The sequence below is a fragment of the Oncorhynchus kisutch genome, linkage group LG20 (assembly GCF_002021735.2).
Source record: "Oncorhynchus kisutch isolate 150728-3 linkage group LG20, Okis_V2, whole genome shotgun sequence".
NCBI lineage: Eukaryota > Metazoa > Chordata > Actinopteri > Salmoniformes > Salmonidae > Oncorhynchus > Oncorhynchus kisutch.
This window is the reverse complement of record NC_034193.2, coordinates 35,977,226-36,049,314: the sequence shown is the minus strand read 5'-3', so window position 1 is coordinate 36,049,314 and position 72,089 is coordinate 35,977,226. Positions and strand designations below refer to the sequence as shown.

The 72,089-nt window shown below is 42.5% G+C and overlaps 3 protein-coding genes across 7 annotated transcripts; 1 reads left to right on the top strand and 2 right to left on the bottom strand.

Moving 5' to 3' along the window:
- Positions 1–18,630: 18,630 nt before the first annotated feature.
- LOC116355413 (zinc finger CCHC domain-containing protein 3-like) lies at positions 18,631–30,494 on the top strand. The gene is made up of 3 exons (XM_031799108.1): positions 18,631–19,355; positions 26,516–27,939; positions 30,489–30,494. The coding sequence occupies exons 2-3, from the start codon at positions 27,223–27,225 to the stop codon at positions 30,492–30,494; spliced, it is 723 nt and encodes a 240-aa protein (XP_031654968.1). The 5' UTR covers positions 18,631–19,355; positions 26,516–27,222.
- Positions 30,495–36,402: 5,908 nt separating this feature from the next.
- Positions 36,403–44,837, bottom strand: LOC109875492 (gastrula zinc finger protein XlCGF17.1-like). 5 transcript variants are annotated; one of them, XR_004204374.1, is made up of 4 exons: positions 44,401–44,837; positions 41,801–41,895; positions 41,627–41,666; positions 36,403–37,625 (listed from the first exon to the last, which is right to left on the bottom strand). XR_004204374.1 is itself a non-coding variant. In XM_031798766.1 (3 exons), exons 1-3 carry the CDS (start codon positions 43,930–43,932, stop codon positions 36,829–36,831), a joined length of 930 nt encoding a protein of 309 aa, XP_031654626.1. In that variant the 5' UTR covers positions 43,933–43,952; the 3' UTR covers positions 36,403–36,828. The 5 variants fall into 5 exon arrangements, 2 of the variants coding, with proteins under 2 accessions (XP_031654626.1, XP_031654625.1); XR_004204375.1 differs by lacking the exon at positions 41,627–41,666 and having other exon boundaries at positions 44,401–44,805; XM_031798766.1 differs by lacking the exons at positions 41,627–41,666; positions 44,401–44,837 and adding an exon at positions 43,895–43,952.
- An 18,633-nt stretch (positions 44,838–63,470) lies between these two features.
- Positions 63,471–68,667, bottom strand: LOC116355412 (gastrula zinc finger protein XlCGF17.1-like). Its single transcript, XM_031799107.1, has 3 exons — positions 68,580–68,667; positions 64,725–65,114; positions 63,471–64,640 (listed from the first exon to the last, which is right to left on the bottom strand). Exons 1-3 carry the CDS (start codon positions 68,665–68,667, stop codon positions 64,117–64,119), a joined length of 1,002 nt encoding a protein of 333 aa, XP_031654967.1. The 3' UTR covers positions 63,471–64,116.
- Positions 68,668–72,089: the final 3,422 nt, after the last annotated feature.

The following is a 72,089-nucleotide window of genomic DNA, read 5'->3' as shown; positions in this document are numbered from 1 at the left end:
TTCACAATGCTGGCTGAGGTACGAGTAAAACATGACATATTATTTCCTAACCATTCACAATGCTGGCTGAGGTACGAGTAAAACATGAAATATTATTTCCTAATTGTATAAATGGCAAGGCTTTAGTTCAGTGGGCTTTTCCATTGTTGAGGAAAGCAGGGGAAGTGTTGTGAGTAACAGAACTGCCTGAGATGTGGGGGAAGGGAAGCTGCTCACTGATTGGCTGTAGTGACAAGGGTCCCTCCAAAAATCTATCATTATTCCAACTGACATGTCAAATTCACAAATTCTACAGCACAACAACAGTCATGTCTTAAGTGTAAAACTAACAATGACTCAATAATCCATGCATTCTGGGAATGTTATGATGTCATAAAGTTATGGGAGGAGTTAGAAAGTTGGCTGTCAGAAGAACAGTATTATAATGTAAAATAGCTTTTAATATGTCTGTCTGCATATTTCAAGACATGGCATATGAGGATGCAGTGAGATACCCGATGGTTGGATGATACTTTTCTAATCAGTCATTTTAAATATTATACTTAAAACCTGGAAATCAACCGATCCTCTGTTGTTAATTCAATAGAATAGTAAAATGCTTTATTATCTAAAAGCCATCGCTCCATTGAAACGCTATTTAGCGCGCACCACCGCTAACTAGCTAGCCGTTTCACATCCGTTTCACTGACAAGACGCAGTATGTATCGGTATGCTAACTAGCTACCTAACGTTAGTTGGCTACTTATACATCAAACTTGCCAGTTTAGTAACTATATTCTATCTAACTACCCAATGTTTATTGACTTGATTAGAGAGCAGAATAACTGATGAATTTAATAACGCTCAACACCCATTGAATATGGCCGGTGTCAGTAAACATCTGCAAAAAAGCTCAAAATAATTTGTTGCCAGCAGCACAGTTAGTCACCAACGCTCTGGATAACATGAAAACAGCCTAACCAGCTCTGCTAGGGCAAGTAAAATGGTAAGAGTGAGGTTATCTCTGATTTGTGTCTAGCAAGCTATCCAACGTTAGCCAGTTAGCTTGGGTGCTTTACTGTCATTGTGAGGTCAGAACGCTTGGATCGACCCTACTCCTCAGCCATATAGTATTAGTTTACAAACAGTGGCGTTATACGAGCTTATGTTTTGGTTTCTGGTGGGGTAATACGGTTGAAACATTTGAGGCATTTATAAGTTATATTCTTCAAGAATCACTGGAATCAATGGTTATATAGTAAATGGGTCTTTCTATAACTGCCAGTGTAGATTTCCTGTTGGGGTCAAATTGTTAGAGCTGTTAAGTCATTGTATAATATTCTGGCAATTATTTTCATGCCATTACATTAAAGGCTTAAGATGGGCTTTTCTTAGCAAGGTGTTGCTCAAATAATGTTAGCTGCTAGTTAGCGGGCTAGCTAGCTTGCTAAATGTATTAAGAGTCAGAGCAAACGTAGCTAGCTAATACTGCCTGGTGTAGGCCTAGATAAGCGTGTTTGTGCTGCGGTATCTTATCAGAGAGGAGTAAGCGAAGTATGAAGATGTTGGCTAGCTAGTCAGCTACATGAAGTAAGAAAACAACATGTAATGTAACATCTAATTAGGGTCAACTGGAAACAATGACCAACACTTTGGTTCCTACCATGTCATCTTCTCTGAGGTTTATAGTCAGACTACACTCATCAGGCGTATTGCTGCCACCTACTGTACGGGGTTATAAAAAAATAACCAAAACGCAAAAAAAATTGGGATTAACAAATCATACTAATTACGTAAAATAAAAAATAAACACTAACCAAATTCACTCCACTACCATGAATTTCAAACAAAAATGGTACTATTCAGGTCCCTACACAGGTTCAGGAACCTGGGAGGGGGGAACGTCTTCATTCAGTACTCCCTGTAACATTTTGTCTGTGAAGTCTTGGAGATCCAGAAATCTGTTTGCCGCCTTCACAATGATGTCTAGCTTCTTAGATGTTTATTATTAATGCAATTTATCGCAGTGAAGGCAATGCAAACACAATTTTGGAAACTGCTATTTTTGGATGAAGGTTACTAATTTATTAATGCAATTTATCACTTGCTCTATAAACACAACAAAGTCCACCTCTTTCACTATTTGTCTGTTGGGATCCTTCTCCTGCATGGCTTCACTGCAGACTGTGGGACATGAACTACCTTCTCCTCTCTACTCCTTCGGCTATTTTCACTGCCTCCACATAGGACACCTGCTGGATGGGCCTGATCATCCTAGCTACTACGACCTCCTTCATCCGTACAGTGCACTCCGGGAACTCGGGAACGTGATTCCATCACAATTACAACATGCTTCATCTGACTATGACATATTTATTCCTTCGACAAGCACTTGCCACAGGTCCAACCTTTTTTACAATTGTAACACTGCAGCGGCTTCTGTATATCTCACTTACCCAGGTTTTACATAAGATGGGAGAACCACTTCACCAAACCACAGTAAAACCTTCCGTCTATCATTCATTTTAATCCACGTGTGTGGATTTTAAAAAATGTTTAACCTAAACCACACAAAGCTTTCTCCTTTTGCACTGTTGACACACAATCGGCATCATACCACTCCTGGTCACTCGAACCGATTCCACTTTACCCAATTCATCCTTCACCATCTTTGAGACCGTTAACAGGTAACCCACAAAAACATCCTTGCTGATGATTCACACTCCGACCCTAAACTGCTGTTCATTACCAACTTTAGCCCTTTTCACTCCACTGTTCTTCACCATCCTCCACTCAGTCTCAACAACTGTACTCACGCCAAGATAATCCCTACTTCCTCCATTGCTCCTCCAGTCATCCCCTGGACTCCCTCGCTCTGTGCTGTGAAAGATGTGAGAGTTTGTGTTCTCAAAGTAGCACCTATATTGTTCTCATTCCAGCACATATGTTGTTTCACCAACTTGTTATCCCTTTCGTCTGCACTACTTGCTGTCATTTCCCTTCCTGATTTTCCTCTCTTGGATGTCTCGACCATTCTCCTACTCTGTCAGTAATTCCTCCCTGGTTTATTAATTGGTAGTCATGTCAAACAACAATATATTAAAGGTGCTGTACATTCTATTCCAAATCTAGAACTAGAATTGTCATTATGTTTCCATGATTTCAACAGTTCACCAGTTCACCTAGGATGTGGATACCAAGGAACTTGAAGCTCTCAACCTGCTCCACTACAACCCCTTCGATGAGAATGGGGGCGTGCTCAGTGTTTAGTTCCAGGGTCCTTCGCTTAGTGATGCGCTTTGAAGGACTATGGTGTTGGACGCTGAGCTGTAGTCGATGAACAGCATTCTCACATAGGTGTTCCTTTTGTCCAGGTGTAGAGATTGCATCATCTGTGGATCTGTTGGGGCGGTATGCAAATTGGAGTGGGTTTAGGGTTTCTGGGATAATGGTGTTGATGTGCGCCATGCCCAGCCTTTCAAAGCACTTCATGGCTACAGACGTGAGTTCTACAGGTCAGTAGTAATTTAGGTAGTTTGCCTTAGTCCCTGTGCCCAAGAACACTATGGTGGTCTGCTTGAAACATCTTGGTATTACAGACTCAGACAGGGGATGAAAATGTCAGTGAAGACCCTTGCCAGTTGGTCAGCGAATGCTTGGACTACACGTCATGGTAATCCGTCTGGCCCTGCGGCCTTATGAATGTTGACCTGTTTAAAGGACTTACTCACATCGGCTGCGGAGAGCGTGATCACAAAGTCGTCCGAAACAGCTGATGCTCTCATGCATGTTTCAGTGTTACTTACCTCCACACGAGCATAGAAGTTATTTAGCTCGTCTTGTAGGCTTGTGTCACTGGGCAGCTATCAGCTGTGCTTCCCTTTGTAGTCTGATGTGGCAACCCTGCCACATCCGACGAGGGTTGGAGCCGATGTTCAAGGGGTATAGCAATCTCCCCAGGGTAGCAGTAATACTTTGAGATTTGTCCACAAAGGGGTACCCCTCCCATAGGTGGCTCATTATTGGGATTCATTGCTGATTCCTACCTGTAGCTAACTATGAAGTGTCTATTGATACAGGTAAAGGGCCCTGTTGGAGATTGCTGGTTGGTAGCTGAGTCGAGGGAACAAGCAGAGTTGGACACTGCCATGTTATTATCCCACACAGTCTCTGTGGTTCATATGAACCCCATTCCTGGGAATTAGATTTAATTACAAATCGTCCCAGTCTGTTACCACAGAAGGGGTCCGTTTGTCCCATTTCCAGCTAGGTTACGAGGCGCTTTGTCATTTCCAGGGTCAGTTTATTTTGGTACTGTCCATATGTAGCTTGTTTTCGGTCACAGAATTGCTGAATAAGTGCAACATTTTACCTGGAGCTAACTATGCAGAGCATAGCGCATGTCGAATGACTTTAGCTTCCCTCCAGGCCCGAGGACACACGCTCTCTAGTAGGCTTAAATTAAAGATACGGAAAACAGGAGTGGCAATATAGTCCGCTATTTCCTCAGTAATTTTTCATCTAGATTGTCAGACCCCGGTGGCTTGTCATTGTTGATAGACAACAATAATAGTTTCATCTCTTACAGAATTCTAAATTACAATGCTTGTCTTTCATGATTTGGTCAGATATACTTGAAAGTTTAGTGTGAGCGTTTGTTGCTGGTAGGACATGCCTATGTTTGCTAATCTTGCCAATGAAAAAATCATAAAAGTAGTGGGCTTTGTGATGAATGAGCCATCTGATTCAGTTGTTTTTCCCAAAATTGTATGTAAGATTCTCAAAAGCTTTTTACTATCATTCTTTGTCATTTATCTTTGTTTCGTTGTGTCGTTTTTCTTCTTTTTATTCAGTTTAGTCACATGATTTCTCAATTTGCAGGACGTTTGCCAATCGGTTGTACAGCCAGACTTATTTGCCATTCCTTTTGCCTCATCCTTCTCAACCATACCATTTTTTCAATTCCTCATCATTCCACTGGGATTTGACAGCTTTTACAGTCATTTTCTTAATGGGTGCATGCTTATTAGTAACTGGAATAAGCAATTTCATAAATGTGTGCAGCGTCTGGTTGCTCCTCATTACACACCACAGAGCAGCAAATATTCTTTACATCATCAACATAGGAATCACCCGTTTTATTAAATAATTGAGACACACAAATGAGGGAACCAGAGATCAAGATAGCCTAACCATAAGAAAAAAACTCTTCCTCCTCACGCTGCTGCTGGCCTTTGTAAATTCTGACGTTATGCTCCTGAAGTTTTCAGTAATAGACTACAACAGCAGTCTGCAACCTTTTCCATTTGTAGTGTCAATTTATCTGACCATTTCTACTGATCTGGTGCCAGTTATGATTTTCAAATTCACATTTGACTGGAACAGTAATTTAATTTATAATCGTATCTCAAAATCATTGTCTGTGATTAATCTACATTCTATATAAATCTAAATGAAAATTATACAATCTAAATAACTGTTATTGTCATTATCAACTATATAAAAATAGCCTACATAAAGCCAACAAATAAAAACATCTAGAAAATATCCAGATAAAAGTAAACCACATTGGCTGCGCATGGCCTGTCTACATAGAACTTTAAACAGTGTATCAACTATTCCCTAGTTCTGTCCGAAACGTGATAGCAACATTGTATAAAATAGTTTGGGACAGACACAGCTGTAAGCTGTTTGTGAAAGGGATAAGAAGTAATCAGGTATTTTATGACATTTCCACTGGATCAGAGCATTACATTTTTCCCTTTCATGTCGAGTGGTTATCAAGAGTGAGAGCTGGAAATATTTTACTCTAATCAATAATTCCTCAAAGTATTTGTAAGACATTGCTTACTTGCTGTTTGAGGTGAAGAAAACATTACTTTGAGAAGCTACACAAATCATTAGTGGTGGTGCGTAAATACTATCAGACATCCCCAAATAGGCGCATCGCTCTCTGCCCTCTGTTCGCTAAAACGCAATTTGGTTGCAGAAACTCCTCCGTGCTAATGCAGAAACTGCTAGTTATACCAATACCATAGACCTACTGTAGGACCCATAACTTCACCTAACAACATAGACCTACAGAAAGGTGCCTATATTGGAGACCAAAAGTTGTCTGGCACACTGCTTAGGATTTCAACAACTTTAAAAATGTATTTCCCGCATACAATCGTCGATGTTACTACTAATGGAAAAACAATAGAAAATTACTATTGTGGTTCACTTGACTGTCTTAAAGACAAATGTCAAATAATTAACATTCATTACAGATGTCATTGTTTGTACAACATAATGTTGGCATCACCACCTGTCCGACTTTTTGTTCACACAGGAGAGAGACGGGACTATCGTGGATCCTCTGGGGGGCCTCAACAACCTCATGATGCTGACGAGGCAGAGAAGAGTCTCTCCACATAAAAACACCTCAAGAAACACCAGCAGAGACCCACAGGGAAGAAATCTCATTGCTGCTCTGACTGTGGGAAAGGTTGCAAATCTTCATCAGAACTTAAAATACACCAGAGAACACGCACAGGAGAGAAACCTTCTAGCTGTGATCAATGTGGGAGGAGTTTTCCTGCATCTAGCTATCTGACAGTGCACCAGAGAACACACACAGGAGAGAAAACGTATAGCTGTGATCAATGTGGTATGAGTTTTACTGTATCAAGCAATATGATAAGACACCAGAGAACACACCCAGGAGAGAAATCTCATAGCTGTGATCAATGTGACAAGAGATACTCTGATAAAAGATCTCTGCTCAAACATCAGAAAATACATACATGAAGAAGTTGTTTCATGATAATGAAATAATGTCACAATGTAGAATGTTTTAACATTGTAGTAGGAGTATTTTAATTATGTTCTACCTTATCGTTTGCCCTGTTCAATTGATTGTAGCATGATATGGATATTAGCCTCAGGGGAAAATCCAGGATCTGAATTGAAAGAGCATTATTTAACAAAAAGTGACTAACAAAAAGAGCTGTGTTACACTTACTGCGTTGTTGACCCACTTTAATCAAAATGCAGCACTTCAAAATGTAGCTAGCTGTCTTCTACAAGTTGAAACAGCTGCTTGTTTAAAAAAGACATGTAATATGATAATTGTTGCAGATGTTTGTGTATATACACGCATGAAAGCACTGTAATAAATTGTTCTATAATCAATTATATTAACAATCTGACATCACTCCAGTATTGCTTGACAACATTCAAATGCTAATTGTCTTTATTCCACTACTGAAGAAGCATGACTCAAATCACATCTTTCAAACATTCAGCCTGACAAAAAATACAGTGGGGGAAAAAAGTATTTAGTCATCCACCAATTGTGCAAGTTCTCCCACTTAAAAAGATGAGAGAGGCCTGTAATTTTCATCATAGGTACACTTCAACTATGACAGACAAAATGAGAAAAAAAATCCAGAAAATCACATTGTAGGATTTTTTATGAATTTATTTGCAAATTATGGTGGAAAATAAGTATTTGGTCACCTACAAACAAGCAAGATTTCTGGCTCTCACAGACCTGTAACTTCTTCTTTATATTTGTGCGTTGCATTGACCTGCTCTCTTATTAATAAGTGAATAAATATTTAAATGTAACTGACTTGTGTGATAAGTTTGTCTCATTTGATATTAAAGAAATTAACCACATTTGGCGATGGGGATGTTAATCTTCACTTGGTGACCGCTCCTGACGACCCAGGTAAATCGTGCATGAGGGATCCCTCAAACATGGGACCTCAGGGAGACCACACTTTGGAAACGGAGCAGATGGTCCCACCTTTGATCTGAGAGGCAGCGAGCCGAGTGGATACCACATCTCAAACGTAGTTTTTAAAAAGACGAGCGAAACATGTAAAGTAGAGTTTTTAGAAAATCCTCGTAGGCTCTGAGTGTGTATTCCTGTGTGAGGGGGGCACCTTGGAGGTGTAAACACGACCCAGTCAGTAGCCTCTGAGTGTGTATTCCTGTGTGAGGGGGTCAACTTGGAGGTGTAAACAGGGCGGAGGCAGCTATCTGTGTGAACTGGATGAAAACTAGAATCTGTGTTTACTAGTTAAGACCATTTATGATATAGTATAAGCTAGTAAGGTGCACCTGTCATTTTTTAAAACCTGGACCCCATTTTAGAAGTATTGAAAGATGTAAATGTATGAGTTGCATTATCCTAGGAACTAACCATGAGATAGAAATGTGAAAATATTCCTGCAGGTTAAAATATTGTTGAAAAACAACTAATTGATAAGTTATGTTTGGGAATAGCATTGTGTGACTGATGAGAGTTGTGTGAATGTGGAAATGAGTCAATCTCACGTTTGGATAGTAACATATAGAAATATGCTTACTCAGATTATTGAAATTGGGATAATAAGCGGGATGATATTTTAGAAAGCAGCGGAAGGTCTATAGTTCCTGGGAGGCTTGATTTTCCCGTGGTCTCTGGGAGGATAGAGAACCGTTGACGATCCCATGGTCATTGTCTGGGAAACAAAAGTTAATTTTTTTATTCTGCTGGGAGTATGTTTGGAGAGCTGCTTCTTAGCTATGGAGAGTCCTTGAAAAAGCAAAATGAATGGTTTTCGTGAGTACCTAAAGAATTTCTTACGTTTTATATGGATTCTGTGAATATATGAAAATATGATGAATTGTTATTGTGTATAATGATTACTAGAGATTTGATAAAGTAAAACTGGGAATATAATTAGATACAATTTAAGCAACCCATATGTAGACAAACATAGGTTTTAAGTTGGTATCTTTAATGGATAATTTGATAAAGATGAGGTTTAAGCATTATTAAACAGTCTACAAAGTTTGGGCAATTGTTTCAGAAACTGATGGGAGTGTGTCCACTTTAGGATAAATTACCCCAAGGATGAAACTATAAAACGCTTATTGGTTTTTCCCCGTCCGGTACTATATTTGAAATAAAACTGCCCTTAAGGCCTGTGGGGGTGTTCCCAGTATGAGAGGAGTTGCTAGATTTATTGAATAAACCTTTTTTCCATCAAGTTAGAGTGAACCAAAGTGTCTGACCGTCCACTAGATTATACCTCACAGTGGAGGAATCACCTGAAAGACGTACATCGCCATCTGCTGACTGGAGTTGATATCGCAGTTGAGAAAATACTTTGGTAGAAGTCGTGACAACCGTAAATATTAGAGAGCCGGGTTTGACCGTCGGCGTTGTATGAGCTACAGTACAGTACCGTTATCTAGCAAGATAACGTTATGTCCTAACTAGGCACAACTAGGTTTGGATTATTTCCCTCAACTATATCATTAGATTTCACATAATAAAGATATGTAATATTTTCAAGGTCAGAAGTCAGATCCCATCACCTGCTATGTAGAAGAGACAGAAGAATGCACAATGGTCAGTGCTATCCGGGATCCTTGGGACATCCCTACTCTAAACCCTAACCTTAACCCCTTTAAGAGTCAACTTCAATGGGCTAGGGACGTCCCAAGGATGTATCTCTACCTGAAAATACATGATCTAAGTGATTGATAGTTGGTATTCAGCAGTCATAAACATTTATTTACTTTAATGAACTACTAAAATAGTGATTTTGTCAGACAGCAGCTCTACACTTTATTGACTGACTGAGCCATTTATCCTTTCATCCCTCCTCAGCCTTCCTCTCCTCTGAAGACCCAGTGAGGGTGGAGCTCAGTCAGAGAGCTGTTGAGGGACAGGTTAGGAAGAACACTTCTACAGCCAGAGAGGTGAGAGGTACCACATGGTTTAGATGGTAAATATATGTCCCCTTTGCGGTTCATCTTGTCAGCAAAAGGGAATATGTTCCATCATCCATGTTTATTTACAATAGTGCAAATTTTCCACTGATATTGGTGTAATTTCTCACCCCTTTTGGCTGTACGAAAATGAATTTCCCATCAGGCACACACATTTGTTCTTCGTTATTATGAAGGTAATTTGTGTAGAATGTACTTTACCCCACTAATTCACCCCATCTCTTCACAATGCTTATTTATATTCAGTGGCCTGACTGCGTCCAGACTATGTCAAAGGCCCATCCTGGTAGATCTGAACCAAATGCAGCTTGGAGTGATCAGATGACAAAAGTCACATTTAGGTGCCAGGTGTAACTGAGGCCGTAGATTCTCCATATCCATTACTTTGAGTGTTTTATGTAATATGACTGAATGTGTTTCTGTGTTGCAGGGAAAGTCAAGAAATGGAACGGCAAGGCCACAGAACATGACATAAGCAGAGCTGTGGGAGACCACCTCAACCGGTAGAGCCGGGGGTGGTGTTTACCACTCCACCACACCTTCAGCAGGCTTGATACTGTTTTTCATACTAAGATGGACCAAGAGTTTGTTGATTGGTCAGTCATTGGGTGAAATCAAATCAAGCTTCATTTATACAGCACATTTCAGACATGGATGCAACACAATGGCTTCACAGGATTTTTTTTTTTTTTTAAATGAAACAAACAGAAGACAACTGAAAGAATGAGCATCCTAAGGAAATGCCATTGATTAAAACTATTAAATCAGATGCAATATCCAACCCAAAATATAACTTTGTTTTTAGGAGGGGCACTGAAAGTTGTCTAGTAACAACTGGAACCTAAAAGACACCCACCATGAGACCCATTAAATCTGACCAAGAAGAGGCAAACAAAAGAAAGGTGGTTAAAATAATTTATTAAAATCAATACCATTCATACTATTACAAAATCATAATTCTCATTCATTCTTAATTAATTCTATTTACAAAAACATCAAACAAAAACAAACCTCAGGGGAGCATCGTCCCTCCCCGTCATACCTAACCAATACCTAACCCTTTCCCTATCTCCCCTTCCCTAATCTATCCCCTTACCAAACTCACTCTAACACTCCCAGCCCTAAACCCCCTTTCCACCTCTCCCGTGCCGCATGCTTCCCCTACTTCCTCTCCTCCCTCTTCATCCTCCCCCTCAAATCACCTTCCACCCTTCTCACTATCCCTTCCACCCCCCAATCTCTCCCTGTCTTGACTAAATTCTTCCTGGCTTCCCACAGTCCCTTTTTAAAGAGACTCATGAGAAGCCAGAGCAGAAACCTGTCCCTATCCGTTCCCTTTGCTCTCCCTACGCCTCTCTCTAGCCTAGCCCATGTCAAAACAAAATCACTCCTAACCACACCTAGCATCACCCGTGCCCTAGCCCATACTAGTCCGGCAAAGGCACAGTCCCAGAAGGCATGGCGCACAGTCTCCTCCCTGCCACAAGCAGATCTTGGACAGGTGGGGGATCGCACCAAACTATACCGGTACAAGATGGAAAGTACCGGCAAACGCTTATGAAGGCTCAACAAATTCAGGTCCTTGAGCCCGTTGTCCAGGCCCCGCGCCTGCACTCCCCCCCAAAACACTGACGAGATGCCCGCTACGGGCGCAGGACTCCCTGCCTGCCTGACCTCCTCGTACAGGTGCCTGTGGTCTAAACCTACTCGGGCAACTTCAACCTCGGGGTGCGCACGCAGCCACTTGGCCGCATGACCAAAGTGCCACGGCAGCTGTTCCTCCCGAGGACCCGTGTTAGACCACACCATTACGCTTCTCGCCTGATACGAGAAGAACACCCGCAGGAGGTAACCGGACGGGTGTATCACTGGCTGAGCAAGCTCCGCTAACAAGAAAGAAACATAAATTTAGTCCAGCTTGAGGGGGAAATGTGGTACCCCCCTACCTCCCTCCCTGATGGGACAGATCATGCGTGCCCTGGCGACCCACTCGCACCTGCCACTCCACATAAACTGAAACACAAGCCTCACTAGAGGCCTCCTCAGACAAGCCGGCAATGGGTAGATATATGCCAAATACAAAAGAGACGGCAACACATCCACCTTTAGGACCAGGACTTTGCCCATAAAAGACAAATACCTAGACTTCCACATTGCTAGCTTCCTCTGTACCACTGCGATACGCATGTTCCAGTTTAGCGTCGCTGAGCCGGAGGTCTCAAAATGAACCCCGAGAATCCTCAGGGCCCCTTCACAGAGAGATAACCCCCCAGGCACATCCGTTCTACCGCGCCATCTTCCGAAAAACTTGACGGAAGACTTTGCATGGTTCAGAACTGCTCCCGACGCTCGGGTGAAATCCCCAAAGATGGCAAGGGACCTTGTCAGGCACGAGTCCTTGCACAACAGCAAGGAAGTGTCGTCGGCGTCCCGAGTCATCTTAACACGCAGCCCACCGCTTCCAGGGATCAACAAGCCTTCCACCCCTGTGTCTGCCCTAATGGCAGCCCCCAGAGGCTCCATGTACAGAACGAAGAGGAGAGCCGAGAGTGGGCATCCCTGCCTGACCCCAGACGAGAGGTCAAAAACGTCACCTAAGTGACTATTTACACTAACTCGACACCCCGCTCCGACATATAAAGTACGGATCCATCCTATAAACTTCTCCCCAAATACTAATCTACCTAACACCCTGAATAGAAAAGATCTATTCACGCGATCAAAAGCTTTCGCCTGATCTAGCGCTGCTACCATTAAAGGCAGCCCTCTATCTTCAACCCAAGCGATGGAATCCCTGATCAACTGTAGGTTCCATCTTATAGAGCGGCCCTCTACCCCGCACGTCTGATCCTCGTGGACGACGTAGGGAAGGGCTGTGCGCAACCGGTCTGCTAAAACCTTTGCAAGAATCTTGTAATCTACGCACAGCATGGTCAATGGCCGCCAGTTGCCAAGGTCAGTTGCTTCCCCCTTCTTATAAAGAAGTGACAGCACACCAACAGCCATTGATCCCCCCCGGGACCCCCGTCTCAAGGATGGCCTTCAAGACTTCGAGAACCACTGGTACAAGTATACCCCAAAACTTGAGGTAAAACTCAGCCGGCAGCCCATCCATCCCAGGCACCTTCCCTTTTCCCATCCTCCTAAGAGCGCTCTCAACCTCTTCTAGTGAGATCTGGGCCTCCATCACGTCTCTAATGTCCTCTGGCAACCGCCGGGACAAGTGTTCTAAAAACACGTTTCCCTGCTCTACATCTATTTCCCTTTCCTTAAATAAACCTTGGAAATGATCAGTTGTCACCCTGACCATTTCCTCTGGTTTACTTACTATACTACCATTTTCTTCCCTAACTCCATGCATTACCTTCCTACTCTGCCTGGCCCTAACCAACTTAAAGAACATAGCGGAACAAGTCTCATTATGTTCTAGAAAGCCACTATGCGCACGCTCCAGGAAAGCTCGAGCCTTCTGCTCCTGCAGCTCCCTGAGCTGCGCCTTTAGGGCTGCGAATCTCTCCCAGTCAATCGACCCGCCGAGGTTGCCTGCCTCGTACTCGAGTTCAATTAACCTTTGGATACGATCCACCTCCCTCCTTTCCTCCCTTTTTTTCCTTCTACAATATCCTATTATAAAAGCCCTAATCCTGACCTTAACTAAATCCCACCACTCTAACACCCCCTCGCACATGGACCGGAGGCCGTCAAGCCTCCAAAAGAAACAAAAGAATGCGGCAACGAAAGCCTGCTCCTCCAGTATATCCCGATCTAACTTCCAGTACACCCTACCGAAGAGGCAGACTGGCGACCCCACCTGCAGGAACACCCCGTCGTGATCCGTGAAGAAAACAGGCAACAGCCGCCCAGACAACTGACCCAGACAACTACAAAAATGTAGTCGAGCCTCCGCGCAACCCCCCTGGAGTTGCGCCATGTAGGACCGACCATTGCCGGAGTAGTGTGCAGGCCACCATCAACCAGACCATGGCAAGCCATTAGCCCAGAGATGGCACCTGCACTGCTATCACCGCCTACCCCTAAATCTATATTAAAGTCTCCTCCTATCACCAAGTGCCTGTTTGTAACACACAGGGGCGCCAGACAGTCCACCATCTCCCTCCTGTCTGCCGCCACCTGTGGCCCATACACCCCAATTAACCTATATCTAGCTTCTCTAAACTTAACATCTATCCCCAAAACTCTACCCTGCATTATTACAAAAGTGTTCTCTATTTTAACCTCTCTATGCCCACACAAAATCCCTACTCCTGTTGAGTGCACCCCTCCTATGCCCCAAAAAGATTCCCCCTTATCCCACTCCCTCTTAAATCTACACACATCCCCACCATCCCTCAGGTGAACCTCCTGTAAAAAACAGAAATCAAACCCCACACCCTCTAAATAACAAAAAACCGCCCTCCTTTTAACATGATTCCTTAACCCCCTAACATTTAGACTAAAAAAAGAAACAGAACTATTCATTAAATTATTAACAACAAATAAAAAATATACAAAAAAAAAAAAAAACAGGAGACTCACCCGATGCTCCCCTGGTCCATCTCCACCGGCGGGGATGTCCTCTCCTCTCCTGACGCCCCCCCGTCCTCCATCCCAACCCATGACCCAGGCAGTGTGTTGGGTCCTCCCTCCCTCCCCACCCACCATCCCCCCCTCCCTGTTTGCCTCGGGGCTGCATGTAGGGGACCCCATCTCCTCAAACAGGAGTTGGGATCCCTCTAGCAAACAGCCCACCGACCCCTCACTGGAGTCATCCACTAAAATGCAAGGGGCTGAGGCAAACCGGGAGGTCAAATTACCCTCCCCTTCCCCCCCCGCCACTCTCTTAGCCCCCCCTCCCCCTCCACACCCCCCTCCCTCTCACTTCCTGCCAAGCTCCCCCTCTTCATCCCTTTCTTCTTTGGTGAAGGAGGTAGCGGGGAGACACAACGTCCCATCCCCGCTAACTCCTCCACCAAATCCCTCATTTCGACCTCGAGGAAGCCTGGCAGGCTGTCCCCCCACTCCTTCCCCCCATCTCCCCCCCCTCCCCCCCCCCCTCCCCTCCCACCTCCACTCCTCCCTCCTTCTCCGTCACTGTCCCTGTCACTGTCCCCGTTCCCTCTTCCACTCCTTCTCGCACCACTGTCCCCTTCACTGCTCCTTTACGTTCTTCTGCCTTCTTTACCTTCTCCTCTTCTTTTCCACTCTTTCCTTCTTCCGCCTCTTTCTTCTCATTTCTTCCTTCTTTCCATCCTCTTCTCTTGCCTTCTTTTCCCCTGTGCCATCCGTACAATCCGCACGCGTCCTTTCTTTCCTCCCCCCATCCCCCGCTCCCCCCCAGCTGCAGACGCGTATGACCTGTGACGATCCGGGCAATCACGCTACAGGTGTTCTCTGGAGCCACACCCGTGGCAAGCCTTGGGCTCGTCACACTCCCTGGCCTCGTGCTCTACCGACCCACAAAATCAAAATTTCTTGTTACTGCACGAGGCCAGGGTATGGCCGTAGGCCATACAACGCCTGCAGAACGGGGGCTGACGTGCATAGTATAGGGTTCCCCTGTCAGCCCCCAGGGAGAACATTGCCGGAGGATGGAGGTAGCCATCCACACTCTTCGGGGACTCCCTGAGTAACGCCTGGAAGCCTCTCTTCCCATTCCAGAAACCCAGGGAGTCCCTGAGGTACCTCGCTGAGGAGACATTGTCCATGTACCTCCCCAGAAAGGCCCTCACTTCTTTGTCCTTCACGTGCGGATTGTACATGGTTACGGTGACCACCCTGAAGTTGTTTCTTGCCAGGCTGGTCACCGTGTAATGACACAGGGGACCTTCTTCTTTCCCTTCCGTCACCGTCTTCATAATCTCATTGTGTTTTTCTTCCAAATATAGGGTTACATCAAACCCCTTCTCCATTGGGTTCCCCTGAAGGCATAGAACATCTTTAACCTTCAATTTTAGGTGCCCCATTAGGATGTTCCTCCCGAAGGTTTCTCTCCCCCAAGGCTCCATCTCTTTTCCCCGCCAAGAAAAGCGCACCGTGTTGGCCAGTCCAATCCCCGGAACCGACGGTCCAGATGTACTTTGCGCCATCTCCTGACGGACGATGGCGCACCCGTCCCACCACCTCAAACTTATAAACAGGAAGCAAAAAAACCAAAAAGGTGGAGAAACTAAAGGTGTTGACTCTCCACATCTACCAAGACAACTGGAGCACTGGGCCAGACACTCTTAAATAGAACCTGGACCAGCTCAGCTGAAACGCCTTCCCACTAACGAGATGGACAAGCCAGCACAGGTGTAACACATACTGACTAACAAGGTGACACCAATCAGTGCGTCCTACGCGCTAACGAGCTAGACGTGCTAACGAGCTATGGTTCAACCTCAAAACATAGATGGAAAAACCAAAGCATTTAAAACCTTCCCCTTTAAGACCACAAATATATCCTATATTTTTTGTTGGGCAAGTTTGCTCACCACCAACAGAAAACAACTTCCATTTCTCATTATCAACTACAATGCTCCACCTTCTACAATATAGACATGGCTTCTACTGGCTGTCAACAATTGAAGACAGGATAAATAAAATAGTATTATTTTTTTCGAAATTTTCTTTATAGAATCCAAAAACTCACTAGCTTCAAGAACTCTAGTCCACTTTTTATTTAACTATGCAAGTCAGTTAAGAACAACTTCTTGTCGACAATGTCAAAGTGGGTTAACTGCCCTGTTCAGGGGCTGAACAACATATTTTTTTACCTTGTAAACTCGGGGATTCGACCCAGCAAACTTTCGGTTACTGCCCCAAAGCTCTAACCACTCGGCTACTGAAAGTACGTTGAAATTACGTTGTTTTAAAGTAATTTAAAAAATGACCCGAAAATACGTATTTTCAACTACAACATAACATATGCATGGTCTTCTTTTCAATGAGATTTTGCTCTGTGGAATAGCCCCAATGTCTCTTCCTCTTTCACTCTGAACGCATCTTCCTCTTCTTTCGCTGGAACATATTTCTCCTTCTTTCACTGTAACAGCCTCACCCTCTACTTCTTGTTTTACTGAGACATCCTCTTCATCCCCTCCTCTTCTTTCACGACAACATTCAGCCACAGTCCATCTTTCTCCGTCCAGCAGACCTCTTCTTTAGCAGGAGGAGAGTAGCTTAGTAACCTCATGGTCGGCGATGTTAGCTAGCTAGGCTAATGCTAATTTAACCAGCCCGCTAGCTGACTAATAACAACACAGTAAATATGAAATTAAATTGGATAACTAACTAGACGACAGAAGTGAGGCTAAAACACACGAAAGAGTTTAATTGGTTCTGCTATTTTGTCTAGCAAGCTACCGAGGTGGCGGACTAACTGTTGCTGCTGTTGAAAGAAGCATTCCGTCCACTAGATTATACGTTACACCAACAGCATTGCCTTAAAGTCACAGACCGCCATCTGTTGACTGGAGTGGGTAACGCAGTTGAGTAAATGTATATTTAATTTTCAGACAAAAGGTTAATCGGTAGGAAACATGAGTTTTTACCCACCAATGTAACAACACATTGTGGTTAAATACTTAGTAACTTAGTTGTATTGGAGATCTGTTGTACATGCAGGAAGCGTGGGTAACGCAGTTGTCTGAACCTCTGATTGCGAGATAAGACAATGACTCTAGTGTGACGTAAAATATATATTATACTGTTCTGTTTATTAGCCCGGTTTTGTTAGTCCAGTGTATGTGTTTTTTTCTTTTTCTTTGCAACTGCCTAGAAGGCCAGCATCCCGGAGTCGCCTCTTCACTGTTGACGTTGAGGCTGGTGTTTGGCGGGTACTATTTAATGAAGCTGCCAGTTGAGGACTTGTGAGGAATCTGTTTCTCAAACTAGATACTACAATGTTGTGCACCGGGGCCTCCCACTCCTCTTTCTATTCTGGTTAGAGCCAGTTTGCTCTGTTCTGTGATGGTAGTAGTATGCAGCGTTATTCGAGATCTTCAGTTTCTTGGCAATTTCTGGCAATGGAATAGCCTTCATTTCTCAGAACAAGAATAGTCTGATGAGTTTTAGATGGAGGTTATTTGTTTCTGACCATTTTAAGCCTGTAATTGAACCCAAAAATGCTGATGCTCCAGATACTCAACTAGTCTAAAGAAGGCTCGTTTTATTGCTTCTTTAATCAGGACAACCGTTTTCAGCTCTGCTAACATAATTGCAAAAGGGTTTTCTAATTTGCCTTTTAAAATGATGAACTTGGATTAGCTAACAATACGTGCCATTGGAACACAGGAGTGATGGTTGCTGATAATGGGCCTCTGTACGCCTATGTAGATATTCTATTTTTAAAAATCAGTCGTTTCAAGCTACAATAGTCATTTACAACATTAACAATGTCGACACTGTTTTCTGATCAATTTGATGTTATTTTAATGGACAAAAAAAAGTTGCTTTTCTTTCAAAAACAATGACATTTCTAAGTGACCCCAAACTTTTGAACGGTAGTATACATCTACATGATGTATTGTTACACCATGTAGGAGCAGTATAGACCTAGTCTGTTTATTAGATACATCTACATGATGTATTGTTACACCATGTAGCAGTATAGACCTACAGTAGCTAGCTGCAAATTTTGATTGAGTATGGCTTAAAGAAACTGACTTAAATATGCTGTGGTAAACATTTTTTATTTGCACTAATCAATCAACACATTCCTGTCTTTGTACGTCTCAATATAATAGTGTTATTTAATTAAATCCATGTAAAATCATCTTTGTCTGAAAATCAAATATGATCCTCAACTGCGTTTCCCCTCCAGTCAGCAGACGGCGATGTGCGTCTTTCAGGCGACGCTGCCAGCGTGACGTATAATATAGTGGACGGTTCTTCAGAAACAGCTCGTCAACCACCTCCGTAGCTTGCTAGACAACATAGCCGAAAGATTCAAGCTATTTATACTCTTTTGGTGTATATTAACTGCTGTGTTTTAGACACACGTCTGTCGTACCTACTTGTTAAGATATTTAATGTAATATTACGTTATTTTGTATTAGTCAGCTATAGTAGCTTGCTGGTTAAGTTAGCACTAGTCTAGTCTCTAATGATAGATAGTTAACATCCCTGACCATGAGCTCCCTACACTACTCTCCTGTTAAAGAAGAGGAGGTCTGCTGGATGGCGAAAGAAGCTCTGGGGCTGAACGTTGTTGTGAAAGAGGAGGAGGAGGAGGAAGAGGAGGATGTCACTGTAAAGGAAGAAGTTGGGGGTGAGACTGTTACAGTGAAAGAAGAAGAGAAAGACGTTTCAGTGAAAGAAGAGAAAGACGTTTCAGTGAAAGAAGAGAAAGACTTTTCAGTGAAAGAAGAGAAAGACGTTTCAGTGAAAGAAGAGAAAGACGTTTCAGTGAAAGAAGAGAAAGACGTTTCAGTGAAAGAAGAGAAAGACGTTTCAGTGAAAGAAGTAGGAAGAAGCGTTCAGAGTGAAAGAGGAGGAGGATGTTACAGTAAAAGAAGAGGAGGAAGAGAAAGAGGAGGATGCAGTTTTTGGAGTGAAGAAGGACGGGGAGATTACTGTCACATTGAAAGATGAAGAGGTGGAGATAGGAGATCTGATTAACCCCAGTAAGTACCGCCTTAAATTTGTTTTTAACTTTGGATATTCGGAGTTGGCCCATCAATACCTCTTCAACAGAGGGCCCTAGGATGATGACTGATATGTCTAGAATCCGACGACGTAGAGAACAAGCTACCCCTTGTTTTCTCCGTTCCGTTTCCAAAAAGTGACTTAACATATATATTTGAGAAGGGTCTATCTGCTGACCGCAGACTGGGGGGCACGGTATGTTGTGATTTTCATGTAGTGATGATTTACTACACACCTTGCCCCCCAATAGTGCCATGCGAGAGTTGGGTTGGCTACACCAAAGATTATGGATGTACTGACAAGATGTCTCTCCGTCCTAACGAGGGGAGTCGTTGTCCACAAAGCGGCACTGCGGGTTGTCTAGCTCTCACCTATCCTTTCTTTGGATTGGTGGATTCGTCTTATTATTGTAATATATTGTTTATATTCTATGAGGGTTGTTGTCGTCAACCACCTGTATTCAATGGAGAAAGATGCTAAGCTACTAGCATGAATATGCATCGCGATCTGGAGACAACTCCTATAGTGTTTTTATCAAAGTTGTCAGTATATCACGTGTCCACATAACAACTTAAGAATTACGAAACTTCTGTTGGATCAAGTAAACCTCACGTAGCAAATAAGCCATTCATTTTGTTGTTGACCAAATTTGACACTTTCCACATTGGATTGATAATTGTTTCCACTTGAATACAACCTACTGTAGCCTACTGGCATGACCTAGAGAGATACAACCTACTGTAGCCTACTGGCTTGACCTAGAGAGCTAAAGTTGTAAAATTCCTGGATTTTAAATTCATATTTTCCATTATAATGATAATTTGTATCTTCCTATCCACATGTGGGATCCCTCTCCTTTGTTGTCCACTCTACACCAATAACAGACAACTACTGTGGGACTCCCAATCACGGCCGGATGTGATACAGCCTGGAATCGAACCAGGGACTATAGTGACACCTCTTGCACTGAGATGCAGTGGCTTAGACCGCTGCGCCCGTGTGTGTGTTAACTATCAGAATGCTGTACTATAATGCTTAAAAGGCCTCTAAAATGTTAAATATCAGTTATCGGTATAATTCTTTGGGGCAAGGAAATTATTGGATATCGGTATTGGCCAAAAATGTCATATCGGTGCATCCCTTTATTCTAAAATGTATCACAATACCCCACAATGACGTCACAATACCCCATAATGACATCACAATACCCCATAATGCCAAAGCAAAAACAGGTTTAGGTTTTTTGCAAATGTATTGAAACTATTCCCCAGGATAACTAGTCTCAGAGTAATGTTAGATCCCAGGATAACTAGTCTCAGAGTAATGTTAGATCCCAGGATAACTAGTCTCAGAGTAATGTAAGATGCTTGGAAAAAGAAGCTGAAAAGAATAACAGAACGGCACCATTAGAACTAAAATGTGTCTCCTGGATTTCAGACCAGTAACCCTCCAAACTAAATAAATAAATAAAATGTGTCTCCTGGATGTCAGACCCCCAACCCTTGTTAGAGTTGCGTAAATTCGAATCTGGTATCAGGATAAATATGACAATGAGTCACCGATTGTATACTATGTATTTTTTATTAACTAAGCGGGCTCACTGTAATACCACGCAGGGAAGAACAGGGAACTGACAGGATGTACGTAAACAGTTGTTCTTATACTGTGATAGGCCAACAGACGGGTTGGAACAATGTCTATCACAGTAGAGGCTGAGCGTGGTTTAGACTTGCTCAGCCTATCGCAGGTGCTCAGGCGGGTCCCCGCATCTTGGCGCTTCTTGGAGTCCTCCCTCCATCGATGTATAGATTCTTACTGTTCTGGTATCGCAGCCTAGTTATAACAGTTGCTCAGTTCCTGGTATTGTGTTGTTCAGTATTTTTCCATCTCAGTTAAACCTCGTGATGACCACCCCTCCCTATACCTAATTAACCACAACTTTGTAAGATACATTAAGTCACACCATGTGCTCAATATTGTTACATACAAACACAAGGACAAAGCATCTGCTGGGCTGTTATCTACAGTTTTGCAACATGCAGGTCACACCATGTTACTCAGTTCTTGTCACACACACCAACAGGCAAGTAGATGTAGCAAGCAGTTGTTTAATCTCATGATGATGCTCAAGTGCACAAATGCAGATACTTCACACAGCCAACATCAGATAATATTTAATCATATATACACTGCTCAAAAAATAAAGGGGGCACTAAAATAACACATCCTAGATCTGAATGAATTAAATATTATTATTAAATACTTTTTTCTTTACATATTTGAATGTGCTGACAACAAAATCACACAAAAATGATCAATGGAAATCAAATTTATCAACCCATGGAGGTCTGGATTTGGAGTCACACTCAATATTAAAGTGGAAAACCACACTACAGGCTGATCCAACTTTGATGTACTATCCTTAAAACCAGTAAAAATGAGGCTCAGTAGTGTGTGTGGCCTCCACATGCCTGTATGACCTCCCTACAACGCCTGGGCATGCTCCTGATGAGGTGGCGGATGGTCTCTTGAGGGATCTCCTCCCAGACCTGGACTAAAACATCTACCAACTCATGGACAGTCTGTGGTGGCGTTGGTGGATGGAGCGAGACATGATGTCCCAGATGTGCTCAATTGGATTCAGGTCTGGGGAACGGGCGGGCTAGTCCATAGCATGAATGCCTTCCTCTTGCAGGAACTGCTGACACACTCCAGCCACATTAGGTCTAGCATTGTCTGGCATTAGGAGGAACCCAGGGCCAACCGCACCAGCATATGGTCTCCCAAGGGGTCTGAGGATCTCATCTCGGTACCTAATGGCAGTCAGGCTACCTCTGGCGAGCACATGGAGGGCTGTGCGCCCCCCCCCCCAAAGAAATGCCACCCCACACCATGACTGACCCACCGCCAAACTGGTCATGCTGGAGGATGTTGCAGGTAGCAGAACGTTCTTCACGGCATCTCCAGACTCTGTCACGTCTGTCACGTGCTCAGTGTGAACCTGCTTTTATCTGTGAAGAGCACAGGGTGCCAGATCTTGGTGTTCTCTGGCAAATGCCAAACATCCTGCATGGTGTTGGGCTGTAAGTACAACCCCCACCTGTGGACATCGGGCCCTCATACCACCCCAGTCTGTTTCTGACCGTTTGAGCAGACACATGCACATTTGTGGCCTGCTGGAGGTCATTTTGCAGGGCTCTGGCAGTGCCTCTCCTTGCACAAAGGTGGAGGTAGCGGTCCTGCTGCTGGGTTGTTGCCTTCCTACTGCCTCCTCCATGTCTCCTGATGTACTGGCCTGTCTCCTGGTAGCGCCTCCATGCTCTGGACACTACGCTGACAGACACAGCAAACCTTCTTGCCACAGCTCGCATTGATGTGCCATCCTGGATGAGCTGCACTACCTGAGCCACTTGTGTGGGTTGTAGACTCCACTCCGTCTCATGCTACAACTAGAGTGAAAGCACCGCCAGCATTCAAAAGTGACCAAAACATCAGCCAGGAAGCATAGGAACTGAGAAGTGGTCTGTGGTCCCCACCTGCAGAATCACTCCTTTATTGGGGGTGTCTTGCTAATTGCCTATAATTTCCACCTGTTGTCTATTCCATTTGCACAACAGCATGTGAAATGTATTGTCAATCAGTGTTGCTTCCTAAGTGGACAGTTTGATTTCACAGAAGTGTGATTGACTTGGAGTTACATTGTGTTGTTTAAGTGTTCCCTTTATTTTTTGAGCAGTGTGTATATGGTAATGGCTATAATGTAAAACACAGAATCCCACACCCTCCAAACTGTAAATAAATAATAACATGTGTAGCCTTGGTATGTTTACTGTGTACTGGGTTGAGACAAAAGAATTCTGTAAACAAATAATTCTAAATATATTTCAAATTCTAAATATACTCATTTTGTCAATGAGACAGTATATAAACAAAGGAATGACCCCCTTTGGTGACTGAATGCTTACAAGGCAAACTAGATGATCAAAACATTAGATCACAACAAATATGCCTGAGTGGTTTCACCTCCTCCCAGACTATACTGGATACTACAGTTATACAGGATACTACAGTTACACAGGATACTACAGTTATAACTATACATAGTTATACAGTATACTACAGTTATAACTATACATAGTTATACTGGATACTACAGCTATACAGGATACTACAGTTATACAGGATAGTACAGTTATACAGGATACTACAGTTGTACAGGGTACTACAGTACTAACTATACATAGTTATTCCAAAGGTGGGCTACTTACTATCCACTGTTTGCAAGCCACCGTTGCTGATCTATTTCATTTATTTATTTCTCCTTTATTTAACCAGGTAGGCAAGTTGAGAACACGTTCTCATATTCAACTGCGACCTGGCCAAGATAAAGCAAAGCAGTTCAACACATACAACAACAAAGAGTTACACATGGAGTGTAACAAACATACAGTCAATAATACAGTAGAAAAATAAGTCTATATACAATGTGAGCAAAGGAGGTGAGATAAGGGAGGTGAAGGCAAAAAAAGGCCATGGTGGCGTATTAAATACAATATAGCAAGTAAAACACAGGAATGGTAGATTTGCAGTGGAAGAATGTGCAAAGTAGAAATAGAAATAATGGGGTGCAAAGGAGCAAAATAAATAATTACAGTAGGGGAAGAGGTAGTTGTTTGGGCTAAATTATAGATGGGCTATGTACAGGTGCAGTAATCTGTGAGGTGCTCTGACAGCTGGTGCTTAAAGCTAGTGAGGGAGATAAGTGTTTCCAGTTTCAGAGATTTTTGTAGTTCGTTCCAGTCATTGGCAGCAGAGAACTGGAAGGAGAGGCAGACAAATGGGGAATTGGTTTTGGGGATGACCAGAGAGATATACCTGCTGGAGCGCGTGCTACTTGTGGGTGTGTCAAATCGGAGGGCCTGTTGTCCGGACCTCAGGTAGTCTCTATGGGGGTGCCATAGGGTTCAATCCTCGGGCCGACTCTCTTCTCTGTATACATCCATGATGTTGCTCTTGCTGCTGGTGATTCTCTGATACACCTCAGCGCAGACTACACCATTCTGTATTCTTCTGGCCCTTCTTTGGACACTGTGTTAATTAACCTCCAGACGAGCTTCCGTGGCCTCGAACTGCTCTTAAACGCAAGTAAAACTAAATTCATGCTATTCAACTGATCACTGCCCGCACCTGCTCGCCCGTCCAGCATCACTACTCTGGACGGCTCTGACTTAGAATACGTGGACTACAAATACCTAGGCGGACACCAAATACCTAGGTGTCTGGTTAGACTGTAAACTCTCCTTCCAGACTCACATTAAGCATCTCCAATCCTAAATTAAATCTAGAATCGGAAACAAAGCATACTTAATTTATGCTGCCAAACATACCCTTGTAAAACTGACCATCCCACCGATCCTCGACTTCGGTGATGTCATCTATAAAATAGCCTCCAACACTCTACTCAGTAAACTGGATGCAGTCTATCACAGTGCCATCCGTTTTGTCACCATATCCCCATATACCACTGCTCTCGTCGGCTGGCCCTCGCTACATATTCGTCTCCAAACCCACTGGCTCCAGGTCATCTATAAGTCTTTGCTATGCCGCCTTAACTCAGTTCACTGGTCACCAAAGCAACACACACCCATAGCACGCGCTCCAGGAGGTATATCTCACTGGTCATCCCCAAAGCCAACACCTACTTTGGCCACCTTTCCTTCCAGTTCTCTGGACTGGAACGAATGGAACGAATAGCAAAAATCGCTGAAGTTGGAGACTTATATCTCCCTCACTAACTTTAAGCATCTGCTATCTGAGCAGCTCACCGATTGCTGCAGCTGTACACAGTCCATCTGTAAATAGCCCATCCAACTGCCTACCTCATTCCCATGTTTTTATTTACATTTTTTGCTCACACCAGTATTTCTACTTGCACATCATCATCTGCACATATATCACTCCAGTGTTAATGCTAAATTGTAATTACTTTGCTACTATGGCCTATGTATTGCCTTATTGCCTTTATTGCCTCTGTACTCCATTTGCACACACTGTATATAGATTTTTATATTGTGTTATTGACTGTACGTTTGTTTATCCCACGTGTAACTCTGTTGTTTTTGTCGCACTGCTTTGCTTTATCTTTGCCAGGTCGCATTTGTAAATGAGAACTTGTTCTCAGCTGGTTAAATAAAGGTGAGAAAAAAATGTATGAATTGTTCATGACGTTCTCCAGTGAATAAAAAAAAAAACTTTTCCTGTTGAAAAGTGATATAAATAAGGTAAAGTATAAACACATTAAAGGGAAACAAATAAATGTTTTGGGCAAAATAGTGTTTTTTTAGAGAACTGCAAAATTGAAGGAGTGAGAGATGTCATCGTAAGGCATTTAAGGATTTGGCTTGATGGGAAGTCGTTATGTCTTCCAATAGGAGACAGATCTTCATGTGAATATACATTATTCTTTTTTAAATCCTTCCTGTTCTGTCAAGTTGGTTGTTGATCATTGCTAGAAAGCCATTTTAAAGCCTTGCCATAGACTTTCAAGACGATTTAAGTCCAAACTGTAACTAGGCCACTCAGGAGCATTCAACGTCATCTTGGTAAGCTCCTCGAGTGTAGATTTGGCCTTGTGGTTTAGGTTATTGTCTTGTTAGGACAGTTTTTTGTATTCAGATGTCTGAAATGCACTCTACCTATGTAACATTTAGTCTCTCCTTAAATTACGCTGGGAAAACAGTTTTCATGCTCAAAGAAATTCTAAATAATTTCAGAGTTTTCAAAATCCAATGGTTCTAACCGAGAGTCACCTTAACTTTATTGACAACACCCAAATGGATACTGTCATTAACGTGGTTCTTCAATAGTTACACACATAATTCTTAATACTGTAGCTGTTTAGTTACAGTCACATGTTCAACTATCATCAGCTGATCCAGGAAATCATTTTCTGTGTGAAAACAAGACAAAATATGACTGTTATTGCTCATTTTAAGACAAATGTAAAATAATCATTACATTCATTACAGAAAGTCAATTGTTGTACAGCATCATGGCTACGCTGTTGGCATCACTTTTTACAGTGGATTTCCGCTGTTATGGGACTTTAACCATCTGTCTGACTTTGTTGTTCACACAGGAGAGAGACGGGACTACCGTGGTTCCTCTGGGGAGCCTTAACAACCTCATGAGGCGGAGAAGAGTCTCTCCACATCAGAACAACTCAAGAAACACCAGCAGAGACCCACAGGGAGGAGACTTCACTGCTGCTCTGACGGTGGGAAGAGATTCACCTCCTCAGCAGGCATTAAAATTCATCAGAGAATCCACACAGTAGAGAAACCTTATAGCTGTACTCAATGTGGGAAGAGTTTTACTCATTCAACCAGCCTGATATCACACCAGAGAACACACACAGGAGAGAAATCTTATATCTGTGGTATGTGGGAAGAGTTTTACTTGGCTAAACACCCTGATATTACACCAGAGAACACACTCAGGAGAGAAACCGTATAGCTGTAATGAATGTGGGAAGAGTTTTACTCACCTAAGCAGCCTGATATCACACCAGAGAACACAGACAAGAGATAAACCATACAGCTGTAATGAATGTGGGAAGAGTTTTACTCACCTAAGCAGCCTGATATCACACCAGAGAACACACACAGGAGATAAATCTTATAGCTGTACTCAATGTGGGAAGAGTTTTACCTCATCTAGCAGTCTGACTCAACACCAGAGAACACACATAGGAGAGAACCTTATACCTGTGATCAATGTGGGAAAAGTTTTAGTCAGCTAAGCGGCATGATATCACACCGGAGAGAAACCGTATAGCTGTGATCAATGTGGGAAGAGTTTTGCTATATCTGCCCAGCTGCATTTACACCAGAGAACACACACAGGAGAGCCTTTCTGGGGAGGTACATGGACAATGTCTCCTCAGCGAGGTACCTCAGGGATTCCCTGGGTTTCTGGAATGGGAAGAGAGGCTTCCAGGCGTTACTCAGGGAGTCCCCGAAGAGTGTGGATGGCTACCTCCATCCTCCGGCAATGTTCTCCCTGGGGGCTGACAGGGGAACCCTATACTATGCACGTCAGCCCCCGTTCTGCAGGCGTTGTATGGCCTACGGCCATACCCTGGCCTCGTGCAGTAACAAGAAATGTCGTTTTTGTGGGTCGGAAGAGCACGAGGCCAGGGAGTGTGACGAGCCCAAGGCTTGCCACGGGTGTGGCTCCAGAGAACACCTGTGGCGTGATTGCCCGGATCGTCACAGGTCATACGCGTCTGCAGCTGGGGGGGGAGCGGGGGATGGGGGGAGGAAAGAAAGGACGCGTGCGGATTGTACGGATGGCACAGGGGAAAAGAAGGCAAGAGAAGAGGATGGAAAGAAGGAAGAAATGAGAAGAAAGAGGCGGGAAGAAGGAAAGAGTGGAAAAGAAGAGGAGAAGGAAAAGAAGGCAGAAGAACGTAAAGGAGCGGTGAAGGGGACAGTGGTGCGAGAAGGAGTGGAAGAGGGAATGGGGACAGTGACAGGGACAGTGACGGAGGGAGGAGTGGAGGTGGGAGGGGAGGGGGGGGGAGATGGGGGGAAGGAGTGGGGGGACAGCCTGCCAGGCTTCCTCGAGGTCGAAATGAGGGATTTGGTGGAGGAGTTAGCGGGGATGGGACGTTGTGTCTCCCCGCTACCTCCTTCACCAAAGAAGAAAGGGATAAAGAGGGGGAGCTTGGCAGGAAGTGAGAGGGAGGGGGGTGTGGAGGGGGAGGGGGGGGCTAAGAGAGTGGCGGGGGGGGGGAGGGTAATTTGTCCTCCCGGTTTGCCTCAGCCCCTTGCATTTTAGTGGATGACTCCAGTGAGGGGTCGGTGGGCTGTTTGCTAGAGGGATCCCAACTCCTGTTTGAGGAGATGGGGTCCCCTACATGCAGCCCCGAGGCAAACAGGGAGGGGGGGATGGTGGGTGGGGAGGGAGGACCCAACACACTGCCTGGGTCATGGGTTGGGATGGAGGACGGGGGGGCGTCAGGAGAGGAGAGGACGTCCCCGCCGGTGGAGATGGACCAGGGGAGCATCGGGTGAGTCTCCTGTTTTTTATTTTTATTTTTTATTTGTTGTAAATAATTAAATGAATAGTTCTGTTTCTTTTTTTAGTCTAAATGTTAGGGGGTTAAGGAATAATGTTAAAAGGAGGGCGGTTTTTTGTTATTTAGAGGGTGTGGGGTTTGATTTCTGTTTTTTACAGGAGGTTCACCTGAGGGATGGTGGGGATGTGTGTAGATTTAAGAGGGAGTGGGATAAGGGGGAATCTTTTTGGGGCATAGGAGGGGTGCACTCAACAGGAGTAGGGATTTTGTGTGGGCATAGAGAGGTTAAAATAGAGAACACTTTTGTAATAATGCAGGGTAGAGTTTTGGGGATAGATGTTAAGTTTAGAGAAGCTAGATATAGGTTAATTGGGGTGTATGGGCCACAGGTGGCGGCAGACAGGAGGGAGATGGTGGACTGTCTGGAACCCCTGTGTGTTACAAACAGGCACTTGGTGATAGGAGGAGACTTTAATATAGATTTAGGGGTAGGCGGTGATAGCAGTGCAGGTGCCATCTCTGGGCTAATGGCTTGCCATGGTCTGGTTGATGGTGGCCTGCACACTACTCCGGCAATGGTCGGTCCTACATGGCGCAACTCCAGGGGGGTTGCGCGGAGGCTCGACTACATTTTTGTATCCAGGTCTTTGGGTCAGTTGTCTGGGCGGCTGTTGCCTGTTTTCTTCACGGATCACGATGGGGTGTTCCTGCAGGTGGGGTCGCCAGTCTGCCTCTTCGGTAGGGGGTACTGGAAGTTAGATCGGGATATACTGGAGGAGCAGGCTTTCGTTGACGCATTTTTTGGTTCTTTCTGAGGCTTGACGGCCTCCGGTCCATGTGCGAGGGGGTGTTAGAGTGGTGGGATTTAGTTAAGGTGAGGATTAGGGCTTTTATAATAGGATATTGTAGAAGGAAAAAAAGGGAGGAAAGGAGGGAGGTGGATCGTATCCAAAGGTTAATTGAACTCGAGTACGAGGCAGGCAACCTCGGCGGGTTGATTGACTGGGAGAGATTCGCAGCCCTAAAGGCGCAGCTCAGGGAGCTGCAGGAGCAGAAGGCTCGAGCTTTCCTGGAGCGTGCGCATAGTGGCTTTCTAGAACATAATGAGACTTGTTCCGCTATGTTCTTTAAGTCGGTTAGGGCCAGGCAGAGTAGGAAGGTAATGCATGGAGTTAGGGAAGAAAATGGTAGTATAGTAAGTAAACCAGAGGAAATGGTCAGGGTGACAACTGATCATTTCCAAGGTTTATTTAAGGAAAGGGAAATAGATGTAGAGCAGGGAAACGTGTTTTTAGAACACTTGTCCCGGCGGTTGCCAGAGGACATTAGAGACGTGATGGAGGCCCAGATCTCACTAGAAGAGGTTGAGAGCGCTCTTAGGAGGATGGGAAAAGGGAAGGTGCCGGGATGGATGGGCTGCCGGCTGAGTTTTACCTCAAGTTTTGGGGTATACTTGGACCAGTGGTTCTCGAAGTCTTGAAGGCCATCCTTGAGACGGGGGTCCCGGGGGGATCAATGGCTGTTGGTGTGCTGTCACTTCTTTATAAGAAGGGGGAAGCAACTGACCTTGGCAACTGGCGGCCATTGACCATGCTGTGCGTAGATTACAAGATTCTTGCAAAGGTTTTAGCAGACCGGTTGCGCACAGCCCTTCCCTACGTCGTCCACGAGGATCAGACGTGCGGGGTAGAGGGCCGCTCTATAAGATGGAACCTACAGTTGATCAGGGATTCCATCGCTTGGGTTGAAGATAGAGGGCTGCCTTTAATGGTAGCAGCGCTAGATCAGGCGAAAGCTTTTGATCGCGTGAATAGATCTTTTCTATTCAGGGTGTTAGGTAGATTAGGATTTGGGGAGAAGTTTATAGGATGGATCCGTACTTTATATGTCGGAGCGGAGTGTCGAGTTAGTGTAAATAGTCACTTTGAATGGTATTGATTGTAATAAATTATTTTAACCACCTTTTTGGTTTGCTTCCTGTTTTTAAGTTTGATGTGGGTTTTTCTTTTGTTTGCCTCTTCTTGGGCAGATTTAGTGGGTCTCATGATGGGTGTCTTTTATGTCCCAGTTGTTGTTACTTGTCAACTTTCATTGGACACCCCCATAGTGTCTTTCAGAACCCCTCCTAAAAAACAAGCTAATATTTTGGGTTGGATATTTTAACATTTTAATCAATGACATTTCCTTAGGATGCTCATTTGTCTTTAAGTTTTTTTTTATCCTCCTATGTTGGTGTACTAAATATTTCAGTTTATTTTCAGTTTTTTCCTGTGAAGCCATTGTGTTGCATCCATGTCTGAAATGTACTATATAAATAAAGCTTGATTTGATTTGAACATATTGTAAAACAAATTAACCCAATGACTGACCAATCAACAGACTCTTGGTCCATCTTAGTATGAAAAACAGTATCAATCCCTCTTTTCCAGTCTACTGAAGGCGTGGTGGAGTGGTAAACACCACCCCCGGCTCTACCAGGTGCTTGAGGTGGTCTCCCACAGCTCTGCTTATGTCATGTTCTGTGGTCTTGCCATTCCATTTCTTGACTGCCCCTGCAACACAGAAACACATTTAGTCATATTATATAAAGCACTCAAAAGTAATGGATATGGAGCATCTATGGCCTCAGTTACAACTGGCACCTAAATGTGACTTCTGTCATCTGATCACTCCAAGCTGCATTAGGTTCAGATCTACCAGGATGGGCCTTTGACATAGTCTGGAAGTAGCCAGGCCACTGAATATGCATAAGCAATGTCAAAAGATGAGTGGGGAAAAGTAAATTTTACACAAGTGACCTTCATAATAAATCAAATGTTATTTGTCACATACATATGTTATTGTGGGTGTAGCGAAATGCTTGTGTTCCTAGCTCCAACAGTGCAGTAATATCTAACAATTTCACAACAAATACCTGATACACACAAATCTAAGTAATGGAATAAGAATATATCAATATATGGACGAGCGATGTCAGAGCGGCATAGACTAATACAATAGTATAGGATAGAATACAGTAGAATAGGGTAGAATACAGTATATACATATGAGATGAGTAATGCCAGATATGTAACAATGATTTCAAGTCTGTGTATGTAGGCAGCAGCCTCTCTGGTTAGTGCTGGAAAAACAGCTTCTGTCTCTTGGTCCCAGCTTTGATGCACCTGTACTGACCTCGCCTTCTGGATGATAGCGGACTGAACAGGCAGTGGCACTAATGTAAATAAACATAGATAATGGAACATATTCCCTTTTGCTTACGTGATGAACTGCTAAGGGGACATAAATATTTACCATCTAAACCATCTGTGACGTCTCACCTCTCTGGCTATAGAAGTGTTCTTCCTAACCAGTCCCTCAACAGCTCTCTGACTGAGCTCCACCCTCACTGGGTCCTCAGAGGAGAGGAAGGCTGAGGAGGGATGGAAGGATGAATGGATCAATGAGTCGATAAAGTGTAGAGCTGCTATCTGACAAAATCACAATTTTAGTAGTGCATTAAAGTAAATAAGGCTTTATGACTGCTGAATACCAACTATAAATCACTTAGATCATGTATTTTCAGGTAGAGATACATCCTTGGGACGTCCCTAGCCCGTTGAAGTTGACATTTAAAATGGTTAAGGTTAGGGTTTAGGGTAAGGATGTCCCAAGCATCCCAGATAGCATTGACCATTGTGCATTCTTCTGTCTCTTTTACATAGCAGGTGATGGGTTCTGACTTCTGAACTTGAAAATATGAAATATCCTTATTATGTGAAATTGAATGTAACAATAATGTATGTTGATGCTAAGATGATGTACAATATTCCATTATGTTTCTATATGAAAACAATAGCATAATATATTTAATATGATGTACAATATTCCATGATGTTTCTATATGATAACAATAGAGTAATGTATTTAATATGCCATATACTATTTTTTAACAGTTTCCCAAATTAATTTTCATTAACTTACTCATTATGACACACCCCTCACTATTGTCATTGGTTACACTAATTGCACTGTCTGTCTACATAACCTGGTTCAAGTATTCATGACATCACCCTGAAGTGATGCGGAAACGTTGGTAAAAACCCATTGAATTGCTGAGAGTTTATACATGGAGAGACTTTATTTATTTGGATAGTTTATAGTTTATTCGCCCGTTAGTCAGCACCTCCACACAAACTATTTTTCTGGGTGTGCGCCAGCTCATGTTTTTTAAGGGTAGGAAACAACACATCCGCCACGCTGATCCTCAACACAGAGGCTCTCAGGGGTGCTCAGAATGAATGACTGACTGCCCAGTTCAACATCAGTTCAAAGTCTCACCGCATACTGTATTGGAGCAGCAGCAGCTGACATGCCCAGTTCACTGACAGTTCGCCGTCGCACCTCATACTATATTGGAGCAGCAGCAGCAGCTGACTGCCCAGTTCAACGTCAGTTCACCGTCTCACCTCATACTGTATTGGAGCAGCAGCAGCTGACTTGATCGTTGATGCTAATCATCATGTTTTGAATCTGAGAGTAAATAGAGCCGACTACAACTCTAAAAATGAAGGGTTCAACTGGACTTGTTCTCAGATCCCAAAGAACCGTAGGGTTCTTGGTCAATGAAAAACAGTCCCAAAAGGTTCTTCAAATAACTTGTTAGAAGGTGGGTTCATCGAGGAACCTCCGTTGTTGCTGGACTTCTTCCGGGAACTTCGCAATTACAACCGAAAACGATGGTGACAAGTTTAAAGTTAAAAATATTACGTTTTGGTTGATGTTTGGCTTTGAATATGTATCGAAATAATTTATTATAATAATATAACATAATAATAATGAATAACGAAGACAATTATGGTTTTCTGTGAATATCTTCCATAACCTTACTATAGTTAATTACCGTAAATATTAGAACGCCGGGTTTGACCGTCGGCGTTGTATGAGCTACAGTACAGTACCAGTATCTAGCTAGATGCCGTTATGTCCTAACTAGGCACAACTAGGTTTGGATTATTTGCCTCAACTATATTCTTTCCCATATATTGTATGTCGTTTCCATAAAGCCAACATGGCTTTACACTCATTAACGCAAGTTACCAATCTAGAGCAGTTCTAACTATTGTGATAATGAACTAGCAAACTAACTAACTAGCTAACGACGGTGACCTGTCCAGACGAGATGTTACAACGAACTGAATCGTCAGTGGAGGTCTTCCTCTTCATTTAGCCTTCTACAGCATGCAATACTATTAACTCACAAGGGGGCATAACGTTACATGTACAATACTATCCCATTTTGGAAACGTCACATGTACAATACTCTCCCATTTTGGAAACGTTACATGTACTCCCCCTTGTGGAGGGAAATTAGTATCTTAGATGGTAGCTGTAGATGGGATTCAAATGCATAATGGTATTAATACATTGTCTAGACTACCTCTTTTGTATAAATGCCCTTCAGAATCCAAACACAGTATTGCCACGCAGCAAAATGTTGTGTATAATCTTTCAAGTCAGCCAGATAAAATTTGGAACAATTTGTGTACAAAGATATCTTGAAATGTGATATTAGGCCTGTATGGCAGTTCTGTTACTGTATGGCAGTTCTGTTACTGTATGGCAGTACTGTATTGGCTAGTGCTTTCTCCAATATGTTCATTCAATTGTATGTCGATGCCATTTATCTTATATAAATAATTCAATATTTATTTAATATATATATATTTGTTTTAATGCTTGTAAGACTATTCTTTGACACATTTTCTCTTCCTTTGAAATTCTTATAAGACAGAACATGGACACAATGCAATTGGGATTAAGAATAAGGTACAGATCTGTTGTAGGACAGCTGCATTTGAAGTGTACATTTAACCTACATAGCAGTCAATACAAACTGAAATCTAGTAGCATACAAATGTGTGCAAATGATCTTTTCAGATCTTCTCAGAAAAAATCAAGTCCATGGAATGGATATAGACAAAAAATATATAATTCAAGGACTATCAGAGTTAGAGAAGTGAGGCAGGGGTGAGGACATCATCCTGCTATTTTGACAGTCCCTGAAGGACAATACAGAAGAGGTACTTGCTCTTATTCCTTCCCTTTCTCTAATGTATTTCGTAATAAAATTGTGGTAAGATCATTGCTTTACTTTACTTGGACTGGAGACCACAGCAGTGATTCTGCTCTTGCCCTACCTCTTCAATGAGGACCCAAGTGGCCTTTATGTCCGTGACAAGGTATGCCTATGCACCAATCATCTGTTTCTTCATAAACATAGGTGTGCATGCTTATATAAAACTACAGCTGAACATTTGTTATGTTCTTTGTTAATTGTATGTGTATTAATCTTTTCTTACTTTTGTTGACACAGATTTCACCGCTCTTCACTCCTTCACTGCACATAGGCGGAAATCCATTTCACCATGAGAGTGACATCCCGCTGGCCTTTGATGGAGAGAACATCCACGCCCTCGAGGACGTCTCCATGGGACTTGGGCCTCTGCTAGGGCTGGATTTTTTTTATTTTCCCTTAAATTCCCAATAAATTTCAGAAAAACACTTATGTTAAGTTACTGTGTTCTGGGGATAAGAGAAGTTGGGGTGAAGTTACCAGGGCCGGGCATAAAGATGGCAAACTTCCTAACATAAGTGAATATGATATACACACTAAAGCTGAACAATCTGTATTTAGCATCAAGTCTAAATGTTGTTAGTTTTCCTATGATTCATTTATAATGCATGTTATTGTACATCATCATTTTAAATCTTTTTTAAATGTCATGAAAAGCACTTTACAAAGTAATTTTATTATTTATTATAGTCTAGCATGTCTGCAGAAATGTTGCAATTTTGTAATGTGTTTTGTTTGGTTCATTGTTTTTTAAATATTAATTCACATTTGTGGTGCCACTGAATAAACAATTAATTAAGTCAATATTATTATGTTTTTATAAATGGAGGGTGGACAGGGAGTTAAAAAATTAACCCCAAAAGGTTCTTAGAGGAAGACACACAGACCTGATTTGGCCCATAATTCGACGTCCATTGACATCACGTGCTGCGTGAGTATTTTTTATTTATCCGTTATTTTACCAGGTAAGTTGACTGAGAACACATTCTCATTTGCAGCAAAGACCTGGGGAATAGTTACAGGGGAGAGGAGGGGGATGAATGAGCCAATTGTAAACTGGGGATTATTTGGTGACAGTGATGGTTTGAGGGCCAGATTGGGAATTTAGCCAGGACACGGGGGTTAACACCCCTACTTTTACGATAAGTGCCATGGGATCTTTAATGACCTCAGAGAATCAGGATACCCGTTTAACGGCCCATCCGAAAGATGGCACCCTTCACAGGGCAGTGTCCCCAATCACTGCCCTAGGGAATTGGGATATTTTTTTAGACCAGAGGAAAGAGTGCCTCCTACTGGCCCTCCAACACCACTTCCAGCAGCATCTGGTCTCCCATCCAGGGACTGACCAGGACCAACCCTGCTTTGCTTCAGAAGCAAGCAAGCAGTGGTATGCTACACTTTGTAGTATTTTTACACTATAATAAATGTTTGATACCACATCGTCCGTTTTCAAAGGGAGTCGATCGGGCCCAGTCCCCAATGTCATGCATTTGGGTTAGCACATCTGAGAATGAATCCTGATATTCTAAAAGCAGGGCAACATTGTCAATACAATTGTACCCACAAATTGTCCGCTGGTTGCATAAATAATTGATGACTAAATGTTACATAAATTGTAAACATGAAAATCAAAACCAAATGTTCACCCCTTTGTTAATATGTATTGGCAATAGGTCACTTAAAGATGAGGCATGGAATAATAAAACATGCATCTTTTGTCAGGCTGAATGTTTGAAATATGAGTAGGTGATTTGAGTCATGCTTCTTCAGTAGTGGAATAAAGACAATTAGCATTTGAATGTTGTAAAGAAATACTGGAGAGATGTCAGATTGGTCTATAATCAACTTTATTAACAATTATACTGCTTTCATGTGTGTGTAAATACACAAACATCTGCAACAATTATCATATTACATGTTTTTTAATTAAACAAGCAGCTTTTTCAACTTGTCGAAAAACAGCTAGCTACATTTTGAAGTGCTGCATTTTGATTAAAGTGGGTCACCAACGCAGTAAGTGTAACACAGCTCTTTTTTTGTTAGTCACTTTTTGGATTTTCCCCTGAGGCCAATATCCATATCATGCTGCAATCAATTGAACAGGGCAAACGATAAGGTAGAACATTGTTAAAATACTCCTACAACAATGTTAAAACATTCTACATTGTGACCTCGTTAAAAATACTCCTATTACAGTGTTAAAACATTCTACATTGTGACATTATTCCATTGATATCATGAAACAACTTCTTCATGTATGTATTTTCTGATGTTTGATCAGAGATCGTTTATCAGAGTATCTCTTGTCACATTTATCACAGCTATGAGGTTTCTCTCCTGTGTGTGTTCTCTGGTGTGAAGTCATCTGGCTAGATGTAGAAAAACTCTTCCCACATTGATCACAGCTATAAGGCTTCTCTCCTGTGTGTGTTCTCTGGTGTCGAATCAGATTGCTTGATCCAGTAAAACTCATCCCACATTGATCACAGAAAAAAGGTTTCTCTCCAGTGTGTGTTCTCTGGTGTGAAGTCAGCTGGCTAGATGTAGGAAAACTCTTCCCACATTGCTCACAGCTATAAGGCTTCTCTCCTGTGTGTGTTCTCTGGTGTCTTATCAGATTGCTTGATGCAGTAAAACTCATCCCACATTGATCACAGGTATAAGGTTTATCTTCTGTGTGTGTTCTTTGGTGTACTGTCAGACCACTAGATGTAGTAAAACCCCTCCCACATTGACCACAGCTATAAGGTTTCTCTTCTGTGTGTGTTCTTTGGTGTACTGTCAGACCACTAGATGTAGTAAAACTCCTGCCACATTGATCACAGCTATAAGGTTTCTCTCCTGTGTGTGTTCTCTGGTGTACTTTAAGTTCTGATGAAGATTTGAAACCTTTCCCACAGTCAGAGCAGCAATGAGATTTCTTCCCTGTGGGTCTCTGCTGGTGTTTCTTGAGGTGTTTTGACGTGGAGGGACTCTTCCCTTCTTCATCAGCATCATCATGATGTTGTTGAGGCCCCCCAGAGGATCCACAATAGTCCCGTCTCTCTCCTGTGTGAACAAAAAGTCAGACAGGTGGTTTAAGGCCCACAACAGCAAAAATACACTGTAAAAAAGGTGATGCCAACAGCGTAGCCATTATGTTGTACAAACAATGACGTCTGTAATGAATGTTCAATATTTGACATTTGTCTTAAGACAGTCAAGTGAACAACAGTCCTATTTTGTCTTTTTTTCCCCATTAGTAGTAACGTCGACGATTGTATGCTAGAAATACATTTTTAAAGTTGTTGAAATCCTAAGCAGTGTGCCAGACAACATTTGGTCTCCAATATAGGCACCTTTCTGTAGGTCTATGTTGTTGTTAGGTGAAGTTATGGGTCCTACAGTAAGTCTATGGTATTGGAATAACTAGGGATTTACACAGTAGCATGGAGTTTCTGCAACCAAATTGCATTTTAGCAAACAGAGCGATGCACCTATTTGGGGATGTCTGATCGTACTTAATAACATTTGTCTGATCTACATCTAGCAAAATGTCCCTCTTGATTTATTTTGGGAAAAAAGGGTCTCATGGCTGTAATGGTTAATACTCAGATTGTACCACTAATGATTTGTGGACCTTTTCAAAGTATTTTTTTTCACCTCAAACAGCAAGTAAACAAAGTCTTACTAAAATCTAATTGGCGAATGACAAAAGTTGCTCAAAGTATTTGTAAAATATTTCCAGCTCGCACTTTTGATAACCAATTGACATGAAAGGGAAAATTGTAATGTCCAGTGGAAAGGTCATAAAATACCTGATTACTTATTTTCCCTTACACAAATATCCTACAGCTGTGTCTGTCCCAAACTCACTGGCGCGGGGAAACTGGGGGCCCCGAATATTTTATATCAAGTTTCAGATAACCTAGGTGATAAAACTTGAAACAGTATCAACTATGTAGACAGGCCATGCACAGCCAATGTGATTTATTTTTATCTGGATATTTTCTAGCTGCTTTTATTTATTGGCTTTATGTAGGATATTTTTACATAGTTGGCAATGGCAAAAGTTTAGATTTGTATAATTTTCATTTAGATGAATGTAGATGATTGACATAAAGACTATAATTATTAATATTACAAATTAAATGAAATTGTTCCAGTAAATGTGAATATGAAAATCACAACTGGCACCAGATCAGTAGAAATGGTCAGATAAATTGGCACTACAAATGGAAAAAGGTTTCCGACTGCCGTTGTAGCCCATTACTGGAAACTTCAGGACCATAACGTCAGAATTTACAAAGGTCAGCAGCAGCGGGAGGAGGAAGAGTGTTTTTCTTATGGTTAGGCAATCTTGATCTCTGGTTCCCTCGAGTCATGTGTCTCAATTATTTAATAAAAACAGGTGACTATGTTAAAGACGTAAAGAATATTTGCAGCTCTGTGGTATGTAATGAGGAGCAACCAGACGCTGCACACATTTATGAAATTGCTTATTCCAGTTACTAATAACCATGCACCCATTAAGAAAATGACTGTAAAAGCTGTTAAATCCCAGTGGATTAGTGAGGAATTGAAAAATGGTATGGTTGAAAAGGATGAGGCAAAAGGAATGGCAAATAAGTCTGGCTGTACAACCGATTGGCAAACATCCTGCAAATTGAGAAATCATGTGACTAAACTGAAGAAAAATAAGAAAAAGATAATGAAAAAGAAATTACAAAGAGTGATAGTAAAAAGCTTTGGAGAACCTTACAATTTTGGGAAAAAAGGCAAACTCTGCTCCATCATTAACTGAATCGGAAGGATCATTCATCAAAGCACACTACTTTTGATTTTTTCATTTGCAAGATTCGCAAACTTAGGCATGACATACAAGCAACAAATGCTGACACTACACTTCCAAGTATATCTGACCAAATTAAGACAAGCATTGTAATTTAGAACTCCGTAAAGTCAGTGTGGAAGAGGTGAAACAATTATTGTTATCTATCAACAATGACAAGCCACCGGGGTCTGACAATCTAGATGGAAAATTACTGAGGATAATAGCGGACGATATTGCCACTCCTATTTTCCATATCTTTAATTTAAGCCAACTAGAGAGTGTGTGACCGCAGGCCTGGAGGGAAGCTAAAGTCATTCGACATGCGCTATGCTCTGCATAGTTAGCTCCAGGTAAAATGTTGCACTTATTTATTCAGCCATTCTGTGACCAAAAACAAGCTACATATGGACAGTACCAATATAAACTGACTCTGGAAATGACAAAGCACCTCGTAACCTTGCTGGAAATGGGACAAACGGACCCCTTCTGTGGTAACAGACTGGGACGATTTGTAATCAAATCTAATTCCCAGGAACGGGGTTCATATGAACCACAGCGACTGTGTGGGATAATAACATGGCCGTGTCCAACCTTGCTTGTTCCCTCGACTCCACTACCAACCACCCATCTCCAACAGGGCCCTTTACCTGTATCAATAGACACTTCATAGTGAGCTACAGGTAGGAATCTGCAATGAATCCCAATAATGAGACACCTATGGGAGGGGTAACCCTTTGTGAACAAATCTCTCAACGTATTACTGCTACCCTGGGGAGATTGATATACCCCTTGAACACCGGCTCCGACCCTCATCGGATGATGCAGGGCTTGCAAACTATTACAGACAACAAAGGGAAGCACAGCCGATAGCTGGCCAGTGACACAAGATGAGCAAAATAAACTTCTGTGCTCACGTCGAGGAAAGTAATACTGAAACATGCATGAGAGCATCAGCTGTTCCGGATGACTTTGTGATCATGCTCTCCGGAGCCCATGTGAGTAAGACCTTTAAACAGGTTAACATTCACAAGGCCGCAGCGCCAGACGGATTACCAGGACATGTACTCCAAGCATGCGCTGACCAACTGGCAAGGGTCTTCACTGACATTTTCATCTCCTGTCTGAGCCTGTAATACCAATATGTTTCAAGCAGACCACCATAGTCCCTGTGCCCAAGAACACTAAGGTAACCTGCTTAAATGACTACCGACCCGTAGCACTCACGTCTGTAGCCATGAAGTGCTTTGAAAGGCTGGTCGTGGCACACAACACCATTATACCAGAAACCATAGACCCACTCCAATTTGCATACCGCCCCAACAGAGCCACAGATGATGCAATCTCTATTGCACTCCACACTGCCCTTTCCCACCTGGACAAAAGGAACACCTATGTGAGAATGCTGTTCATCGACTACAGCTCAGCGTCCAACACCATAGTCCTTCAAAGCGCATCACTAAGTGAAGGACCCTGGGACTAAACACTGAGCACGCCCCCATTCTCATCGAAAGGGGTTGTAGTGGAGCAGGTTGAGAGCTTCAAGTTCCTTGGTATCCACATTATAGGCTTAGTTAACTGGTTAACTGTTGAAATCATGGAAACACAATGACGATTCTAATTCTAGATTTGGAATATAATGTGCAGCACCTTGAATATATTGTTGTTTGACTACCATAAACCAGGGAGGAATTACTGACAGTAGGAGCATGGTGGAGACCTCCAAGAGAGGGAAATCAGGAAGGGAAAATGACAGCAAGTAGTGTAGACAAAAGGGATAACACGTTGGTGAAGCAACAGATGTGCAGGAATGAGAACAATATAGGTGCTACTTTGAGAACACAAACTCTCACATCTTTCACAGCACAGAGTGAGGGAGTCCAGGGGAAGACTGGAGGAGCAATGGAGGAAGCATTGTGGGATTCTCTTGGCGTGAGTACAGTTGAGACTGCGTGGAGGATGGTGAATAACAGTGGAGTGAAAAGGGCTAAAGTTGGTAATGAACAGCAGTTTAGGGTCGGAGTGGGAATCAGCAAGGATGTTTTTGTGGGTGACCTGTTAACGGTCTCAAAGATGGTGAAGGATGAATTGGGTAAAGTGGAATCGGTTTGAGTGTCCAGAGAGGTATGATAATGATTGTGTGTCAACAGTGCAAAAGGAGAAAGCATTGTGTGGTTTAGGTTAAACATTTTAGGCAGACCCACATTGATTGAAATTAATGATAGACGGAAGGTCTTACTGTGGTTTGGTGAAGTGGTTCTCCCATCTTTTTTAAAAACCTGGGTAAGTGAGATATATAGAAGCCGCTGCAGTGTTACAATTGTAAAAAAGTTTGGACATGTGGCAAGTGTTTCTCAAAGGAATAAATATGTCGTAGTCAGCTGAAGCATGTTGTATTTGTGATGGGAATCACCTTCCCGAAGTGCCCTGTACAGATGAAGGATGTCACAGTAGCTAGGATGATCAGGCCTATCCAGCAGGTGTCCTATGTGGAGGCAGTGAAAATAGCTAAAGGAGGAGAGAGGAGAAGGTAGTTCATGTCCCACAGTCTGCAGTGAAGCCATGCAGGGCAAGGATCCCAACACACTAATAGTGAACAAGGTGGACATTGTTGTGTTTATAGAGCAAGTGATAAATTGCATGAATAAATGATTAGTAACCTTCGTCCAAAACTAGTAATTTCCGCATTAGCTTGGAGAAGTTTCTACAACAAAATTGTGTTTGCATTGCTCTCACTGACGCAGTGATAAATTGCATGAATAATAAACGAATAAAACATCGAAGAAGCTAGACATCATTGTGAAGGCGGCAAATAGATTTCTGGATCTCCAGGACTTCAGACTAAATGTTACAGGGAGTACTGAATGAAGAAGTCCCCCCCCCCCCTCCTAGGTTCCTGAACCTGTGTAGGGATCTGAATAGGACCATTTTTGTTTGAAATTCAGGGTAGTGGAGTGAATTCTGTTAGTGTTTATTTTACGTAATTAGTATGATTTGTTCATCCCAATTTTTTTTTGCGTTTTGGTTATTTTTTTACAACCCCGTACTGTAGGTGGCAGCAATACACCTGATGAGTGTAGTCTGACAATAAACCTCAGAAGCCATGGCAGGAACCAAAGTGTTGGTCAGTGTTTCCAGTTGACCCTAATTAGATGTTACATTACATGTTGTTTTCTTACTTCATATAGCCGGCTAGCTAGCCAACATATTCATACTTCGCTTACTCCTCTCTGATAAGATACCGCAGCACAAACATGCTTACCTACACCAGCACCAGGCAGTATTAGCTAGCTACGTTTGCTCTGACTCTTAATACATTTAGCAAGCTAGTTAGCCCGCTAACTAGTGATTAGCAGCTAACATTATTTGAGCAACACCTTGCTAAGAAAAGACAATCTTTCGCCTTTAATGTAATGGCATGAAAAGAATTGCTAGAATATTATACAATGACTTAACAGCTCTAACAATTTGACCCCAACAGGAAATCTACACTGGCAGTTATAGAAAGACCCATTTACTATATAGCCACTGATACTTGAAGAATATAACTTATAAATGCCTCAAATGTTTCAACCGTATTACCCCACCAGAAACCAAAACATAAGCTCGTATAACGCCACTGTTTGTAAACTAATACTATATGGCTGAGGAGTAGGATCGATCCAAGCGTTCTGACCTCACAATGACAGTAAAGCACCAAAGCTAACTGGCTAACGTTGGATAACTTGCTAAATACAAATCAGAGAAAACCTCACTCTTACCATTTTACTTGCCCTAGCAGAGCTTCTTTTTTGTGTTATCCAGAGCGTTGGTGACTAACTGTGCTGCTGGCAACAATTTAATTTGAGCTTTTTTGCAGATGTTTACTTACACCGGCCATATTTAATGTCTAGGTAGCTAGTTAACATATCTTTACAGCAGTATGTATTGGTATGTTATGTGTTTTGTAAGTGTAACAGTATAACTTTAGACCGTCCCCTCGCCCATACCCGGGCGCGAACCAGGGACCCTCTGCACACATCAACAACAGTCACCCACGAAGCATCATTACCCATCGCTCCACAAAAGCCACGGCCCTTGCAGGGCAAGGGGAACCACTACTTCAAGGTCTGAACAAGTGACGTCACCGATTGAAACTATTTGGCACACACCACCGCTAACTAGCTAGCAGTTTCACATCAGTTACATAAGGATAGTGTAGCTAACATAACGTGTAAAGTAACTTATTTGAAAAGGCATTAATGTATTACATTGCTCAACATGTCATTATTAGTTAAAGCAGTTCATTTGCATCAGCTCTCGTTGGACTTCGGCTGCATATTTTCCTCAAATCTGAAAACGATGTGAAGCCGCCCATGAACTGAAGAATTGCATTATGAGCCCTAAAGTACTGCATGTATGGGTCATATTTTGGCAAATTTAGTACGACATCCGGGAACTTTTGGCACACTAACTACATCATACCAATAAGCATACTATATACTCAATTAACATAACTCATACTAACCGTACTAGTTGTGTTCCAACACAGCTCAGGACAGCCATTTTGTTTGTTTAAAAACTAGGTTGCCCCTTTAAGAAATAGACACAACAATCAACCAATCTGCAGTTCAACCAATAACAAAGCTGTAATTACACCACTGTTTTGGTAATAAAATGTTGGATGGGGCTGGAGAAATGTAGCTACTCTCAAATTCATAGACAGACCTATGGATGCAAGGACTGACCATCCATGATATCAGCATTATAGTTTTAACCATGTTGAGAAGATAGTGTTATTTTACATTGTTTCTAAACATTGGAGTAAAAAAAAAAGCTTATTTGGGGTTCTGATGGGGTACAACAGGGGAACTAAGCTCATGAAGCATGTGTTATATTCGTCAAGAATCAATGGCTATAAATAAATAATTTAAAAGTCAAAATATGGATGTGGCAATTGCAAATTTCCCCTTTAACACCACACATCAGTTCAACAACCGCAGAGTTTGTGCTTCTGTTTAAGACAGTACTTACTAGTGTTAATCAGGGCCAGTTCATCGTTAGAACCATCGGATGCCTTAAGATGCGTTTGGGAAACCGGGCCCAGATATCCAGTTTCCTCCTCTTCTTCATTGTTCGATGTGACAGTCACCTCCCCCTCCTCTTCTTTCACTGAAACGTCGTCGCCGACCTCTTTAACTCTGAACGAGTCTTCCTCTTCTTTAACTGAGGCGTCTTTCTCCTCTTCTTTCACGGGAACAGCCTCAACCTCGACTTCTTTTTGTATTGTAACAGCCTCCTCTTCCTCCTCCTCTTTCACGAGAGCTTCTTTCTCCATCCAGCAGACCTTCTTCTTCTTCTTCTTCTTCAGCAGGAACGGGGTTCAGTTTGAGACGGGAGCTATGAGGCATGTACTGAAGTTGCTAAGTATAATTCAAAGCAGTGTCACTTTATCAGCACCACGTGATCAATCATTTTGTCGAACACCTGATTGGTATTGATTAATTTGGGCTCGTTCGACATTGCAGCCGACAGTGCAGGTGACTGCTGACTAATTTACAAATCCCCTTGCATCATAAATAACTACTCATTATTATTTATAAATCAGTCAGCCAGTCACCCACAACGCAGCATGGATTTGATGCTCTCGACACGGCCAGTGATTTAATAGAAGACACGAAGGCTACGGTGGACTTCATCTATAAAAATGTGGCTGTTCTAAATTCTGTGTTGCTCAAATCCTTGAGTAATTAACCTTTTTTTTTACACAATTGGCTGGAAAGAGCCAATGCTTCAGGAAGCTTCACTACTTTTCAGAATGTTTTCTGTGAATTAGACTACAGGAGTTTTGTAACGTTTTCCACCTTGGCTTACTGTTATTTGGGTTCTAACTTGTCTCCGGTAGTTGGTCTCGCTGACCGTAACCGCGCTATTTGGCTACGCTGTTTAGCCTAATAGCTAGTTGGCTAAATAGGTAACGTTAGCTGGCTGGCTAAGATAACTGCAGATAGCTAACATTCTTTGATATTTGGTTAGATGGCATTATGTATTTCCAAAACTGTGGTTTACTTTAATCACCCAAGTCATGAGCGCAAATAATTGGTTTAATTTAAACTTCTACATTTGAAGTTATTTCTGTTGTAATTGACATCATAGGGAATAGGCTGGTTCTCCATATTACTTCACACCTGACTTTATAATTCTTCTGAATTCTGATCGGTTTTATGTGATAACTAAAAAAAATAGAACAGTGAGGTGTAACTTTGCAATGGAAATGTTTAAATATTTGATAAACAATACAAAACATACAAACATTAACTGCATCATACGTGCCCAGACCCACTAGAACACACCTGCATCTTCATTAACTTCATCACACCTGCCCAGACCCACTAGAACACACCTCCATCTCCATTAACTACATCACACCTGCCCAGACCCACTAGAACACACCCCCATCTCCATTAACAACATCACACCTGCTCAGACCCACTAGAACACACCCCCATCTCCATTAACAACATCACACCTGCTCAGACCCACTAGAACACACCTTCTTCTCCAGCTCCTGCATCACTGTCCGTCACATGGCCTCAAACTGCACCATTTTATTTCTCACCGTCGCCCAGCACTTTACATTTTTAGATAATAAAGCATTTGACCTTTCTATTGCGTTAACAATGGGGGATTGGTTGATTTCCAGTTTTTAAGTATAGTATTTAAAATGATTGACGAGAGAAGTATCGTCCAACCATCGGAATGGTGAAGATTAATTTCAGTATTGTATTGATGCTTGCATTGATGAAGGAGTGGAATCGATGAAGTTCCTCTGCTGTCCCATGGAATAGAAGGAACACGTCATCGATGAAGACTTTTTCAGAGCCTGATGAGGTGCGAGAATGGATTGTTAGGGCTGACAATCACATTCTTCTCTAACAACCCCACACACAGATTGGCATAATTAGACGCTATTTTCTTTAACTACAATGAACATAATGACTTGCTCACCTACTTGTCTTGCCTGTGTTTTTTTTACACCTGCTACGTAAAAGAGACAGAATAATGTGTAACAGTATAGCTTCCGTCCCTCTCCTCGCCCCTACCTAGGCTCGAACCAGGGACTCTGCACACATCAACAACTGCCTCGCATGAAACATCGTTACCATCGCTATTAGCGCGTACCCCGCTAACTAGCTAGCCATTTCACATCGGTTACAAATGCACAATTGTCAATGCTATCTGGGATTCTTGGGACATCCCTACCCTAACCCCTAACTTAACCATTTAAATGTCAACTTCAATGGGCTAGGGAAGTCCCAATGATGTATCGCTACCTGAAAATACACAATCTAAGTGATTGATAGTTGGTATTCAGCAGTAATAAAGCCTAATTTACTTTAATGAATGACTAAAATTGTGATTTTGTCAGACAGCAGCTCTACACTTCATTGACTGACTGATCCATTCATCCTTCCATCCCTCCTTAGCCTTCCTCTCCTCTGAAGACCCAGTAAGGGTGGAGCTCAGTCAGAGAACTGCTGAGGGACTGGTTAGGAAGAACACTTCTACAGCCAGAGAGGTGAGAGGTCACACATGGTTTAGATGGTAAATATTTATGTCCCCTTAGTGGTTCATCACGTAAGCAAAAGGGAATATGTTCCATCATCTATGCTTATTTACATTAGTGCAAATTGTCCACTGACATTGGTGTAATTTCTCACCCCTTTTGGCTATATGAAAATTAATTTCCCCTCAGGCACACACATTTGTTCTTTGTTATTATGAAGGTAATTTGTGTAGAATGTACTTTACCCCACTAATTCACCCCATCTCTTTACATTGCTTATTTATATTCAGTGGCCTGACTGCATCCAGACTTTGTCAAAGGCCCATCCTGGTAGATCTGAACCTAATGCAGCTTGGAGTGATCAGATGACAGAAGTCACATTTAGGTGCCAGGTGTAACTGAGGCCGTAGATGCTCCATTACTTTGAATGTTTTATATAATATGACGAAATGTGTTTCTTTCGGTGTTGCAGGGGCAGTCAAGAAATGGAACGGCAAGGCTACAGAACATGACATAAGCAGAGCTGTGGGAGACCACCTCAAGCCCCTGGTAGAGCTGGGGGTGGTGTTTACCACTCCACCACACCTTCAGCAGGCTTGAAAAGTGGGATTGATACTGTTTTTCATACTAAGATGGACCAAGAGTTTGTTGATTGGTCAGTCATTGGGTGAAATCAAATCAAGCTTCATTTATACAGCACATTTCAGACATGGATGCAACAAAATGGCTTCAGGAAAAAAAAAAATGAAAAAAACAGACACTTAGTACACAACAAACAGAAGACAAACAACTGAAAGATTAATGAGCATCCTAAGGAAATGCCATTGATTAAAACTATTAAATCAGATGCAATATGCAACGCAAAATGTAACTTTGTTTTTTAGGAGGGGCACTGAAAGTTGACTAGTAATAACAACTGGAACCTAAAAGACACCCACCATGAGACCCATTAAATCTGCCCAAGAAGAGGCAAACCAAAGAAAAGCAACTAAAGGTGTTGACTCTCCACATCTACCAAGACAACTGGAGCACTGGGCCAGACACTCTTAAATAGAACCTGGACCAGCTCAGGTGAAACACCTTCCCACTAACGAGATGGACAAGCCAGCACAGGTGTAACACATACTGACTAAAGAGGTGACACCAATCAGTGCGCCCTAAGTTGTAGCGAGTTTGACTTGCTTACGTTCTAAGCTATAGGTGCTAACGAGCTATACGTGCTAAAGTCCAACCTCAAAACATAAATGGAAAAAACAAAAACTGTAACACCTTCACCTTTAAGAGAACAAATATATCCTATATTTCTGTTGGACGAGTTTGCTTACCACTAAAAGAAAACAACTTCCATTTCACATTATAATTAACTACAATGCTTCACCTTCACCAATATAAACATGGTGTCTACTGGCTGTCAACAATTAAAAACAACACTTTTTTTTTTTCCTCACTAGCTTCTAGAACTCTCATCTTCCTAAAACTCACTAGCTTCTAGAACTCTCGTCCCCTTGGAACGAGCACAAACAAAACTCATCTCCAATACAGGAAAAACGTGCAGTCAAAATAAATTGTGATCCATGGCAACGCACTAGCTAAACGCAAAACCTTTGACTGCCCACCCTTGATACAATCAGCAACCAAGTTGTCCTTATCACGGACATGTCTGATTTCAAGAGGAAACTCCTGCAATATCCGTAGTAACGTTCCACCTCACTGCGGAGCTTCTCTCTCTTTTCAGGGTTCACTCGATAGGCATGTTGTTGGATCGGGGCCCAGTCCCCAATATCATGCTCTAGTACATTTGGGTTGGCACATCTGAGAATTAACACTGATATTCTAAAAGCAGGGAAACAATGTCAATATAATTGTACCAAATTGTCAGTTGGTTACATAAATAATAATCATTACTAAATGTTACACGAATTGGAAATATTAAATATTTGGTTACATAGTCTTATTTTGAACGGCTTTTCAATTACATTTTGCTAGGTGGGATAACCCCAATGTCAAAACACAGTTTTAACGTGTCTACATCAATAACCAATAGTTTGGGATAAATCCCAATAACAAACAGTTTGAGATAAATTGAAAACCTAAACATAGCAGGTGCTATTTACACTCAACCATCTGCCACAAAAATCATATTACTTGTATTTTTTAAACAAGCTCCTTATAAACTGCACAAGCACCAGAAACACTGTTGTTTTGACAAGTAGCAATAAATCAATGATACCAATGAGGGGAAATCAGGTTGTTCGTGCTGTTGAAACTAACACATCGAAACAAAACACATGGAAATGGGAGATATCTTTTACGTCACTGGTTAGAGGACAACCTGCAGAAGACAGTCAGCTACATTTTGGAGTGATGCATTTAAATGTAGGGGTCACTAAACAAAGGATCACAACACTTATTTGTCATAACTCATCGATATCATGTTGAAATCAATTGTGCTGAGAGGAGGGAGATGAGTTTGCACGTCCTGTTAAAACTAACAGCTCAAAAACAACACAGAATCTGGGAATAATGTGTACATCATTGGCTAGAGGACAATTTGTAGAAAACAGCTAGCTACATTTTGAAGTGTTACATTTTGATTCAGGTGGGTCACCAACGTGGTAAGTGTAACGACTCTTTTTGTTAGTCATTTTTTCTTAAGTCTCATAAATAGTACTCTTCCATTTCAGAGCCTGGATTTTCCTCCTGAGGCTAATATCCACATCATGCTGAAATAAATAGAACAGGGGGCAAACGTTTAGGGTTCTAAATTGTGACATCATTAAAATACTCCTACTACAATGTTAAAACATTGTACATTGTGAAATCACTTCATTGACATGTATGTATTTTCTGATGTTTGATCAGAGATCTTTTTTCAGAGTATCTCTGGTCACACTGATCACAGCTATGAGATATCTCTCCTGTGTGTGTTCTCTGGTGCAATATCAGGCCGTTTAGCTGAGTCAAACTCTTCCCACATTGAGTTCAGCTATAAGGTTTCTCTCCTGTGTGTGTTCTCTGATGAAGAGTCAGATTGCTCGAAAAAGCAAAACTCTTCCCACATTCATCACAGCTATACGATTTCTCTCCTGTGTGTATTCTCTGGTGTAGAGTCAGAGTGCTAGATTGACCAAAACTCTTCCCACATTGACCACAGCTATAAGATTTCTCTCCTGTGTGTATTCTCTGGTGTGATATCAGGCTCGTTGACTGAGTAAAACTCTTCCCAAATTGAACACAGCTATAAGATTTCTCTCCTGTGTGATGTCAGCTGGCCAGATGTAGTAAATCTCTTCCCACATTGACCACAGCTATAGGGGTTCTCTCCTGTGTGTGTTCTCTGATGAATTGTAATGCCTAATGAGGCGAATCTCTTCCCACAGTCAGAGCAGCAGTGAGTTCTCTTCCCTGTGGATATCTTCAGGTGTTTATTAAGAACAAATTCTTATTTACATTGACGGCCTACCCCGGCCAAACCCAAACAAAGACGATACTGGGCCAATTGTGCTCTGTCCTATGGGACTCCCAATCAGGGCCTGTTATGATACAGCCTGGTTTTGAACCAGCGTCTGTAGTGACGCCTCTAGCACTGAGATGCCGAACCTTAGACCACTGCGTTGTTTGTGTGTTAACATTACACTCAGTGTAATACACTCAGTGATAAAGGTATGGGATTCTGGGTAATCCACAGCAGATTTTTGGAGAATTTGAAAATTGAGTGGTCCTGGGATAGAAATGTATAAAGTTGACGTTACATCATAAAATCCACGTTTTAAATCTTACATTAGCAATTTATGTTTTAGTAACTACTGTTGTTGGTTTGGTGTCAAGTAAGCCTTTCTTTATATGTTACTTGCCGAATCTCAGTTTTCCATGTGGGTTTTATGCTAAAGATCCCTCTTTTCAAATTAGTATCTAACTGGAAAATGCATATTCTTTAGGAGTGCTATTTTTAGCCTGTTGACCACTGATCATTCATCCACACTGTGTGTCCCGTCAATGCTGGTAATTTATGACTAATGTATAAAGTATATGCTTTATCTCCCTCACCAACTTTAAACATCTGCTATCTGAGCAGCTAACCGATCGCTGCAGCTGTACATAGTCCATCGGTAAATAGCCCACCCAATTTACCTACCTCATCCCCATACTGTTTTTATTTATTAACTTTTCTGCTCTTTTGCACACCAGCATATGACCATCTGATCATTTATCACTCCAGTGTTAATCTGCTAAATTGTAATTATTCGCCTACTTCCTCATGCCTTTTGCACACAATGTATATAGACTCTTTTTTTCTACTGTGTTATTGACTTGTTTATCGTTTTCTCCATGTGTAACTCTGTGTTGTTGTCTGTTCACACTGCTATGCTTTATCTTGGCCAGGTCACATTTGTAAATGAGAACTTGTTCTCAACTAGCCTACCTGGTTAAATAAAGGTGAAATAAATAAATAAAAAATGAACACCAGCCAGTTTATTTGCCCGGTTTTGTTAGTTTAGGTGTATATTACTTCTTCGGCACTAGAGGGGGACATTGAGTAATTTTCCAGGTTAATTTGATATATTTTGATACTAAAATGTATGACAGTTTATTCTGATGTAGTGAATATGAGACACGTGCAAACTATTGATTAATTTATTATAGTAAATTATGAATTAGTAGGAATTGTTAAATCCACTATACGATCACAATAACTTTGATAGACATTTCAACAGTTTTTTTGTTAGTATATTTTTGGACAGATTTATAGAGAATTGCTGTGGGAGTGCTATTTATATCCCGTCACTACTGATCATCCATCCATACTGTGTGTGTCCCATCATTGCAGCTTTGGAAATAAATTAACTATCCATCCATTGCTCCTTCCTGTGTTGACTCACTGACTTGAGAGACGGGACCAGGAAGGTCACACTAGGTCGATATCTAGCTCAAGCTTGCAAAAGTTTTTTATATATATATAATTTTTTTTTTTTATTGAATATTATTAACATACAATATACTTGCAGTGAAGCCACTCAACAACTACATCACACCAGTCACCCAACAGACTCCCATTCAGAGCAACACACAGAAGCATCCAGGGTCAATGCCCTGCTCACCGATCTACCACCAGGCCAAAAAATGTGAACCCGAACCCTCCAAGATCCCCCCACAGTTCCCCAATAGCTGTCCCTCAACCATTCGATACCCCTCCCACAGTCCCCCCCCCCCAGGAAGAAAAAACTATTAATTGCATGAGGTACATAACAGCAATGCCAACTGTATATGTTTGTGTGCATGTCTGGCACTATTACATGTATGTGTGTGTTCTTGAATGTGTTTATTTGAGTGAGTGAGTGTATGTATATGCATGTGTACCAACACCTGCACGCCACCAGCCTCAGGCAAACCGGCATTAGTTGTAAAAACACTGCCACTTAGTGTCATTCAAATGTACTTTTTATTGTGTTTTACTTTGGCTTTTATCTGTTGACCATCATTATATCGCCTATCATCTATCTATCATGAGGTAGTCACCTGGAATGCATTTCAATTTACAGGTGTGCCTTGTTAAATGTTCATTTGCGGAATTTCTTTCTTTCTTAATGCATTTGAGCCAATCAGTTGTGTTGTGACAAGGTAGGGGTGGTATAAAGAAGGTAGCCCTATTTGCTGAAAGACCAAGTCTATATTATGGCAAGAACCGCTCAAATAAGCAAAAATAAATTGCAGTCCATCATTACTTTAACACATGAAGGTCAGTCAATGCAGAAAATTTCAAGAACTTTGAAAGATTCTTCAAGTGCAGTCGCAAAAAACGTCAATCGCTATGATGAAGCTGGCTCTCATGAGGATTGCCACAGGAAAGGAAGACCCAGAGTTACCTCTGCTGCAGAAGAAAAGTTCATTAGAGTTAACTGTGAAGACAACACAACTATGCCTATGAGATGGTTTGGGATGAATCGTAACGGAAGGAGATGCGGGCAACAAGTGCTCAGCATATGTGGGAACTTCTTCAAGACTGTTGGAAAAGCATTCCAGGTGAAGCTGGTTGAGAGAATGCAAAGAGTATGCAAAGATGTCATCAAGGCAAAGGGTGGCTACTTTGAAGAATTTCAAATATAAAATATATTTTGATTTGTTTAACACTTTTTTATTTACTACATAAATCCATATGAGTTATTTCATAGTTGTGTTGTCTTCACTATTATTCTACAATGTAGACAATAGTTAAAATAAAGAAAAAAACATTGTAGGGGTGTCCAAACAATTGACCAGTACTGTGTATGCATTGTGGAGGAGAACTGATCCTAGATCTGTCCAAAGACATAACATCTATAGCAGGAACAACTGTCTGTGTTAGAGAGCATATAAAACGGTCTGATCCTAGATCTATGTGAAGGCATAACATCTACAGCAGGAACAACTGTCTATGTTAGAGAGCACATAAAACGAACTGATCCTAGATCTGTACAAAGACATAACATCTACAGCAGGAACAACTGTCTGTGTTAAAAAGGCCCAGCTGGATTGAATTGAACTATTTAAAATGACATATTTGAATGTCAAATGAATTGTTCTGTTTGTCAGTACAAGACAGGGTCTGTAGAGGCTTGGCATATTGGTGGTAGATTTGGGGGAGAATTTGACATGTCAGTTGGAATAGTGATAGGTTTTTGGAGTGACCCTTGTCACTACAGCCAATCAGTGAGCAGCTTCCCTTCCCCCACATCTCAGGCAGTTCTGTTACTCACAACACTTCCCCTTATTTCATCAACAATGGAAAAGCCCACTGAGCTAAAGCCTTGACATTTTTTTTACAATTAGGAAACAATATTTCATGTTTTACTCGTACCTCAACCAGCATTGTGAATGGTGTCTGAGGCAGTGACAAACTAGACCATGGCAGTAAATCTAATGCATCGCTGTTTTTAGTCATGCATGAAAGGTCTGGGGTGGTTCTGTGGTTATAAGTTACTGACCTTGGAATACATTTCTGGCCATGCTGGCAGGGTCGGAATCACACCCAATGTCCACCTGGCACACTGACAGGGTCTGAATCACACCCAATGTCCACCTGGCACACGGACAGGATCTGAATCAAACCCAATGTCCACCTGGTACACTGACAGGGTCTGAATCAAACCCAATGTCCACCTGGCACACTGACAGGGTCTGGATCAAACCCAATGTCCACCTGGCACACTGACAGGGTTTGGATCAAACCCAATGTCCACCTGCTACACACTAGGCTTAACTTTGCAGTCTCTTTCCATGAAACATGGACAACCAATTAAAGTGCTTGGGAACCTAACAAGTCTTCAGGCAAGGATACTGATGTGGTTAACCAAACCATCTCCAATAGACTTCACCTCCTTGGACCTCATCTCAGTGAGTTTAGGTTGGGGAAAACGTGGAGGAGAGGGCTTTGGACCTCATCTCAGTGAGTTTAGGTTGGGGAAACCGTGGAGGAGAGGGCTTTGTACCTCATCTCAGTGAGTTTAGGTTGGGGAAACCGTGGAGGAGAGGGCTTTGTACCTCATCTCAGTGAGTTTAGGTTGGGGACACCGTGGAGGAGAGGGCTTTGTACCTCATCTCAGTGAGTTTAGGTTGGGGAAATATTGTCATTTTTAGCATTTATTTGCAGAAAATGACAACTGGCCAAAATAACCAAAAAAATGCAGTGTTGTCAGACCTCGAATAATGCAAAGAAAGTAAGTTCATATGAATTTTTAAACAACACGATACTAATGTTTTAACTTAGGAGTTTAGGTGAGTTTAGGTTGGGGAAACCAAGGAGGAGAGGGCTTTGTACCTAGTTCCTGACATTGAGCAGGAGAGAGCAGCTGGAACACAGTACCTGGTCTAGTTCATGACATTGAGGAGGAGAGAGCAGCTGTAACACAGTACCTGGTCTAGTTCATGACATTGAGGAGGAGAGAGCAGCTGTAACACAGTACCTGGTCTAGTTCATGGCATTGAGGAGGAGAGAGCAGCTGTAACACAGTACCTGGTCTAGTTCAAAGGGACAAGGGACCAAGAGTCTGTTGATTGGTCGGTCATTGGGTTCATTTGTTTTGCAATATGTTCAAGTCAAATTAAGCTTTATTTATACAGCACATTTCAGACATGGATGCAACACAATGGCTTCACAGGTAAAAACATTTAAAAAATGAAAATAAACAAATATTTAGTACACAACAAATATAAGAGGTTAAAAAACAGAATAACAACTGGAAGACTAATGAGCATGCTAAGGAAATGACATTGATTCAAATATGAATAATTGGAAGCAATATCCAACCCAAAATATAAGCTTGTTTTATAGGAGGGGCTCTGAAAGACACTATGGGTGTCCATTGAAAGTTGACTAGTAACAACAACTGGCACCTAAAAGACACCAACCATGAGACCATGACACCCACCATGATTAATAGTTGGTATTCAGCAGTCATAATGCCTAATTTACTTTAACGAACTACTAAAATAGTGATTGTGTCAGACAGCATAGACAGCAGCTCTACACTTTATTGACTGACTGATCCATTCATCCTTCCATCCCTCCTCAGCCTTCCTCTCCTCTGAAGACACAGTGAAGGTGGAGCTCAGTCAGAGAGCTGTTGAGGGACTGGTTAGGAAGAACACTTCTACAGCCAGAGAGGTCACATGGTTAAAATGGTAAATATTTATGTCCCCTTAGCGGTTCATCATGTCAGCAAAAGGGAATATGTTCCATAATCCATGTTTATTTACATTACTGCAAATTGTCCACTGACATTGGTGCAATTTCTCACCCCTTCTGGCTGTATGAAAGTTAATTTCCCCTCAGACACACATTTGTTCTTTGATATTATGAAGGTCATTTATGTCAAATGTACTTTTCCCCACTCATTCACCCCATCTCTTTAAATTGCTTACGCATATTCAGTGGCCTGACTGCATCCAGACTATGTCAAAGGCCCATCCTGGTAGATCTGAACTTAATGCAGTATGGAGTGATCAGATGACAGAAGTCACATTTAGGTGCCTGGTGTAAATGAGGCCATAGATGCTCCATAACCATTACTTTGAATGTTTTATATAATATGACGAAATGTGTTTTTTTCTGTGTTGCAGGGGCAGTCAAGAAATAAAACAGCAAGGCCACAGGACATGACATAAGCAGAGCTGTAGGAGACTACCTCAAGCCCTTGGTAGAGCCGGGGGTGGTGTTTACCACTCCACCACGCCTTCAGCAGGCTTGAAAAGTGGGATTGATACTGATTTTCATACGAAGAGGGACCAAGAGTCTGTTGATTGGTCGGTCATTGGGTTCGTTTCTTGAACTCAAATCAAGCTTTATTTATACAGCACATGTCAGACATGGATGCAACACAATGGCTTCACAGGTTAAAAAAAGAAGAAAAAAAAAGACACTTAGTACACAACAAACATAAGACTAACAACTGAAAGACTAATGAGCACCCTAAGGTGGATGCAAAATCCAATCCAAAATATAGGCTTGTTTTTTAGGAGGAGTTCTCAAAGACACTATGGGGGTGTCCACTGAAAGTTGACGAGTAACAACAACTGGGACATAAGACACCCACCATGAGACCAACCAAACCTGCCCAGGAAAAGGTAGAAAAAAGAAAAACCAACACCAAACTTAACGACAGGAAGGAAACTGAAAAAGGTGGTTAAAATAATTTATTACAATCAATACCATTCATACTATTACAAAATCATAATTCTCAATCATTCTTAATTAATTATATTTACAAAAACATCAAACAAAAACAAACCTCAGGGGAGCATCGTCCCTCCCCGTCATACCTAACCAATACCTAACCCTTTCCCTATCTCCCCTTCCCTAATCTATCCCCTTACCAAACTCACTCTAACACTCCCAGCCCTAAACCCCCTTTCCACCTCTCCCGTGCCGCATGCTTCCCCCACTTCCTCTCCTCCCTCTTCATCTTCCCCCTCAAATCACCTTCCACCCTTCTCACTATCCCTTCCACCCCCCAATCTCTCCCTGTCTTGACTAAATTCTGCCTGGCTTCCCACAGTCCCTTTTTAAAGAGACTCATGAGAAGCCAGAGCAGAAACCTGTCCCTATCTGTTCCCTTTGCTCTCCCTACGCCTCTCTCTAGCCTAGCCCATGTCAAAACAAAATCACTCCTAACCACACCTAGCATCACCCGTGCCCTAGCCCAGACTAGTCCGGCAAAGGCACAGTCCCAGAAGGCATGGCGCACAGTCTCCTCCCTGACACAAGAGGATCTTGGACAGGTGGGGGATTGCACCAAACTATACCGGTACAAGATGGCACGTACCGGCAAGCACTTATGGAGGCCCAACCAATTCAGGTCCTTGAGCCTGTTGTCCAGGCCCCGCGCCTGCACTCCCTCCCAGACCACTGACGAGATGCCCGCTACAGGCGCAGGACTCCCTGCCTGCCTGACCTCCTCGTACAGGTGCCTGTGGTCTAAACCTACTCGGGCAACTTCAACCTCGGGGTGCGCACGCAGCCACTTGGCCGCATGGCCAAAGTGCCACGGCAGCTGTTCCGCCCGAGGACCCGCGTTAGACCAGTACCATTACGCTTCTCGCCTTATACGAGAAGAACACCCGCAGGAGGTAACCGGACGGGTGTTTACCGGACGAGCAAGCTCCGTCAACAAGAAAGAAACAAAAATGGCGTCCAGCTTGAGGGGGAAATGTGGTACCCCCCTACCTCCCTCCCCGATGGGACAGATCATGCGTGCCCTGGCGACCCACTCGCACCTGCCACTCCACATAAACTGAAACACAAGCCTCACTCGAGGCCTCCTCAGACAAGCCGGCAATGGGTAGATGTATGCCAAATACAAAAGAGACGGCAACACATCCACCTTTAGGACCAGGACTTTGCCCATAAAAGACAAATACCTAGCCTTCCACATTGCTAGCTTCCTCTGTACCACTGCGATACGCATGTTCCAGTTTAGCGTCGCTGAGCCGGAGGTCTCAAAATGAACCCCGAGAATCCTCAGGGCCCCTTCACAGAGAGATAACCCCCCAGGCACATCCGTTCTACCGCGCCATCTTCCGAAAAACTTGACGGAAGACTTTGCATGGTTCAGAACTGCTCCCGACGCTCGGGTGAAATCCCCAAAGATGGCAAGGGACCTTGTCAGGAACGAGTCCTTGCACAACAGCAAGGAAGTGTCGTCGGCGTACTGCGTCATCTTAACACACAGCCCACCACTTCCAGGGATCAACAAGCCTTCCACCCCTGTGTCTGCCCTAATGGCAGCCCCCAGAGGCTCCATGTACAGAACGAAGAGGAGAGCCGAGAGTGGGCATCCATGCCTGACCCCAGACGAGAGGTCAATAACTTCACCTAAGTGACTATTTACACTAACTCGACACCCCGCTCCGACATATAAAGTACGGATCCATCCTATAAACTTCTCCCCAAATCCTAATCTACCTAACACCCTGAATAGAAAAGATCTATTCACGTGATCAAAAGCTTTTGCCTGATCTAGCGCTGCTACCATTAAAGGCAGCCCTCTATCTTCAACCCAAGCGATGGAATCCCTGATCAACTGTAGGTTCCATCTTATAGAGCGGCCCTCTACCCCGCACGTCTGATCCTCGTGGACGATGTAGGGAAGGGCTGTGCGCAACCGGTCTGCTAAAACCTTTGCAAGAATCTTGTAATCTACGCACAGCATGGTCAATGGCCGCCAGTTGCCAAGGTCAGTTGCTTCCCCCTTCTTATAAAGAAGTGACAGCACACCAACAGCCATTGATCCCCCCGGGACCCCCGTCTCAAGGATGGCCTTCAAGACTTGGAGAACCACTGGTCCAAGTATACCCCAAAACTTGAGGTAAAACTCAGCCGGCAGCCCATCCATCCCAGGCACCTTCCCTTTTCCCATCCTCCTAAGAGCGCTCTCAACCTCTTCTAGTGAGATCTGGGCCTCCATCACGTCTCTAATGTCCTCTGGCAACCGCCGGGACAAGTGTTCTAAAAACACGTTTCCCTGCTCTACATCTATTTCCCTTTCCTTAAATAAGCCTTGGAAATGATCAGTTGTCACCCTGACCATTTCCTCTGGTTTACTTACTATACTACCATTTTCTTCCCTAACTCCATGCATTACCTTCCTACTCTGCCTGGCCCTAACCGACTTAAAGAACATAGCGGAACAAGTCTCATTATGTTCTAGAAAGCCACTATGCGCACGCTCCAGGAAAGCTCGAGCCTTCTGCTCCTGCAGCTCCCTGAGCTGCGCCTTTAGGGCTGCGAATCTCTCCCAGTCAATCGACCCGCCGAGGTTGCCTGCCTCGTACTCGAGTTCAATTAACCTTTGGATACGATCCACCTCCCTCCTTTCCTCCCTTTTTTTCCTTCTACAATATCCTATTATAAAAGCCCTAATCCTCACCTTAACTAAATCCCACCACTCTAACACCCCCTCGCACATGGACCGGAGGCCGTCAAGCCTCCAAAAGAAACAAAAAAATGCGGCAACGAAAGCCTGCTCCTCCAGTATATCCCGATCTAACTTCCAGTACCCCCTACCGAAGAGGCAGACTGGCGACCCCACCTGCAGGAACACCCCGTCGTGATCCGTGAAGAAAACAGGCAACAGCCGCCCAGACAACTGACCCAAAGACCTGGATACAAAAATGTAGTCGAGCCTCCGCGCAACCCCCCTGGAGTTGCGCCATGTAGGACCGACCATTGCCGGAGTAGTGTGCAGGCCACCATCAACCAGACCATGGCAAGCCATTAGCCCAGAGATGGCACCTGCACTGCTATCACCGCCTACCCCTAAATCTATATTAAAGTCTCCTCCTATCACCAAGTGCCTGTTTGTAACACACAGGGGCGCCAGACAGTCCACCATCTCCCTCCTGTCTGCCACCACCTGTGGCCCATACACCCCAATTAACCTATATCTAGCTTCTCTAAACTTAACATCTATCCCCAAAACTCTACCCTGCATTATTACAAAAGTGTTCTCTATTTTAACCTCTCTATGCCCACACAAAATCCCTACTCCTGTTGAGTGCACCCCTCCTATGCCCCAAAAAGATTCCCCCTTATCCCACTCCCTCTTAAATCTACACACATCCCCACCATCCCTCAGGTGAACCTCCTGTAAAAAACAGAAATCAAACCCCACACCCTCTAAATAACAAAAAACCGCCCTCCTTTTAACATTATTCCTTAACCCCCTAACATTTAGACTAAAAAAAGAATTATTATTAACAACAAATAAAAAACCTAAAAAACCACAAAAAAACAGGAGACTCACCCGATGCTCCCCTGGTCCATCTCCACCGGCGGGGACGTCCTCTCCTCTCCTGACGCCCCCCCGTCCTCCATCCCAACCCATGACCCAGGCAGTGTGTTGGGTCCTCCCTCCCTCCCCACCCACCATCCCCCCCCTCCCTGTTTGCCTCGGGGCTGCATGTAGGGGACCCCATCTCCTCAAACAGGAGTTGGGATCCCTCTAGCAAACAGCCCACCGACCCCTCACTGGAGTCATCCACTAAAATGCAAGGGGCTGAGGCAAACCGGGAGGACAAATTACCCTCCCCTCCCCCCCCCGCCACTCTCTTAGCCCCCCCCTCCCCCTCCACACCCCCCTCCCTCTCACTTCCTGCCAAGCTCCCCCTCTTCATCCCTTTCTTCTTTGGTGAAGGAGGTAGCGGGGAGACACAACGTCCCATCCCCGCTAACTCCTCCACCAAATCCCTCATTTCGACCTCGAGGAAGCCTGGCAGGCTGTCCCCCCACTCCTTCCCCTCCCACCCCCTCCCCTCCCACCTCCACTCCTCCCTCCTTCTCCATCACTGTCCCTGTCACTGTCCCAGTTCCCTCTTCCACTCCTTCTCGCACCACTGTCCCCTTCACCGCTCCTTTACGTTCTTCTGCCTTCTTTTCCTTCTCCTCTTCTTTTCCACTCTTTCCTTCTTCCCGCCTCTTTCTTCTCATTTCTTCCTTCTTTCCATCCTCTTCTCTTGCCTTCTTTTCCCCTGTGCCATCCGTACAATCCGCACGCGTCCTTTCTTTCCTCCCCCCATCCCCCACTCCCCCCCCAGCTGCAGACGCGTATGACCTGTGACGATCCGGGCAATCACGCCACAGGTGTTCTCTGGAGCCACACCCGTGGCAAGCCTTGGGCTCGTCACACTCCCTGGCCTCGTGCTCTTCCGACCCACAAAAACGACATTTCTTGTTACTGCACGAGGCCAGGGTATGGCCGTAGGCCATACAACGCCTGCAGAACGGGGGCTGACGTGCATAGTATAGGGTTCCCCTGTCAGCCCCCAGGGAGAACATTGCCGGAGGATGGAGGTAGCCATCCACACTCTTCGGGGACTCCCTGAGTAACGCCTGGAAGCCTCTCTTCCCATTCCAGAAACCCAGGGAGTCCCTGAGGTACCTCGCTGAGGAGACATTGTCCATGTACCTCCCCAGAAAGGCCCTCACTTCTTCGTCCTTCACGTGCGGATTGTACATGGTTACGGTGACCACCCTGAAGTTGTTTCTTGCCAGGCTGGTCACCGTGTAATGACACAGGGGACCTTCTTCTTTCCCTTCCGTCACCTTCTTCATAATCTCATTGTGTTTTTCTTCCAAATATAGGGTTACATCAAACCCCTTCTCCATTGGGTTCCCCTGAAGGCATAGAACATCTTTAACCTTAAATTTTAGGTGCCCCATTAGGATGTTCCTCCCGAAGGTTTCTCTCCCCCAAGGCTCCATCTCTTTTCCCCGCCAAGAAAAGCGCACCGTGTTGGCCAGTCCAATCCCCGGAACCGACGGTCCAGATGTACTTTGCGCCATCTCCTCACGGACGATGGCGCACCCGTCCCACCACCTCAAACTTATAAATAGGAAGCAAATAAACAAAAAAGGTGGAGCAACTAAAGATGTTGCCTCTCCACATTTATCAAGACAACAGGAGCACTGGGCCAGACACTCTTAAATAGAACCTGGACCAGCTCAGGTGAAACACCTTCCCACTAACGAGATGGACAAGCCAGCACAGGTGTAACACATACTGACTAACGAGGTGACACCAATCAGTGCATCCTACGTACTAACGAGCTACACGTGTTAATGAGCTACACGTGTTAACGAGCTATATGTGCTAACGAGCTATACGTGCTAATGAGCCATATACGTGCTAATGAGCCATATATGTGCTAACGAGCCATATACGTGCTAAAGTCCAACCTCAAAACATAAATGGAAAAACCAAAGCCTGTAAAACCTTCCCCTTTAAGACAACAAATATATCCTATATTTTTGTTGGACAAGTTTGCTCACCACCAACAGAAAACAACATACATTTCACATTATAATCAACTACAATGCTTCACCTTCACCAATATAAACATAGTGTCTACTGGCTGTCAACAATTAAAAACAAGAAGAAAAAATAACATTTCTGAATAATAATATACAATCGTATACATTTTTTTCTCCTTTTTCCTTCTATAGAATCCTAAAACTCACCTCCCCTTGGAACGAGCCCAAACAAAAATATACAGGAAAAACGTGCAGTCAAAATAAACTGTGATCCATTGCAACTCACTGCCTAAACGCAAAACACCATTTTAAAATTTTTATTCCCCCCCCAATTGTTTAGTAGCTACTATCTTGTCTCATCGCTACAACTCCCGCAAGGGCTCGGGAGCGACGAAGGTTGAAAGTCATGCGTCCTCCGATACACAAGCCAACCAAGCCGAACTGCTTCTTAACACAGCGCGCATCCAACCCTGAAGCCAGCCACACCAATGTGTCGGAGGAAACACCGTGCACCTGGCAACCTTGGTTAGCGCGCACTGCGCCCGGCCCGCAACTGGAGTCGCTGGTGCGCGATGAGTCAAGGATATCCCTACCGGCCAAGCCCTCCCTAACCCGGACGACGCTGGGCCAATTGTGCGTCGCCCCACGGACCTATCGGTCGCTTAACCACTATGCCACCCGGGAGTCCCAACACAAATCTTTTTGACTGCCCGCCCTTGAGACAATCAGCAACCAAGTTGTCCTTACCACGGACATGTCTGATTTCAAGAGGAAACTCCTGCAATATCCGTAGTAACTTTCCATCTCACTGCAGAGTTTCTCGCCCTTTTCAGGATTCACGAGATAGGCATGTTGTTGGATCGGGCCCCAGTCCCCAATGTCATGTTCTAGTACATTTGGGTTGGCACATCTGAGAAGGAACCCTGATATTTTAAAAGCACAAAGTCAATATAATGTCAATATTTCACAATGTCAATATAATTGTACCCAAAAATTGTCAGCTGGTTGCATAAATAATTATGATTACTAAATGTTACATAAATTGTAAATATGAAAATCAAAACCAAATGTAAACCCCTTTGTTAATATGTATTGGCAATAATGAACTTAATGGTGAGACATGGAATAATTAAACATGTATCTTTTGTCAGGCTGAATGTTTGAAATGAGGTGATTTGAGACATGCTTCTTCAGTAGTGGAATAAAGACAATTAGCATTTGAATGTTGTAAAGAAATACTGGAGTGATGTAGGATTGTTCATAAAATGTATTATAGACCAATTTATTACACTGCGTCCATGTGTATAGTCTCCAAGTATGTTGAAATTAAGTTGTTTTCAAGTCATTGAAAAATCTACCCAAAAAGACATCTTTTCAACTTTCACCTACAACCGAACATATATTGGACGTCGGGCATAGTCTTATTTTCAACGTCTTTTCAATTACATTTTGCTAAATTGGAATAGCGCAATGTCAAAACACAGTTTTAACGTGTCCAAATCAATAACCAATATGCAGAAACAGTTTGTGATATATTGAAAACCTAAACATTTTGGAGTGTTTCAATGTTATTCCAGTGGATCACCAACGTGGTAAACTGCTAGCTACATTGTGATTTCAGTTGGTCACCAACGTGGTAAACTGCTAGCTACATTTTGAAGTGTTGCATTTAGATTCCAGTGGGTCACCAACGTGGTAAGTGTAACAAACTCTTTTTTGTTAGTCAATTTTTGTTCAATCACATAAATAGTAACTCTTTCAATTCAGAGCCTGGATTGTTTCCATGAGGCTAAAATCAATTGAACAGGGGGCAAACATTTAGGGTTCTACGTTGACATTCATTAAAATACTACTGATATAATGTTAAAATAATCTACATTGTGACATTATTTCATTGATATCATGAAACAACTCCTTCATGTATTTTCTGATGTTTGATCAGAGATCTTTTACTAGAGTATCTCTTCCCACATTGATCACAGCTATAAGGTTTCTGTCCTGTGTGTGTTCTCTGGTGTACAGTCAGTTGGCCAGATTGACCAAAACTCTTCCCACATTGATCACAGCTATAAGGTTTCTGTCCTGTGTGTGTTCTCTGGTGTACAGTCAGTTGGCCAGATTGACCAAAACTCTTCCCACATTGATCACAGCTAAAAGATTTCTCTCCTGTGTGTGTTCTCTGGTGTATAGTTAGTTTGCTAGATGTAGTAAAACTCTTCCCACATTGATCACAGCCATAAGGTTTCTCTCCTGTGTGTGTTCTCTGGTGTATAGTTAGATTGCTAGATGTAGTAAAACTTTTCCCACATTGATCACAGCCATAAGGTTTCTCTCCTGTGTGTGTTCTCTGGTGTATAGTTAGATTGCTAGATGTAGTAAAACTCTTCCCACATTGATCACAGCTATAAGGTTTTTCTCCTGTGTGTCCCCGCTGGTGTCCTATCAGGCTGCTTAAGTGAGAAAAACTTGTCCCACATTGATAACAGCCAAAAGGTTTCTCTCCAGAATGTATTCTCTGGTGTGATTTCAGGGTTTCTAGCAGAATAAATCTCTTCCCACATTGATCACAGGCGTAAGGTTTCTCTCCTGTGTGTGTACACTGGTGTATAGTTAGATAGCTAGATGTAGTAAAACTCTTCCCACATTGATCACAGCCATAAGGTTTCTCTCCTGTGTGTATTCTCTGGTGTATAGTTAGATTGCTAGATGTAGTAAAACTCTTCCCACATTGATCACAGCTATAAGGTTTCTCTCCTGTGTGAATTCTTTGATGTATTTTAAGGTTTGATAAAGAGTTTAATCTTTTCCCACAGTCAGAGCAGCAGTGAGATTTCGTTCCTGTGGGTCTCTGCTGGTGTTTCTTGAGGAGTGCTGATCTGGAGAGACTTTTCTCTGCCTCGTCAGCATCATGATGTTGCTGAGGCTCCCCAGAGGATCCACGATAGTCACGTCTCTCTACTGTGTGAACGACAAAGTCAGACAGATGGTTAAAGGCCCACAACAGCAGAAATCCACTGTTTATTTGAGGTAAAAGGTGATGCTCAGAGCGTACCTATGAAGTTGTACATCAATTCACATCTGTTAAATTTGATAATTAAGACAGTCAAGACAGCAACAATAGTCAGATTTAGTCTTGTTTTCACATTAGTAGTAACATCGATGATTGCAGGCTAGAAATAAGTTTTTCAAGTTGTTGAAATCCTAAGCAGTGTGCCAGACGACTTTAGGCCCCTTACTGTGTTTGCTAAAATTGCGGCACGAGGGCAATGCACACACAAATTGGTTGCAGAAACTCCTCCATGCTAATGAGGAAACCACTAGTTATGGATGTAGTATATCTGCCTGGAACCAAAATGGTGAGCGAAGATTTTAGATTTTCACAATGTATTCTGAACACTACAGTGCAAGATCAGGAGTGCTACTCAAGGAAACCTCCATTAAAATTAAGCTCTGTGTCTATTCACTAATTCATCACCATGGGGGAAAACTCAGGGGAGTTCTCATAGGCTGACAGCAAATATAGCCAGGTTGATTATGAGTGTATTTCACACTACTATTGGATTATACAGTGGGGCAAAAAAGTATTTAGTCAGCCACCAATTGTGCAAGTTCTCCCACTTAAAAAGATGAGAGAGGCCTGTAATTTTCATCATAGGTACACTTCAACTATGACAGACAAAATTAGAAAAAAAAATCCAGAAAATCACATTGTAGGATTTTTAATGCATATATTTGCAAATTATGGTGGAAAATAAGTATTTGGTCACCTACAAACAAGCAAAATTTCTGGCTCTCAGAGACCTGTAACTTCTTCTTTAAGAGGCTCCTCTGTCCTCCACTCGTTACCTGTATTAATGGCAACTGTTTGAACTTGTTATCAGTATCAATGACACCTGTCCACAACCTCAAACAGTCACACTCCAAACTCCACTATGGCTAAGACCAAAGAGCTGTCAAAGGACACCAGAAACAAAATTGTAGACCTGCACCAGGCTGGGAAGACTGAATCTGCAATAGGTAAGCAGCTTGGTTTGAAAAAATCAATTGTGGGAGCAATTATTAGGAAATGGAAGACATACAAGACGACTGATAATCTCCCTCAATCTGGGGCTCCACGCAAGATCTCACACCGTGGGGTCAAAATGATCACAAGAACGGTGAGCAAAAATCCCAGAAACACACAGGGGGGACCTAGTGAATGACCTGCAGAGAGCTGGAACCAAAGTAACAAAGCCTACCATCAGTAACACACTACGCCGCCAGGGACTCAATCCTGCAGTGCCAGACGTGTCCCCCTGCTTAAGCCAGTACATGTCCAGGCCCGTCTGAAGTTTGCTAGAGAGCATTTGGATGATCCAGAAGAAGATTGGGAGAATGTCATATGGTCAGATGAAACCAAAATATAACTTTTTAGTGAAAACTCAACTCGTCGTGTTTGGAGGACAAAGAATGCTGAGTTGCATCCAAAGAACACCATACCTACTGTGAAGCATGGGGGTGGAAACATCATGCTTTGGGGCTGTTTTTCTGCAAAGGGACCAAGACGACTGATCCGTGTAAAGGAAAGAATGAATGGGGCCATGTATCGTGAGATTTTGAGTGAAAACCGGGCAACGAAGGAGTGGCTTCGTAAGAAGCATTTCAAGGTCCTGGAGTGGCCTAGCCAGTCTCCAGATCTCAACCCCATAGAAAATCTTTGGAGGGAGTTGAAAGTCCGTGTTGCCCCGCAACAGCCCCAAAACATCACTGCTCTAGAGGAGATCTGCATGGAGGAATGGGCCAAAATACCAGCAACAGTGTGTGAAAACCTTGTGAAGACTTACCGAAAACGTTTGACCTCTGTCATTGCCAGCAAAGGCTAAATAACAAAGTATTGAGATAAACTTTTGTTATTGACCAAATACTTATTTTCCACCATAATTTGCAAATAAATTCATAAAAAAAATATTTTTCTATTTTGTCTGTCATAGTTGAAGTGTACCTATGATGAAAATTACAGGCCTCTCATCTTTTTAAGTGGGAGAACTTGCACAATTGGTGGCTGACTAAATACTTTTTTTGCCCCACTGTAATTGTAAGGCTTGCTTGAATCACCTGCTTAAAATGTTTGTGTTATTGTCTCAAATCAACTGCTTTATAGTTCAAAAAATACTTCAACCAGTAAAATTCTCTTTGGCTAGCTTTGCGATCAGCCTGAAAATAAGGGTTTGTACACTAAGTGTTTAACAAATTGGCACATTACTGCACCTAACAATAACATAGACCTACTGTAGGACCCATAACTCCATCCAACAATAACATAGACCTAAGACTATAAATCATTTAATATTTCAGGTGAAACATGGAAACTAAAATGTCTTTGTCATGACATTTCATAACCAGATAATTTTGTGAATAATCCCACTAGACTACTCTGTAATGGGTTGTCATTCTAAATGTCCCGAATATGGGAAAATAGCTCTGTGTGTTGTACAATAGCCTATCCATCAAGGGACAATTCTCTACACATTATGAGCTAAGTATCTCTGTGTCCAAACAGACTTACGGGACCCTACAGTAAATCAAGCAGACAATAACACATTACAAACATCAATTTGTTAGGGATGTTGGATCCAACGTGGAGCACGGCATAACTGTCTTTACCAGAGTAATGAATGAAGAAGCACTTTGGTTGTTGTTGCATGTCGTGATGTTTGTCACATGACTGTCATTCGAAAATGATTTCCTGGATCAGCTGATGATAGTTGAACATGTGACTGTAACTAAACAGCTACAGTATTAAGAATGATGTGTAATTATTGAAGAACCCGCATTAATGACAGTGTCCATTTGGGTGTTGTCAATAACCTAAACCACAAGGCCAAATCTTCACTGGAGGAGCTTACCAAGATGACATTGAATGTTCCCGAGTGGACTAGTTACAGTTTGGACTTAAATCGTCTTGAAAGTCTATAGCAAGACTTGAAAATGGCTTTTTAGCAATGATTAACAACCAACTTGACAGAACAGGAAGGATTTAAAAAAGAATAATGAATTTCACATGAAGATCAGTTGCCTATTGGATGACATCGCGACTTCCTATCAAAGCCAACTCCTTGAATGCCTTACTATGACAACACTCACTCCCAGTTTGCAGTTGTCTAAAAAAACAATATTTTGCTCAAAACATTTATTTGTTTCCCTTTAGTGTGTTTATACATTACTGTATTTATATATCACTTTATTTTATTTATCACTGGAGCACGTCATGAACAATTTCGACAGTACAAAAACATATTCAAGTGTAGAATGCCCTTTTAAAAATCACACATTAGTTTAACAATTGCAGAGTTTTGAGTCCCTGTTTTTTAAGATAGTACTCACTGTATTTACTGGTGTTAATCAGATCTCCAGTCTTCTCTTCTTCGTCCTCCTCTAATGTGACAGTAATCTCCCCCTCTTCATCCTTCATTCCAAAAACGTCTTCATCTTCTTTCACTTCATCCTCTATTCCAAAAACTACATCCTCCTCTTCTTTCACAGTAACATCCTCCTCCTCTTTCACTCTGAACGCGTCTTCCTCCTCTTCTTTCACGGTAACAGCCTCACCCTCTACTTGTTTTTGTATTTTAACAGCCTCCTCTTCCTCTTTCACCAGAGCTTCTTTCTCCGTCCAGCAGAGAAAAGGATGAGAGTAGCTTAGTGAACTCATGTTCGGGGATAATAGCTAGTTAGCATTAGCTACCAGACTAGTGCTAACTTAACCAGCCAGCTAGTTGACTTACAACGTAACTATTAAATTAAATGGGCATCTAGTTGTTTCCACATAAGTATGTTTAAATCATAGTGGCATTTAAACCACGAAATTGTCTAAAGATCTTGAATGTTCCGACTTTGTTGTCTAGCGAGCTATCGAGGTGGTTGCAGTTGTTCCGTCCACGAGATTATACGTCACACTGGAAACATCGCCTGAAAGACACATATCGCCATCTGCTGTCTGGAGGGAGGAAACGCAGTTGAGGAGGGAAAAGTTTTTTTATTCTTCATTGAATTATAATATTATAAAGCAGTTTAGGGAAACCTTTTTTCTCTCCATTAAATGTGAATATTATATCAACACGTACAAAGAGCAACAAGTGTTGTTTGATTAGTTCAGATTTTTTATGAGAATTTAAAACATCTACTCCACATCTGTATTTCTGATTCAGTCAAATATCAAAATATATACATCAAATATATCAAAATAAGCACCTAGTTAATGATACCCTTGATCAAGATGAGCAAAAATGTATGTATAAAATAAATAAATAAACTTTACCCACTACCAGGATATTTTAGCCCAAAACCGGGTTACCTCTCTGCTAGGAGGCTGAAACTTGGCCATAAGTGCATCTTCCAGCAAGACACATCAACATCCAGAAATAAACTGTTAATTTGGCACAAATTCTACATTTTTTATGGCCATCTCAGTCTTCGGACTTAAACTTAATTGAAAACCTGTGGTTTGAATTGAACAGGGCAGTCCACAAGCGCAGACTAAATAAATCAAGGACATGGAGAGATCAAGTAAGGAGGAATGATCTAAGATCCAACCCAATGTGTTCTTTAATCTCATAAAACATTTGAGTGTCGTTAACCTCCCAAGGGGAAGGTGCTGGAGTATTGAAAACATGGGTAGCAATAATTCTGATTCCTACCTTTTGAGAATTACATGTTAAAATAAATCACTTTCTCTGAGCAATTGTATCATAATAAAATAATATAAATTTCCCTTTATTTTTTTGTGTGTAAGAATACATCATGTAGATGTACAGTGGGGAGAACAAGTATTTGATACACTGCCGATTTTGCAGGTTTTTCTACTTACAAAGCATGTAGAGGTCTGTAAACAAAGGAAAATAAAGGTCAGAACGTGACACGGGTCTGTGAGAGCCAGAATTCTTACTGGTTGGTAGGTGATCAAATACTTATGTCATGCAATAAATTGCAAATTAATTACTTAAAAATATACAATGTGATTTTCTGGATTTTTGTTTTAGATTCCGTCTCTCACAGTTGAAGTGTACCTATGATAAAAAATTACAGACCTCTACATGCTTTGTAAGTAGGAAAACTTGCAAAATTGGCAGTATCAAATACTTTTCTCCCCACTGTATATAATGAACAGACTAGGTCTATACTGCTCCTACATGGTGTAACAATACATCACGTAGATGTATATAATGAACAGACTAGGTCTATACTGCTCCTACATGGTGTAACAATACATCACGTAGATGTATATAATGAACAGACTAGGTCTACACTGCTCCTACATGGTGTAACAAAAGTTTGGGGTCAGTAAGAAGTGTCCTTGTTTTTGAAATAACATTTTTTTAAATTGTCCATTTAAAATAACATAAAATTGATCAGAAATACAGTGTAGACATTGTTAATGTTGTAAATGACTATTGGAGCTGGAAACGGTAGATTTTTTATGGAATATCGGCATAGGCATACAGAGGCCCATTATCAGCAACCATCACTCCTGTGTTCCAGTGGCACACTATGTTCGTTAATCCAAGATGATAATTTTAAAAGGTTAATTGATCAGTAGAAAACTCTTTTGCAATTATGTTAGCACAGCTGAAAACTGTTGTGCCGATTTAACAAAGCTTTTGTAAACAGTGTGTGGGCCTTGTTCTTTAACAAAGCTTGTGTGGGCCTTGTTCTTTAACAATGCTTTTGTAAACATTGTGTGGTCCTCCTTGTTCATTAACAAAGCTTTTGTAAACAGTGTGCAGGCATTCTTGTTCTTTATCAAAGCTTTTGTAAACAGTGTGTGGTCCTTCTTGTTCTTTATCAAAGTTTTTGTAAACAGTGTGTGGGCCTTGTTCTTTAACAAAGCTTTTGTAAACAGTGTGCAGGCCTTCTTGTTCATTAACAAAGCTGTTATAAACAGTGTGCAGGCCTTCTTGTTCATTAACAAAGCTTTTGTAAACAGTGTTGTTGCATAACAATCAGGCAGTAGAACAACAATAATCACCACCCTCTTGACCAATCTTCCCTCCCCCTAACATTGGGTTTGATTGAGACCCTGTCAGTGTGCCAGGTGGACATTGGGTTTGATTCAGACCCTGTCAGTGTACCAGGTGGACATTGGGTTTGATTCAGACCCTGTCAGTGTACCAGGTGGACATTGGGTTTGATTCATACCCTGTCAGTGTACCAGGTGGACATTGGGTTTGATTCAGAACCTGTCAGTGTGCCAGGTGGACATGGGGTTTTATTCAGACCCTGTCATTGTACCAGGTGGACATTGGGTTTGATTCAGACCCTGTCAGTGTGCCAGGTGGACATTGGGTTTGATTCAGAACCTGTCAGTGTGCCAGGTGGACATGGGGTTTGATTCAGACCCTGTCAGTGTACCAGGTGGACACTGGGTTTGATTCAGACCCTGTCAGTGTGCCAGGTGGACATTGGGTTTGATTCAGACCCTGTCAGTGTACCAGGTGGACATTGGGTATGATTAAGACCCTCCCCGCATGGCCAGAAATGTATTCCAAGGTCAGTAACTAATAACCACCACAGACCTTTCATGCATGACTAAAAACACCTACGTATTAGATTTACTGCCATTGTCTAGTATGTCACCACCTCAGACACCATTCACAATACTGGCTGAGGTACGAGTAAAATATGAAATGTTATTTCCTAACCATTCACAATGCTGGCTGAGGTACAAGTAAAACATTACATATTATTTCCTAACCATTCACAATGCTGGCTGAGGTACGAGTAAAACATGACATATTATTTCCTAACCATTCACAATGCTGGCTGAGGTACGAGTAAATCATGACATATTATTTCCTAACCATTCACAATGCTGGCTGAGGTTTGAGTAAAACATGA

What these genes read in the sequence shown, in the direction of transcription:
- LOC116355413 (XM_031799108.1), top strand. Translation starts at nt 27,223, where the DNA reads ATGTGGGAAGAGTTTTGCTATATCTGCCCAGCTGCATTTACACCAGAG.
- LOC116355412 (XM_031799107.1), bottom strand. Translation starts at nt 68,667, where the DNA reads ATGAAGGATGAAGAGGGGGAGATTACTGTCACATTAGAGGAGGACGAA. An exon ending in GATTAACACCAGTAAATACA is followed by an intron (nt 65,115 to 68,579) that starts GTGAGTACTATC and finishes ATGATGCTGACG; the next exon opens with AGGCAGAGAAAAGTCTCTCC. An exon ending in GAAATCACACCAGAGAATAC is followed by an intron (nt 64,641 to 64,724) that starts ATTCTGGAGAGA and finishes ACCAGCGGGGAC; the next exon opens with ACACAGGAGAAAAACCTTAT.
- LOC109875492 (XM_031798765.1), bottom strand. Translation starts at nt 44,704, where the DNA reads ATGGAGAAAGAAGCTCTCGTGAAAGAGGAGGAGGAAGAGGAGGCTGTT. An exon ending in ACTGGCCCTGATTAACACTA is followed by an intron (nt 37,626 to 44,400) that starts GTAAGTACTGTC and finishes TTGTTCACACAG; the next exon opens with GAGAGAGACGGGACTATTGT.